At 35.2% G+C, this 72,089-nt stretch overlaps 3 protein-coding genes and 2 pseudogenes across 5 annotated transcripts; 3 read left to right on the top strand and 2 right to left on the bottom strand.

Moving 5' to 3' along the window:
* The first annotated feature begins 1,263 nt into the window (after positions 1-1,263).
* On the top strand, positions 1,264-7,035 carry LOC143632446 (uncharacterized; annotated as a pseudogene). Its single transcript, XR_013153517.1, has 11 exons — positions 1,264-1,302; positions 2,030-2,206; positions 2,314-2,366; positions 3,474-3,539; positions 3,641-3,748; positions 3,861-3,927; positions 4,567-4,651; positions 4,756-4,913; positions 5,474-5,578; positions 5,909-6,124; positions 6,847-7,035. The product of XR_013153517.1 is annotated as an uncharacterized LOC143632446 (transcript).
* An 893-nt stretch (positions 7,036-7,928) lies between these two features.
* Positions 7,929-11,185, bottom strand: LOC143632488 (uncharacterized). Its single transcript, XM_077100998.1, has 5 exons — positions 11,075-11,185; positions 10,563-10,715; positions 9,531-9,770; positions 9,377-9,436; positions 7,929-8,211 (listed from the first exon to the last, which is right to left on the bottom strand). The coding sequence occupies exons 1-5, from the start codon at positions 11,183-11,185 to the stop codon at positions 8,107-8,109; spliced, it is 669 nt and encodes a 222-aa protein (XP_076957113.1). The 3' UTR covers positions 7,929-8,106.
* A 16,597-nt stretch (positions 11,186-27,782) lies between these two features.
* LOC143632486 (cullin-4-like) lies at positions 27,783-34,304 on the top strand (annotated as a pseudogene). Its single transcript, XR_013153523.1, has 18 exons — positions 27,783-27,954; positions 28,182-28,297; positions 28,385-28,731; positions 28,817-28,997; positions 29,571-29,693; positions 30,227-30,514; positions 30,590-30,715; positions 31,779-31,880; positions 31,954-32,007; positions 32,109-32,215; positions 32,284-32,344; positions 32,431-32,530; positions 32,921-32,952; positions 33,407-33,544; positions 33,623-33,703; positions 33,791-33,871; positions 33,953-34,033; positions 34,145-34,304. The product of XR_013153523.1 is annotated as a cullin-4-like (transcript).
* Positions 34,305-41,785: 7,481 nt separating this feature from the next.
* Positions 41,786-43,788, top strand: LOC143632485 (protein TIFY 5A-like). Its single transcript, XM_077100997.1, has 3 exons — positions 41,786-41,859; positions 42,901-43,015; positions 43,588-43,788. The coding sequence occupies exons 1-3, from the start codon at positions 41,786-41,788 to the stop codon at positions 43,786-43,788; spliced, it is 390 nt and encodes a 129-aa protein (XP_076957112.1).
* Positions 43,789-53,358: 9,570 nt separating this feature from the next.
* LOC143632484 (cell division cycle protein 27 homolog B-like) lies at positions 53,359-62,821 on the bottom strand. Its single transcript, XM_077100996.1, has 16 exons — positions 62,717-62,821; positions 62,376-62,448; positions 61,273-61,382; positions 61,031-61,077; positions 60,571-60,668; positions 60,132-60,436; positions 58,134-58,295; positions 57,858-58,059; positions 57,570-57,784; positions 56,736-56,801; positions 56,536-56,655; positions 55,764-55,840; positions 55,542-55,661; positions 55,216-55,435; positions 54,284-54,565; positions 53,359-53,706 (listed from the first exon to the last, which is right to left on the bottom strand). The coding sequence occupies exons 1-16, from the start codon at positions 62,819-62,821 to the stop codon at positions 53,656-53,658; spliced, it is 2,253 nt and encodes a 750-aa protein (XP_076957111.1). The 3' UTR covers positions 53,359-53,655.
* Positions 62,822-72,089: the final 9,268 nt, after the last annotated feature.

Below are 72,089 nucleotides of genomic sequence, written 5' to 3'. Positions count from 1 at the left end.
TTTTTCTTTTTTTTATATGGCTTGTTAAGGCTTGACGAGTCTAAACGACCTTCCCATACAAGGCTCTAGTTCAAGCTCGATAACTAAACTAGCTTTATTTGATAATTCCTGTTATTATTATTATTACTATTTTATTTTATTTATTTTTTAAATGCGGCATGAGGTATGTGCCGGGGCCTCCATTTCGTGTATCACTTAACGAAGATCTTGCTCGTTATATTTTACCTCATAGTCCTACAAACCAGGTAAAGGTATTTTAGTTATGGTCAAAATGGGTTTGGGTAAAACTGGTCAAATCTTTTTTTGTTTTAAATTATCTATCTTGATACTTTCAGAGAATGATTTTTGAGCCATCAAATGAAATGCATATGAAGCAAGAGCCCGGGTTTTAACCAAGACATTTACAAGTATGACTGCAAAGTACAGAATTAAACTAGATGTAAATCCAATATGTGTGTATTGTGCAAGATGAAATTGTTGAGCAGTTAATACAAAGTACCGAACAAATTATTTAAAGAAAAATGTTATTGTGGTTTTATAAATATTATTTCAGTGTTGTTTGACTATTATTTAAATTTCGATGTTGAATGACTTTTTTATTTAAATTTCAGCTTATTTAAAAATTTATGTTTTATTTTAGCAGTCTGCAGACGTTAAAAACAAACAGTCTTCTTCTTGCAGACTGCAGAGGTTTGGTCCACCTCGTCTGCTATAGATGCCTGCAGATGTGGTCCGCAGACTGCAGACATTTTACCTCTGAAAAACAAACAACACCTAAGTACATGACTCTTCAAGATAATATTTAATTATTTTATGGTAATATGTAAATAAACATAAACGAACATAAATAATAAACGGACATAAATGAACATAAATGAACGTTCACGAACATAAATAAATGAAACATGCGTTCATGTTCATTCATTTATTAAATAAACAAACATTAACAAACAATGCACCAACCAAACGTTTGGTTCATTTACGTGCCTAAATCGAATAAATTTTTTTCGTGAACTCCATTTTAGGAAAAAACATGATATTAGAAATGGGCATCTTTGGCACATGGCCAAATTACACGCTATTATTCACTCTACACTACAGCTTGCCAACTATCTTCTTCTGCTTGATTCTACTTCATACTTCTTTCTTCCTCTTGTTCTCCGATTGGTGTAACGAGTGAGTGAATAAAACAGACACGCATCCAGATCTCTAATCTTCAACTTCTTCTAATCTCTTCTTTCTGCTGTGCTGAGATTCATTACAATGTCAGATGAACCTTCACTCACTCGCTGGTCCTTTCAGGTAGCCTTACCTATTTCCTTTTCTCATTATTATACTTGATGTTAGTGAAATTAAGTCAAATCGGATGCAATCGGTAGCATGTGCATGTTAATTTTAGCTTCGATTTTGTAGAATCGGAAACTGTTGTACGGTTAGGGTTTAGAATTGAGAAGTTGTTCAGATTCGTATTCCGTTTTGTGATTATTACTTGATGCTAGTGAAATTTAAGTCGAATCGGATGCAATTGGTACTATGAACATGCTAATTTTAGCTTCGATTTTGTGGAATCGGAAACTATTGTACGGTTAGGGTTTATAACTGAGATGTTATTTGAATTCGTATTTCGTTTTGTGAAATTTAGTCAAATCGGATGCAATCGGTAGTATGAACATGCTAATTTAGCTGCGAATTTGTAGAATCAGAAACTATTCTACGGTTAGGGTTTAGAACTGAGAAGTGAATTAAATTTCGTATTTCTTTGTGAATTTTAGTCAAATCAGATGCAATCGGTAGAGTATGAAGTTGTGAACATGTGAATGTTAGTTGCTTGGTGTGAATTTACGGAATCGGAATCGTTTTTGTGTAGAAATGAGAATTTTGTGCGGTTAGGGTTTAGAACTGAACTTATTTGATTTGAATTATGTGTTTTGCAGCTTAGCTTAATTGATTTGATTTTTTTAGAAACAGTTTGAAGCTGATTAATGATAATGTGATTATGTTACTGTAATTGTGTTTCTTCTACATCTAGGATTTTAAGATGTTTTATGATATTAAGTTTGGGAGGAAAAGGGAAGTCACTCCAAAAGATGCTAGTGCAAATGGTCAACAGACTGCCGCTCAGCCTTCAAGCAATGGGAACTCGTCAAATGGAAATGGACACCCGAACAATACATCTGAGTTATCAATATATGAACAGTATAGACAGGTACTATTGATCTTTATCACTCTAATATAGCAAACTAAAAACAAGTCTTACTTTGATTACAGCATATGCATTGTTTCATGTTTGTATTAATATTTTGTTTTATTCAGGCAAGAGAGAATTCAACATCCAATGGAGTTGCATTGTCAGATGCTGAGAAACCGTATGCTTTCTTTTCTAATTCTTGCTAGTTGGTTTTTCTTGGTAACTTGTTAAATTTGTTTGAGTTTTGGTTATTCTAGGGTTGGATCCATTTGTAAGTTTTTAAGGTAAAATGGTCAATGGTCATGCAAATATGCAATGCACCAATTTAATAATGTATAGCTTCATTCAACTCATGTTCTATGTTAGTTAAATATGCAAACTTGCTACTAAAACTTTTATATTTTTAGGACATAAAAATGTGAATTAGAAGCTTAAAGGGTATAATTGTACCCGCATATATGGATTATGGTTTGTAGAATGTAGATGTGGAGTATTGTGGCTTGCAGGGCTGGTCCAAGGGTGATCCAAGTGAAGCAAGGGATTTGGGCCCCCATTTTTTTAGAGCCATACTTTAAAAAAATGTTTTTTGTGTCTAATTTGGGCTTGAAGAGGATGAGAATTCAGGAGCTGAGAAGAAATTTAGGTCTAGGAACTTGGAAATTTTGGAATTGAGATGAACATAGAGAATTGAAGTCCGAGATGCATTACTCATTCGTTATAGAATATTAGATCTATGAACTTGGGAGTTCAGGAACTGAGAAGATCACAGAGAAATCAAGCATCCCACTCTTCTACAGTGCTAGCTGACATTGAACTATGAAACGTCGGGAGGGTTTTGTTCTGATCTGGTTTAGTGTCTGTCTTCTCACTCTTCACTTGATGAAATCCTCTTTGATTAGTAAGGATTTTTGATAAGTGAAGCTATGAAGTGTCTGAAGACTGGGTTTGAGCAAAGGTTTCACTACGCTTTATTGTTTGGTTGACTAGCACTCTAGCATAGGGACACTAGATTTTGCTTTGTCATTCTCGGTTCCTGAATACCCAAGTCCTAGACTTAGTTTCCTGTGACTAATGAGTGATTAATGATGAAATGTTTCGAAACATTTTTTAAACCATGTGACATGGAGGGAGTGCAAATTTTCATTTGTATAAAAATATTAACAAATTTGACCCATTATATGATGAAATAACATATACCAAAGCAAAAAGTACACTGTGACGCACCAATTAAAGTACAAACCTTATGTTGATTAAGTTTAACTTTTTTATTTAATTATTTTTTCAGGAAAATATCTCTGCTTCCACCTTTTGAATCAGCAGAAATGCGAACATTGGCTGAGAGTTTAAGTAGGTATTGGCTCAGATTTTCAAGCTCTTTTTTTTAATATCTTCGTTACTTAGCATACTCGCTCTAAATATACATTAATTACCTTATAAATACTGCATATGTAGGGATATTATTCGTGGTAGTCCTGATGTGAAGTGGGAGAGCATAAAGGGGTTAGAAAATGCAAAACGCCTGCTTAAAGAAGCAGTTGTTCTGCCAATAAAATATCCCAAGTAAGTATAATACTTATGCTAATCATTAAAGTATTAAACACATCACAGTTCTTCGCAAGCAAGAGGGTAAAAATGTAAAATACTTGTCGAATTGCTCTTGGTCCATATATAGGTACTTCACCGGGCTTTTATCCCCATGGAAAGGCATTCTCTTGTTTGGCCCTCCAGGAACCGGAAAGGTTTCAAGCTTCTTATTTTTTACCTTTTTCTCATTATTTGTTTAAGCGTTTTGACTCTTTTATAACTTATCCTGCTTCGGAAAATTTAATACGATGTTTTTTTCTACTTTCTTTTTCTTTGAGCTGAAAATAAGGGGTTTGGATTGGTTTTGGGTTCAAATTGAACCAAAAAAACGAAAATTTGTTTTTGTGTTTCTGAAAATGGTTTGGTTTCTGTTCTTTTGGTTTCTGGTTTTTGAAATGGGTTCAGTGTGGTATTAGTTGTTTTGGTTTTACCACAAAATTTTGGGCTGAAAATAGAAGTGTAATGAATTTAGGCCTGAAACTTTGGCTTAAACTTTTTTGTTAATCAATGATTAATTGATTATTACGCATCTAGAACTTAAATTTTTGGCCTAAACCATTTTTTAACTTCTTATAAATGACTTGAAATAGGTTTTTTCGGTTTGGTTTGGTTGGGTTCCAGTCAGTTCAGTTTTTGTTTTTGGTTCATAACCAAACCGAAACAAACAAAAAACTCGTTTTTTAACCAAAAACCTAACTGTCCGTGTTTTTGGGTTCGGTTATATAGGCTCGATTATGATTCAGTTATATCGGTTTCAGACACGCCCCTACTGAAAATATTGTTTGATTCTGCAGACCATGCTTGCAAAAGCTGTTGCAACCGAGTGCAATACTACATTTTTCAACATTTCAGCGTCATCCATTGTCAGCAAATGGCGTGGTATGTCACTGTTTACTGTTACTGCAAGTTCTAAATTCAGAAACATCAAATTATGGGTAGCGGATATCCTTATATATATGTGTCTGTGTGTATATTAATAATAGGTGACTCTGAGAAGTTGGTGAAAGTGTTGTTTGAGCTTGCAAGACATCATGCACCGTCAACTATATTTCTGGATGAAATTGATGCGATTATTAGTCAACGTGGTGAATCAAGAAGTGAACATGAATCAAGTAGACGTCTCAAAACAGAGTTACTAATTATTTGATTTCACCAACTTACTGTCTTTGAATATTCATTTAGTACATATTAATTTAGGGGTGTAAATGAGCTGAGCCTGAGCTTGAGTAGGCTAAAGCTTGACTCATGTAACTTATGAGAGCTTGAGTTTAGCTCGTGAGTAGAGTTTCAAGCTCGGGCTCCGCTCATTAATTATTTATAAAGTAATTTATTTACATATATAATTATTTTTATTTTTTTAAAATTTTAATTATAATATTTATATATAATAAATTATTTTATTATTTTTATCATAATTATATATCTAATAATTATTATATAAATATATATTTAGTACATCAAATGAAAGTTACATCAACAATAGGCTCGTTTAGGCTCACGAGTCAGCTCGAGCTTTATAAGTGAAGCTTGGGTTCGGCCCGGGCTCGTTTATTGAACACACTTATTTTTAGGCTCGAGCTTGCTTAAGCTTGGATCGATTCGAGTTTTTAGCGAGTCACTCTCGAGTAGTCCACAAACGACTTGGCTTGTATACACCCTTCATATTATGAACTAACACACAATCATTCGCACTTGTGATTGCAGATGGATGGTCTGACAAAAACAGACGAGCTCGTGTTTGTATTGGCGGCTACAAACCTCCCTTGGGAACTTGATGCTGCCATGCTCAGGCGTCTTGAGAAGAGAGTATCCTACTCTTAAAACAGTTAAACTACATCGTTTTTATATTTTGTTAATCTTTTGAATATGTAAAAGTGGCCCACAGGTCAAGGTTGGTTCGGGTAAAAAATGGATACTTCTTTAATGTGTCAGGTCAAAATGGTTGTTTCTTAACTGGTTCGGGTAAAAATGGATGATTCTTTAATGAGTCAAGTCAAAATGGATAATTCTGTACGGGTCGGGCCAAAATGGATAATTCTGTAACGAGTCGGGTCAAAATGGATAATTCTTTAACAGGTCCGGTTGACTGAAGTCTGGATCGTATGTTATTTAGTGATTCTTTAACTACTATTCAAGATTCTTGTACCTCTACCGGAGCCCGAAGCAAGGAAGCAATGTTTGAGGAATTATTGCCTTCAGCACCGGACGAAGAGACACTACCTTATGATTTGCTGGTGGAGAAGACGGAAGGTTATTTGGGTTCTGATATACGATTGTTATGCAAAGAGGCTGCCATGCAACCTCTGAGACGCGTTATGGCAATTCTTGAACAAGATATCTTGCCTGATGATGGTATGTTGCGTTTTATCACATTTTGCACCTTCTTTTCCCCATTTTGGTAAACTTATATAAAATTTTACTGTCCTATACTCTAAAGGTGGCAAAATGACCGGGTTGGGTAACGTATAACTTTATAGTAAGTGGTGAAATGGGTTGGGTCAAAAGGTATAACTATTTAGCAAGTGAGGAAACAGATTAGGCCAAAACGTGTAACTTTTTTGCTATTGGTGAAACGGGCCGGGCCAAAACGTGTAGCATTTTAGTAATGGTGAAATGAGCTGGGTCAAATGTGTAACTTCATTGTAAATAGTTAAACGGGTCAGGTCAAAACGTTTGGGCCAGGTCAAAACATGCAACTTTACAGTAAGTGGTGAAATGGGCCTGGTCATAACGTGTAATATTACGGTAAGTGGTGAAAGTTGCCGAGTCAAAACATGTACCTTTACACCAAGTGGTGAAATGGTCCAGGTCAAAGATGTAACTTTATATTAAGTGGTGAAATGGGCTATGTTAAACATGCTGCTTTTTAGCAAGTGGTGAAATACGTTGGGTCAAAACGTGAAACTTTTTTAGCAAGTGCTGAAATGGGCCGGGCCAGAACGTGTAACTTTATAACAAGTGGTAAAACGGGGTCTGTCAAACGTGACCCTTTTTAGTAAATGGTGAAATGGGTTGGGTCAGGCTACCCTGCAAATACCATTATTTCTGTATTCATCTGGATAACTTATTTGCAGAGCTGCCGAAGGTTGGACCAATCAAGCACGAAGACATTCAAATGGCGATAAAGAACACAAGGCCTTCTGCACATCTGCACGCACCTCGTTATGAAAAGTTTAACTCTGATTATGGCAGTCAGATACTTCAGTGATGGAACAAGATTTGTTAAATTCGTTGCAACTGTTGCTAGTTACTCCATTGTATTCTTTTTTCCTATCGTACTGTGCTATGCATTTCATTGGAACACTAGTGACTTGTTCTCATTTGATTTTGCTCTTAAAAAATAAATAAATACGTTATTTGGCATCTTGTATGCGCGAAGGTTGCAATTTATGGGCCGCGTGTCCAAGACAAAATTGCATGATCTTTTCCTGCATGGTATTATTAATACGATTGGTGTATTCTGCATTGACCATGTTCTTTAAGGTGCTGTTTGGTTGGTAGTTTGCTTTGTATTCTGCATTGACCATGTTCTTTAAGGTGCCGTTTGGTTTGCCGAGGCACAAAAGCCTTTATGAACGTGATGTGCTGTTTATTTATATAACTTAACATTACCGACCTGAAATTTAACTTTAACTACTATTAAACTATTATTGTTATTAATATGATTTAATATATATATATATATAAACTACTTGTATTTAAAATAAAACCTAAAAGGCTTTGTTGTACAACATTTTCACAAAAGCTTCCAAGTACACAAAGCGGTTCCACTTCCTCATGCGGTTAGTCTCAAACGTGCTTATTGTAATTGTACACCATGCTCACCTAGTAAGAAACAATGCACAGTGCCCGATCATATAAAGGAATGACACCACATATGAGATTACACTAATATTGGAAATAGTTATATTTTAGGTCTTCTAACTAACAGTTGTGCCCTGATTGTATTACACTAAGCCCATCAAGTCAACTACTCAATTAAACATGTAAATCCATCCGCGATCAAGCTATTTACACCCCGCTACACCCATTAATCATGACAGTCATTACAACCCATTTAACTAGCTAACATTTCAGTTATTCAGTATATCATGTCTAGATAATATGTAGGTTTCAACCTTACCCTATTTTAGCCCATTATCCAGCCCGGCCCCTCTTGAAACCTTTGAAACCGTAAACATTCATATAAAATGAACCATCGTCCATAAAAAAACCAAGGCAAAAATATGGTCCAAAAGAGACAGCATTCCTCAACATTAACATCAAGGGCTACATTATACATCATAATTCATAACCAAACCCATTTTCAGTTCAAACGAAAAAGAACCACAAGCCTATTTGTAACTCTTCATAGGATCCGCTACCTTGCCAGTCCTAGCATCGGTCCATGCTTTTGCAATCGTCTTCTTCATTTCATCATCACCTTCCTCGTACATATTCTGCACAGCCACCATTCACTTATTTTCGTCCACCATATATACGCAACAGAAAACCCGGGGTACCAAATTGGGAAGGTCATGTTGGGTTCATCCATTTTGATACCTTTTTATTAAAGGAATCATTTCAGTCTGAACCCTTTATGACCTAATCCAACTTGACACTTCTTTAAAATGGTCTGTTTTATCCTGAACTCATTTGACCCGTTCCGGCACGTTTTGCCAGGCTTGCTTATATATGATTACAAAACTTAAATGCAATCAGCTAAAGTTTTTAAATTTTACTCAAGAGATTTTATACAAATACAATAAAGACACAAATCCAATTTGACCGGGTTTATTAAAAGCTAAGTCTTTCAAACGATTAGGTAAGGTTGTAAACGAGCCAAGCCGCTCGTGAATTACCCAAGCTCGGGCTTGCTAAAAGCTTAAGCCTAAAACAAGCTTGAGTTGGCTAACAAGACTAATCGAGCTATTGTCTATATAATCTTTATTTAACAATTAAATATACAACAATTATTATATATGATAAAATTAACTAATAATCATAAAATAACTAATAATGATATAAATAACTAATAATATATTATGTTATATATAAAAATCATTATAAATGCATATAAAATTGATATATAATAAACGAGCGGAGCTCGAGCATAGAAGTAAAACTCAAAACAAGCCAACCTCTAGCCCAGTCGAGCTCACACTCGGCTCGTTTCATTTACTCCCCCCTACCAACAAAACTTAGTTAAATACAATTACAAAACTTACATGAAATCATTTACAATATATTTTTAAAAAATATGTTAATCAGGCATCATGTGGTGGCGTTGATAGCCGAAAGACAAGGGTGCATGCACCAATCGGTTGGTGTGCCGATTTTTGAGTGTTATGTGCCTTATGTCCAAGGCTTGATGCAAAACTACTATCGAGCCGAGGGTCTCACTAGAATCAGCCTCTCTATTCCTACGAGGTAGAGGTAAGGCTGTCTACATCTTACCCTCCTCAAACCCTACCATAGCTTTGCTATTGGTGGGATTTACAGAGTACGATGATGATATTTTTTAGGTCTTACACAACAATAATACAACTCCATTTTGACCCCATTTATAAACCAGCTTTTTGACCCATTAAAGATTAAACCACAACAAAAATAAGCCACGCATACCTTCATTAAATCCATAATTCCAGCCATTGGGTCACGCTCCTTGTCAAGACTCGGCTTAATCTAATAATTAGAACCAAAGAGCGGGCACGCTATATCAATAACTATTGAAGATAATAATTCATTATTTGAGCAGAACAAGTAGATAGTTAGTTACCTTATCCTCCTTAAAGTGCAGATCCAACCAGTTACCCTTTGAAGCCTTAACCAATGTGATGATGACTTTTGTGGGTTTAACTAACACTTTACACTTCTTGGGTACGATCTCCTTGTTTAGCTTCGGGATGGCACATCTGTAGTCTTTCCCTTGGACATCATGAAATTTCACATCAACGGACATGGGGTTGAAGTCGGTTTGAATCTTTTCTTGGTCAACTCCCTCAAGAAAAACATATATCTGAAACAGTCATGAAATCAAACATATTAATTAAGGTTTAAAGTTATACACAGGTGGTGGTGGCAATACGGGCCAATTGGGTAATGGGCAATGAGTTTCGATCGAAAAAGATTTAGGTCAGGTAGGTAAACTTATGGGTGTAAACAAGCCAAGCCGCTCGTAAGCTACTCGAGATTGGCTCATTTAAAGCTCGAATCAAGCCGAGCTTAACGAACTCGAGCCTAAACATATAAACAAGCCTGAGCTCATGCTGGCTTGTGAGCCTAAACGAGTTTACAAACTTTTGAACAAATTACACTTTTCATTTTTTACGTATATAGCAAATTTCACTTTTCGTCCTTAAACGAAATAACAGGAATCATCCTTTCCACCACGAACGTTAGTTTTTTTCTGTTAATCAGTCATGTGTCTTGCACATGAGGGCATTTTTGTCCTTTCAACTTTCTAGAGAGTAGGGACCATAATATTGTTCACTAATGCATTTCCAATAAATAATCAAATGCGTTAAATATGATTTCAAAAGGTTTAAGTGTTTTAACATTACAACAATATACTATCTTTTCTAATAAAATGATTTCCAGACTTTAGGTAACTTTCAACCCGTTTAATAAATTTTAAATTTATTTACAAGAAGAGGTACCTAAAAAGGTAAGTAACGCCACACTGCCTGAATGAAGCATTCATTCATATTCATAAAAGAGCATGAAAACGATGAGGAGTAAAAATGGTCTTTCATTTGAAAGATAACAAAAATAAAGAATATATAGTTAGTTATATAGTCACAAGACTCACCTTGACTTTGTCAGCATCTTGATCCCAACTAAAAGATCCAAGCGTAGTGTATTTCAATGCTGGTTCAGCAGCCACCTTAACATTTGCTTGAATTGGAACTGGAACTGGAACCGGAGTTGGAGTTGGTGCAACTGAAGCAGCAGCATTTACTTGCTGCATAAGTCAAAACAATCATCAAATATAAAAGACTTGACAATCTCAAAATTCTTCAGAATAAAAACAGTGTTGTGTTATGTTTAAGCATAGTTGCCAAAAGGGTGAGCCTAGGCGCTTAATAAGAGAGGCTCCATGCTATTATTTTATTTTCGGATGTTTAAATTAAATTCTCCCTCAAGTTCCTCACATTACGTGCTTCTAAAACTCTTAACATCATCAATCGTAAACCCTAACCGTACTTACATTAATTAATTAATTGACGAAATTTACAATTTCACACAAACAGTCATAATTATAGGTCACGTCATAATCATGAATCATACATACAAATAAGAGAATAATAGAAACGTGTGAACCTTCTGGAGGTTATGAATCTCGGAAGAAATGAGAGAAAGGACACGTGGCCTGGTGGCGATGGTTTGAAGGTGTCGGAGTTCTTCCAAATCAAGAGACAAGTCACTCGCCATTGTTACAGCTAATTAGCAACAAAATCAATTAAAATGATTAGTGCGAGTGAGAGAAACAACAACGATGATGAAGACGCAGGAGGTTTAGAAATAAGCTTGTTCCTTCCAGAATGATCCTCACAATAATACCATTTGGGCTTCAGGCCCATCTCTTTTTATTTATCAATTTACTCGGCTCTGGGCATCAAACCGGGTCTAAATATTCTCTCAAAAATCCATACCGCGTTGCTTCGGGTCGTGTATTTTAACATCGGGTATTTAAATACCTTATTTTTCGGATGTTAAAAAAAAACTTATTTTCTGGTTTTTTTTTTGAATATCATATTTCCATATATTGAAAAAACCTGTTGGGTGTTTTTCAGGTATAGATTGAGTTTTTTAAAGGGTTGCACTTTTTAGGGTATTTTTTCCGGGTATTTTCAGGTATTTGAAAAACTCGGTTCCGGGTATGGAATCGGTTCCAGTTTCGGGTATTACCGGATACAAATCGGGTACGAGTTTTGATACTGAAATGCATACCATATCTGTATCCTACAGATATTGTCAGGTATTAAAAACCTGGGGTATAAAAAAACCCGGTTCTGGGTTTTTTAGGTCTCTCTATTTTCAGCAGATCCTCCATATTATTGTGAATGAGTTCTCTATATTGTATAAAGTTGTTGTGAGTGGGTGAGATAGAGAAACTTTTATTCATGAGTAAATTTAAAGAAACACTAATCATACTCTATAATTTTTAAATGTTTTTTCTAAATGTTTGTGAATTGATGAGATAGAAAATGTAATGACAAAAATATAAAAAAATATTATTTAATTGAAAAATAGAGAGAAATATGTGTTTTTTTTTATGTAATTATAAATATTTTATGCTTGAAAAGTGACGAATGTTACAGTACGGTACCGGTATCGGTATTTCGTGCAAACTTCGGAAAATACCGGTACTGTATCGGTACCGAAAACTCAAAACCTGGTACCGATTCGGTAGCGACGGAACCAAACGGTACCCGTACCAAAAACGCTCATCCCTGATTTGGATAAAGTGATAGAGTGATTTTAATATGAAGCCATCATCTCAAACGAGTATTTAGCGGTTTATGTTTTACCATAATGAAAGGATCATGAACCACACCTGCAGTGACGGGACCGCAGGGGTCTGGAGGGTCCTTTGACCCTCCGACGAGATAATTTCTTATAATATAGGTCTATAACTTTGCCACCCTATTTTAATTTGACCCATTCAAATTATTGTCGGCAGAGACAAAGCATTTGAGACGAGAAAATATAAGTGAGACCAATAGGCAAAATTTTCCGATCGTTGCCGGAAGTTGCGTGCTCATGACAACAGTTACAAAATAAACAATAGTTACAAAATAAAGATTAAGAAGATGACCTAGTGGCCATTGTTAGGCGTTCGACCTTTTTAAACTTAGTTGAGCCCGAGTTTTAACCGAAATATCCATTTGGCTAAAAGTAAAAATAAGATAATCTACATATCCAAGAGCACACGTTATTTAATATTTAATATATTTTTATAGTCAAACTTTATGAAGGACTCTTAATCATTTATTTTATTCTTAATTTATTTCACTAGTATTGTGACCCCTGCAATGCGGCGGGGTAAATCATGTAAAAGAACATATTGATAGAAAACAAAACAATACAGTTTTAGCGACATAACGCCCCAAGCGTCAGATTAATCAACAATCAAACATATTTTGACACAAACGTTATATGCTACGCCCTTACGTAAGTTTTTTTTTAGCACTACTTTTCAGTTATCATTTTACAAAAGGTTGTACTATGTTGCAACAGAGTCGTTCAATCGTACCAAAAGCAGCCTTGAAAACGTTAAATAGTGTATACGTTAATACGCGTTAAGCTCAGTAACTCGTACATTAAGTGTAAAAAGATCTCCATTCGATTGCTAGTTATTATGTTTTTTCTTATTATAAAAACAAAACTTTTATCTAGTTGTTTAATAAACTAAAGAAAAAATATTTATTTTTAACATAAAACGAAAACCTCGACCTCTATGCTTTGTCTCTCTTTTTAGCAACGGTGAGGGTACTCTTTGATTCACAAATTTAAAAGAATAATAATATCAAAATGGCTGCTGAACCAATATCAAAGAAAGACATGTTAGTGTCTTACAGTTATTTAACTGAATACATGAAGTCATTAAGTCAAATCAAAAGATAATCAACACGTTTAACCACCTTTCTATTAAAATAATATTAAAGTTGCGAATAGTATATTTATGTGAGAACTATCACTTGAAAATTAATACATATATAATTTAATGTAAAAATATTAAAATTTTTGTATTATTTTATTTTAAGTTAAATTGTTTATTTTATCCAGTTCAATATTTTTTAACTTTTTGAGTTTTTATATCCAAATAACATTTTTTAAGAATACCATTATAATTTTTTTCTAAATTACAATTATAATTTTTTAAATACCATTATAAATTGTTTTAAATATTGTTATAAATCTTTAAATATTATAATTCTCTATTTAATATTAAAATAAGTTGATAATTATACTTATGATGTAGTGCGCTGATTATTTTAAAAATAGCCGATTAAATTATAAATATATTTATAAAACAAATTTTAAAAATTGAACCTTCCACTTAATATTTCCACATTCCATCACTGAACGGGTATACCTGAAACCCACAGGTTTACCCAATATACGATGAACAATTATCTGGCAGGTTTAGGACGGGTTTAGGATTGACTTTACTAATTGATCCATTTCCATTCATAGTGATTTCATCAAAATCCAACAAGTATTAGGTATACATGTCATGTCTGAATAATTTAAAATTCAAAACAAACAAAAATCGAATTTTAATTGTGAATTTCATTATTGAATTTTACAATCTCTAGTTAAAGTTTTTTTTAACAACGTTTGGCTCCGTGGTAAGTCTTTGGCTTACGAATCACCATTACCCAAGTTCGAATCTTTTGATAGGACTTCAACCGTCCCAAATTTTTTGACACTTCAGGGTATCAAACTCTAGACCTTATCAGGAGGAAACCTCTAAGGGTGTATTCGATTTAGAATTCAACTTGATGGCTCTCCAATGGTTCTCTTTCTCATTGATTTAATAAAATAATATGATGTTTCTCGAAAGAATGATCCATGGAGTATGTCGTGTATCATCAAGAATCAACTTAACTAAGCTGAATTGTTGATTAACAAATTCGCTCAAGCTCCTTTCTCATCTGCACCGGCTAGGCGCTCACCCTGTAAGTCTGCCCAATAACTTCTAACCCACTTTGTTGAATTCTACGTCATAATGCTTAGTTTTGTCACTTTTCGTTGTTTATTTTGTTGAATCAACTTTATGGTGCTCTATTATGTTTTTTTGTTTGAAATTTGACTTAAAATGGAACTAGATTGAATTGTATATTTTTATTAAGTCCAACTAAATTATCCCAAACTTAAACCTAATTTGAATTGGTTATCTCGAATCAATTCCGATCTTAAAATCATACTTTTTAAAATTTAAATAACCCGGTTTTATTAAGTGAAGGAATTCAAATTTCAATTCGTTGTAAAAGAAGTGTCTGTGTGTGCTTAGTTTAAGTAAAAATCATTTTTGTAAATGTATAACCTTGGTAAACATGTGGTAAAAATCCTTACTAAAATTCTATACCAAACACACGTCAGTTAACTAGGCCTAATGGCGATCAATTAAGTCCAAAGACGATCAACTAGGCCCAATGACGGTTTACTAGGCCAATGATGGCCTAATAGGCCTAAAGAAGGCTAATTAGCCCTATTTATGGTCAATTAGGCCGAATGAGGGTCAAATAAGTACAATAACAGCCAATTACACCCAATGATGCTTTGCTAAGCCCAATAACGGTCAATTAGGCCTCATGATGGTCAGTTATGCCTAGGGGTGTTCTTCGGGTTTCGGGTTTTCGAGTTTCATTTAAGTCTTAACTCGAAACCCAACCCAAATATCTCACGGATTTTTCTTGTTCGGGTTGGTTTAATCGGGTTTCGAGTATCCTAGAAAATGAAACAAAAAACAAAAAAAAAAATAAAAAAAACTTCAATCATAAAATTAAAATAACATATTCTTTTTTGCTCGAAACGCAAATAATTAAATAATAAATCAACATAACTTGATAAAGTCATAAAACAATTCAAAAGAAGAGTAAAACCAAGTAACTAACTCGAATCATAACTTCAATCAGACGTGATGTGGTTGTACAATTACGGTTGCTATTAGTAATAAACAGAAAACACAAATTAACAATAAACAATCGATCTATAATAGTTGGAATGAGAACAGTCGATTAGGCTCAGATTCTAATAACTTCAGTGACTAAGACTAACCTATTATACCTAAAAACATATTTAATTTCAAACAAAAATTTATTTGGGTTTTTCGGGTTGACCCAAAACTTATAAATCAAACCCGAAAACCAAACCGAATTACCTCGGTTCGGGTTTTTCGGGTCCAGTTAATTCGGGTTGGGTTTCGGATAAAAATGACAGCCTAGTTATGCCTAATGACAATTAGTTAGGTCCAATGGTGGTGAGTAAGGTCCAGTGAGGCACAATGATGCTTAATTAGGCTTGATGACGGCCCCTTAGGTCAAATAATAGGTTGTAACGCCAAGTCAAGTCATGCTCTTAAATTTGCTTGACAAAAACGTTCCAGCTATTCAAAGATGTCCAGGGCCGGACCTATAGGTTTATAAGGCTAGGCAAGGGCTTAGGGTCACCAAAAAAAATAAGGCCCCCAATTTTTTACACGAAAGTTATATATATGTATTGGATTTAGACCGAAAGAAATAATATTCATCTTAAATGTGTAAAAACCCAAAAACAAATGAATCTGAATCGATAAAGATAACGCCCACGACCCACCTATAGACAAGAAATCATACATTGCTAAATTGTTATTTATCATTGTTAGGACATATGGTATTTAGCTAATTTCAGTTTCCATTTATCATTTCTCTTAAGTATTACACAATACGTACAAATTAGGTAATTTATTTGCCGTTATTACTATTATGTTTGCTATTCACTTGAATGATAATGATAATACATAATGCATTACGCTTGTTATCAGGCTTTTACATTAAACTAATTTATCATTGCTAATTCTTGTATTGTTGTCAATCCCAAGCTCGGGTAAAGTAGAAGGGTTTATAACATAAAGTTTTTTTTTATTTTTTAAAGGGCTCATAACTTTTTAGTTCGCTTAGGGCCTCCAAAATCGTTGGACTGGACATGAAGATGTCCAGCTGTGTTTTGGGTGGCCTTATGCGGGTGTTTGTTACTTCATCTTGTTGTATGCATACCGTACACACAAGCACTTTTAGATTCGGAGATTTTCATGGCAATTAGTATGTGCTAATAAGCGGTAAGCACGAGTATTTAACAATCACATTCATTTTGAATTATTTTATCCTTAATGCTTGTACTGAACATGTTGCGACACATGAGTTATTATTAGGCGAGCACATTGGTTCAGATAATAATTTTTTTATAATTAGAGTTGCGGCTTCGTATTCCACTACATTTCCCAGACCCGACATATTATCTTCCCTCCTTACCTACACAAGTTACGGTGTTACACAATATAGTGTTTTACTTCTTTTACAAAGTAGAAAAAATGACGTATCTAACTTTTAGAGGAACTTAATAAACATGACCCACTAGAAAAATTCTTATTTAACATCACAATATACACACCACACCCTACACATAATATCATAAGAATTTAATACAAAACAACTATATTGTACTCGAGTCTACTTGTGAATATCAAAATTAGTACTTGAACAAAAATTGCTTAAGGGAAAATAAAATTAAAAAAAAACCAAAAAACAGGTAAATATTTCATCTACTTTCTGTCGTGTCTTCTAACATCATTTGGCACATGCTCAAAGCTGGTTATGGAACGGGATTAAAATACCCCAAACTCAAGCCTCCTTGTAGGTTTATGCACCAGGAGAGGTGCACTAGACAGTCTAAAGTTAGCTTGATGCATCATCAAAGTTTTACCAAATAAACTCTTGATTCCGTTTGAAATGTTCCCTCTTGGTATTTCCAGAATCTTGCCGAGCTTACGAGCATCACGATCTACTACAAGCGTTATATGGGAAAAGGTGTTTACAAGAAGTGTTTCTATTATGAACAAGCAGTAATTAATTGCTCTCCTAAAATAATTTTATCACCAACCTGTATGAACACCTGCGCTAAGATTGTTTTTTTTGCTTTCAGTGGATCGATTATGTTAACAACATTACCGCTGAAAGGTAGTAAGGATAAGTTAACATGACCTTTAATACTAACGCCAAATCTATTCCAGTCAAATTTGCGGTAGTACTCTAAGGACCTGTAAAGAACCTAAAATTCGGCAAAAAATAATTTTAAAAGTTGTGACCTTATATAAAGCTAGAACTTAAAAACTGAATTTCATGCTTTGAATAGCATGGAGGTTGGCAAAACATAAAAAAATGATCTCTCAACTTTAAGAAATCTTCTAATCCAAGTCACATTCTAAATTTATGATTTACCATATAAGTCGAGTGAAGATGCTAAGATTTATAAAAACACACAATATCTAAATTTAATGACTCACAAGTCACATGGGTATTGATGTATATTGTGTACATTTAGGTGGAGATTTAAATTAGTGTATCTATATGTTTGTCGTTCTATAAAAAACTTTATTGAATACTCAAGTTAACATTGATTTCAATTTGTAATTTCATTTTCCAAATTTCATTAGCTGCAAACAAATGGATCCTATTATGTAGGATAGACAAAGAGGTTCATGAAATAACCATGAAAAATCCTGATAATATGTAGAAAAACTCATTAGCGTCAAACTGATTGAGATGAGTTGAAAAAACAAGCAGCCCTAACAGCATACTAAGAGGAAGTAGAAATTAAATTACAGAATTGTAAATAGCATTACCATATCCATACTGCTATGAACAATCATCATGTTATGAGCAGCGTTCTTCGCTACCATGCATCATGATACCGACTACAAGTAAGCCTGCTATATTAGTGAAAAAATCGTAAGCGTTCGATTAAATCAAAACGGATTTGTATCACAATAATAACTCCAAACAAATTACAAAATAAAAGTAACGAAACAAAAACTGAAGAATGCTTACATTGAGATGATGTTTCTTTCCTTCAACATTGTCAACATATCGTTACTATTTAGGGTTGTAGACGGCGGCGGCGGCTGTGGTGCTAATAAATTATTGAAAGGAGAATTAGGTTTATGATTAAGTGTGAAATGATGTGTCATATTTTATAGTTTCTATTATGGGCCACTAAAAAAAATTGTCTTCTTTTAGGCCTACACGGCCTGCCCTCACTAAAACTTAAAATAATAAAATGTACAAAAAGTTAAAAGGTGTTGTTTCGGGATTTGAACGAAAATCTAGAGATCCACATTGTAGAGTACTTCTAATAAAAACCATTAATAATCAAATAATAAAGTTTTATAACAATATCCCATTACATTTATATTTTTTAAATGAGATCCACATTTATAGATCCACATTTGTATGCAATTATGCGTGTGAATACATGCGGCGTGTTATACAAGTATCTATAAACAAACAAATAAACCTTCAAAAGCAAAGATGCGCCGTATGTATATACAAAGAAATACCAAGGATTAATTAAGGAATAATAACATGATTGTTAGTAAGAAAATACTCTAGGAAACCATTATCTTCTCTAGATTTAATTAATAAAATCTCGTCAACATTTTTTATATCAAAATACATAAATGGATTTTAATGTATTCGATTCTACTTTCGTAGAATTGTGCTTTTAATTTCTTAAAAATGGCGAAGAGATGTTCAGTTGTTCTGTCACACATTCTTGAAGCAATATTACAAGGTACGACGAATATTGTTTGAAACAACAATTGTAAGGCCCTAAACTCGGGCACCCTACTTTAGTTGGAATTATTCATGAACAATGTCTAACATCGGATATTATGTCACACCCCGACTAGCACAATGCGGAAGCGTAAAACGGGAATGTAACAGACACCTCTGGTATCAACACATTGTTTATAAAGAAACATTACAAACTAATTTACAATATATTACATTTCTTTGTTCTATCATTGTTTTACAGTCTAGGTAGTACAAACAAAACTAATTCGTTAACTAAACGTTCTTACTACTAACACCCTTGCTTCTATTCACATAGCATCGACCACACACTTCAGGCAAGTAACAGATCACCAAATTACTCCGATTTAGGTATACCTGAAAAGCAGTTTAAAACGGGTCAACTACTAGAGTTGGTGAGTTTCACGAGTTTCAAGAAAACAGTAATGAATATTCACAAGTTAACACTTGTAATCATGAAATAAGTATGTGTGTATATAAATGATGTATGTGATGTAATTATGCTAAGCTACAGTGAAGTCTGGACTGTTCGTGCTGCGTGCCTCCATTTCCCACGCTCAATCAACCACTGTGGCCCCTTTCCGCCCATAACATGCCCCGGTAGCTATGCCTAACACTACATAGCTGGTTCGTAAAAATAAAATATGGACATGTGCAAACGGGATAATGTCTCAGCAACCGTGCTGGCCCCGCATGGGTTTGTCAAACCAATAGTACTATTCACAAGCCACCGGCTCGAAGTTAATCACTGTGATCATGGGGACTTTCGTGTGTTAGCACTTAGATAATTCACATCATCACATGTTTCGGATAAGTATATAGATATAAGCAAACATGCTTTTCACCCCAAAAGTTCGTAAAACAGTTTAAAAGTGGGGTCATGAAACTCACGGTTTAGTAGATATTCAGTACTGTATCAGCTCGTGGTTTGTTCGGTCCGCGATTAGTAGTTCCTATAATCAATATTATAATAATATTAATATTTTAATATTATTATAATCTCAATACTAAACTGGGCTGTATAACTAATCCGGGTGTAGCTGGAACGCCCAGAAAGTGGCAATAGGCTTAGGTTGTGATGTTGTTCAATGTCTAATACACAAAACCGAACTTGGCTCAGATTCCCGTTTTCCCAGCTGGGCCAAGTTGTTCGTTTAAGCGTTCAGAAAACAGTTATGGGAAAATAAGCTTGGGTATATGTATTGGTTAATAAAGTGATTAAGTTATAAAGAAGGATCACCTACTGGGGTCCCGGATTAGCCACGGGGCCCGTTTCCGTTTATTCAGTTTGATTTAAGAAGGAACGCGCACAATACATCCGGATTGTCCAGGTTTTTCATAGAAAAGTTCGTTTTTACTTAATTAGTTCAAAAATATAATTTTTGATCACTCTTGGTGTTTTGATATTCCCGCAGGTTCGTTAGTCGCGAACTTGCCGGTTGTTATAAAAACTGAATTTGTTTAATATTCAGATTAGCATAATTAATTAACCGTTAATCATTAAATTATGAAAATTTAACCACTTATCAATTAAAATATGTAGATTTTTATAAAAATATTTATGGAATTTATTTACTGATTTATTAATTTATAAAAATTCATTTTATCAGCTATATTTCGCCTGAAAATCGTCCGTTTACCCCCAAACAATTTCCAAAAATTCCAAAAAAATTTATGAATACTCAAATTATTTCTCAAAACAGCTTGTATCAATTTCAGAATGTAAAAAGCTCGTGCAATATTCTTTTCGGCCCAAATTCGGCTATAAAAATTCACACGAACGCAAATAAACAAAACACCTTTAAACTTCTCCAAATGATTCCAAAATTCATATGTGATCAAAATACATCAAATCTGAGTTCCCAGAAAAATTTCATAATTTTTGAAGTATTTTAGCTATTTTTCCCAAATAAACGTCCTAATTCGGTAATAAATTCGCCAAATATTCTCGGATGGTTTAAAAATTACCAAATTTGAACAGGGACTCATTGACATGGTCCATAATGTCCCTGAAAAATTTCAAGTCCTAAAAATATGCACATCACAACCTTAACCTAAATAGCCCGTAAGCGAGTGTTTCGGCATTACCTTAGCGGGTTTGGCTCGTTTCCGACTTTTTAATCAAGTTTTCAGGTTCTTGTGCTTCTAAGAAAGCTAGGTGCAAGTCCTATATCACAAACCAAGCAATTTTTCATCAACATAACAGCCCTTAACTTAGGGTTTCGGCTAGTGCACAAAAACGAACTTTTGAACCGTAAAAACGCCGTTTCAACACTTTAATCCGTGTTTATGGCCAAAAAAACTATCAAAACAGGTTCCTTACCATGTGTATGATCAAAACATGTTTATGGACCATTTTTAGGATTTTTACACGGTTAGGAATAATTTTTAGTAACCAAGACATGTTTTTATGGTATTAAACAAGTTTAAACAAGTACAAAAGCTACTTATTTAAGCCCTTTACCTTAGGGTTTGAAGGTTTTCTGGCTGGAACAGAGCTTATGTCCAGAGTTTTCAAGAAATAATGTTGAAAATATCTTGAATCTAGTTTAAATGTGAAAGAATAAAAAGGGGGGGGGGTGGCTGCTGGCCGATCGGAAGCCCATGGGCCCATTTTGGCCCAAGTTTTTGATTTCTCAAGCCCAAATACGAAAAGCCCGGTCCAAATTTAGTTCGGGTTCGGTTTTTGGCTCGAAAAACTTATCGGGTGCGTTAAACAGCGCGAAAACGAGTGTTTTTCGGCTAGTTTTGTGTAAAATTATAAAAACATACTATATGTTTGTAAAAATCAAAAATATTTTCACGGATCGCTCAAAACATTTCAAGTAAGTGTTTGGTAAGTCTTTTTCGGCTTAACGGATGATACAATGCTTGGTTTGTAACTATCTTTCGCATTTAAATCTATAGCAGGTAGTTAAACGAGCATGTTTTCGTTTAACTTGTTTGCTATCAAACTAAGACCATATTTCTAATATTTTAGCTTGTATAGATCGTATATCACTTATAGATGCCCCCCCGAGATGTGACATCTGCCCCGATCCGACCCGACCCAGGTACCCGTTTCTCTTACCCGATCTCTTTCTTTTATGATTTGATATTTATTTATACTTATATTTTACTTTTAATAATAATAATATACTTTTCCTTCCCGCCTCTTCCTCTCTTTCTTTCTGCCGTTCCGTCCCTCTCCTTCTCTCTTTCCGCCTTCTTTTCCCTCTTGACGCCGTCCCGCCCTTAAGCCTTGTTTCCCTCTTTTTCTTCTAACTCTTTGCTTGTCCTTTGTTCCTTCCCGCCTAAGGTTGTCTGCGCAGCTCCACGCGCCAGACCCCTTACAAGGAATCCTGCGTGACCATCTGTTCCAGCGATACGCGAGATGAACTCTTCTCGCAGCGCGCGAAGAACGGTAGTTCTTCCCGCGACGCGCTAAGGATTTGTAGTTCTTCTCGCAGCGCGCTAAGAATCGTAGTTCATCCCTCGACGCGCGAAGAATTATAGTTCTTCCCGCGGCGCGCTAGGAATTTTAGTTCCTCCCGCGGCGCGCTAAGAAATGTGATTCTTCCCGCGGCGCGCTTAGAAATGAAGTTCTTTCCGCGACGCGTTAAGGTTAGTTCTGTCTGCCTTCGCGCTCGCGCTCTCTTGACCTTCTGTGTCTGCCTTCGCGCCTTAGCCTTCTCGCGCTAAACCCTTTGAGTTTTCTTCTGTTGAATCTAGCCGTTTGCTTTTGTGTTGTCTTATCTTTTGAGCTGTTGACCTAATCTGCTTTATGTCTGAAAAGCCACTTTTGGCGCAGCATGCGCACCAACCCCATTGGTTGACAGAAAAAGTGACTGACATTATCTTTTGAGATCTGCTTTTGCCATGCTTGACCAGTACCTTTTTCTGAACTGCCCATGCCTTTTTACTGTTCCCTGACAGCTTTATCTTGCCCCCTGCAGCTGCCATATCTTTCCATATCTTTTGCTTTTGTTTTCTTATGCTTTTTGATATCTTTTGCTTTTGGAATCTTTTGCTTTTTGAGATCCTTTCCCCTTTTCTAGGGATTATGTCTCCTAGGGTTTTCCTATAAATAATAATAATATTTTCATAACACTACACACACAAAACACTTAATCTCTCCTGTTCTCTTGCCCCTTGCTCTCTCTGCCGTCTTCCTCTCTGCCTCCGTCTTCCTCCCTGTTCTGCCCTGTTTTCCGGTAATATATATATATAATAACTTACTTATTAATTATGCTAACTTGTAATCAAGACTTAAAACCAATCATTAAAACAATAATCTTTAATTATAGGTTAACTTGTGCTTGTTTAAAGTTGGTTCTTGCTTTATCTTACACCGCATCGTTTATCAAGTGAGTAATCTCGTACCTAATCCCTTTTTGCTTTTAATGTTTTGGGATGTTCATGTGTTCATACAAACTTAGAGTCTTAAACTTGTTTATGAACTTTAGTCGCGCAGTATCCCATGTGTTGAGGACGTAGACTTGGCTGTTTATTTGTATGTGTGGATCATTAACCGTCTTGTCGGTCTATTCCGCAGTTTTCATGGTACCATTAGATGAACACGGGAGAACTATCGTTTATGATTTTCTCTTTTGTTTACACATGCACAGTTTGTCTTGTTTGTGAGCTCAATTGTGAGCACTGGCAGTCTTATGAATCTTAGAGTTGGTCCCGATCAGATTACACCCTTGTTGAAAACCAGACATATACATGTTGCGCGCAGATTTATTGTTATCTATGTATTGTATTAAACTTGATTTCTCACCAACACGCAAGTGTTTGACGTTTTATTTTAACACATGTTCAGGTTTGCAGTAGCTGTTTTGGAGCTTGTGGACACGTAGGAAGTTTTCTTTATTTTTGACCTAGATTAAAATGTATCAAGACAAGTTTTTGCTGTTCGAATATTATGATTTATAATATATTGATTTATGATGATTTATGTTATCTTATTTTTGCTTTGCGCGTGCGCGAATGAATGTATTTATTAAATATTGACACCCAATAGTGTCACGAGTAATGAAACAATATGTGGCGCCCCGATGTATAATCCGCCTTTGGTCGGGGTGTTACACGAGATATCTGGGTCATAACCCAACCCGTTCGGTTAATCGTTCATTTGTTATGCAAAAGGCGTTTATTTGCTTAATCGGTAAATACATACTGAGGTGTACCTTGTTTTGGCTCAAATGTCACATATTAACCATTACAAATTGTAGCGGAAACTAAAACTTTACATTTAACTTCTACTCTAATCTAATTTTCAATATGGATAGCCTCGTACGGATTTCAAGTTTACTAAGTCATCTACAATACTTGCATGCATACTAAAAGTCAGATGCACGTTTAGTGAGTTCTAGTTTACATAATCATTAGCTTATTCTTCAACATACAGTATAAGTCATAATTCATTACAACTTACAAACATTTTTGCATAACTTAACACTACACATTCATTCTTTACTAGTTCCTATGTCATCTATGCTTGCTCATAACTGAGTCGTCATATGGTGGTGGCGGTAAGGCAATTAGGTGGTGGTGATGGTCGGGTGTATTTCATGTATTATATTATATTAATTAGTTAAATTTAGTTTAAATATCGTGTGAACTTTGGTACTTCAAACATGTTTATGTGTTTAAGGTCTTTGGACATTCTGTATGCTTATTGATGATGTTTAAAAGCTTGGAATGATGCTTTAGAAGAGCGAAATTGATGGCACACATCCCAATGCAGAAAACAAGAAAATACCAAAGTTTCCCTGCCAAGAGGCCCATTCACGCTACGTGAAGGGATGAAGATGTGATTATTCCTTTGCGCTACGCGAAAGACCAGGCTTGAAGAGCTTTGCGCTACGCAAAGAAGTTGTTGGGGAATATGCTTTAAATATGGCGCATACCATGCACTAGCAGGCTTAGTTTCTACTAGCAAAACTTATCACAACAGAAACATAAAGGAGTCAACTTTTTAGTCTCAACCCAAAATGAAGAAGGTGACTGGGGAGAGAGCTACAAGTCATGTCCAGGCGAAGTATACACACCGTGGGATGGAAATCGGACTAACCTAATTCAAACATCATAGGCTATGCTTGCATGCTTGGTCTCATGTTAGCTGGACAACTTAGATTTACACTAAATAACCAAAGTTGTAATTCCACGTAACATTTTATCTCCCTGCATCAACCAAAGGGCTCAATGGTATCATATATGGTCGTCTCTGAGAATCGTAAAAATTTATGAGCTAAGGGCAAATAAAAAGATGGACCCCTAAGTAAAATATGAACTTGATAACTCGTATATAAAAAATAAATACTCGTTAATTCCAACTTGGGTTTCACCTAAAATCCATTTAAAAAACGGACTATTGGGGCTTAATTGGAAAAGTGAATTGGGTTATGAGTATGTGAATGTTGGTTATTCCTTGAAATATACATATTTACTTTAATATATACATACATATATAAAAATTTTAACGGGCCTTCCTGGGAGATCGGACCGGGACCGTCGCCCACCCTACCCCACCTTAGGGTCGGCCTTGGTGAGTGTTCAAGTCCCATTATAGACAAACCAGTAACGCCTGCTTGCTCACAAGGAGCTCAAATATTTGTTTGGTTGTATGAGGCGGGACATTTTACATCCATCGTTGATGGTTCAACCCTAAATCTTTATCATGTCTTATTCTATTATTAATTTCTTGTACCCACAAAATAATTTAATCTAAAAATAAAATTTGACGTTCATAAATCGAAGTACACTAGAAAACATGAAAGTGATTGTAGAGTTCCAATGTCATCCACACCAACAAACCAAAAAGCTTTGATGGTTATTTGAGGTGGGACATTTCTTAAAAAACTTTAGAGTGGCGAACCCAAAAAAAATTCATGGGGAAATGGGGGGCTTAACACTAATTTTAAGAGGGGCGATCAGGATTTTCACATACGAATAACACTAATAAAAAGTTTAAGCTTGGCGGCAAAGGCTAGGTCCGACCCTGAACACATAGTCTCTCATATCCACACCTATATATGGGATCTGCCTTATTCCAAACGGTAAAAACATCCATAAATTATTTTTTTTCCTTATACTAGGTTGAAAGAGTGTCGACACCCTTACATAAAGCAGCAAAATTATTAAACAATGCACAAATGGATAATGGAGATTTTTCTCAACATGTAATAAGAATGCTATTTTTTTATGATCTTCCTACCCCAAGAGGGAAAGGCCCTTCCCTTTTGGGCCGGTTGTGTAACTATAAGTTTTCTAGTTTGACCAATCATTCCGATCTCCTTAGACGATCTAAGATGAATTTTGCAGGAGTTTACGGGAGTTTCCTTGAGGAATTTGGTGTTGTATTATGCAGCATACAGAAACATCTTCCCGCTTTGGGCACTTGAGGAACATCGCAAACGAGTTTAGAACAAATGAGTTAAAAGACTCAAGTTAAGGTTGAGATAATCCAAATAAAGGTTGACATAATCCAAATATTGAATATAAGTGAAAATGATAAGGCATAAAACCTCTATCAACTCTCATATCTATATGTCATTATGTAAAGACATTTCTTTCTCTCTTTGACTCTCTCATTATGCACTGCGTACAAGTGATTACGTGGTTCGGTTAATAAATTTGGTTGCATAATGAAGGTGCACTTGTTTAGTATAGTTTGGACTTGGTTGTTGAAGCAACATTAAGTTCTACAAGTTCATAAGATTATCTTCAACCAGAAAGCAATTAATCAATAACAACCCCCCCCCTCTCTCTCTCTATCTCTCTCCCTACCTTCCTTAGAAAGTTATATACATCATTTTGGGTTTACTCCCATCATTTTGGTTTTGAGCTAATGAAAACTGGAATGACTGTATGTGGAAGAATGTTGAACTAGCCCATATAAGGTGGCTTCAATCATTTAATTAAATTGGCTTTAATAGATAATTGGTCCCATTACTAATATGAACTAAGTGATGGACGCACTAACATTATTAAGTAGGGTTTCCCCTTAAATGCCATAAGCCATTACACCAAGAACACCACACATTTAAGAACATTTTTCTCTAAAGATTCACTCGGGAGATCCTTGAGGGCTCGTAACAGGATCAAATTTGGAATCAATCATGGCATCATCATTCTTTAATGCGTCCATTCCATCAATTAAGTCTCATTAATCATTATATGTTGTTGATCATTAAATCAAGCATACTAGAGTTTATGTTCTACCCTACCCTTGTCCGTAATGATATAATGATAGAAATCAGTTGTATGGTAATTGATAATCAGTTATGCGTGAACATTTAGTACCGAGTACCAGTACAATACTGATAAATTCGGTCCGATATTCAATACCACTTTTCCATTAATTTGGCACTGGTATTTTCAGTACTGATACCATAAAATACCGAACTTTGGTACCGAGTATTGGCCATCACCCACTTTTCTAAAAGTTTGTATCTATACCGGCCGGGTACCATTAAGTTGTTATTAATATGGGATGACCCATAATTAAGATCCATACCCGCTTACTCATTCCACCTTCTCGACCGTTTTCTTCTTCTTCTTCTTCTTCGTCTTCCTCGTCATCCCGTCCACCTGCAACAAAATGAGTAGTTTTTAATTAATTAATTCCAATAATAATAATATATGTGTCTGCACCAACCGCAAATCATCATCACCACCTCACTCACATGAAGAAGCCGAAATCAGTCGACAACAACAGCAATTCGCCTCTACACTATCCTAATTCCCTCATCGGAGATCCAACAGCATCATCTGCAGGTGGGTTCACCGCCAATTTGGCTCGGAAGAAACCTACGCCGCCTCAGCCTGCTAAGAAGCTCGTCATTAAGCTACTTAAAGGTTTTTTTTTTTTTTCACCTCAATTATCATATGTATGCCTTTAATGAATCCCCAATTTGGTGTTTTTAGGGTTTAATTGATCCAATTAGGATGTTCTAGCCTGTACATTTAGAATATGCTGTATCTAAAACCCTTGATCAGTCTTTAGTTTACAGTATGTGAATATCAATTTATAATTTACATTTTATGCATCAACATGTTTTTGAATTTTCTTTTTTTTTTTTTAGCTAAACCAACATTGCCATCAAACTTTGAGGAGACCACATGGACAGTCTTGAAGTCAGCAATTAGTGCCATATTCTTGAAGCAGCCCGATCCTTGTGATTTAGAGAACCTTTATCAAGTGACTGACTTATCCTTTATTACTATGAATCAATCAACAATTTAACATTCATTAGTTGCTTCATTATTCAACTTTTTATTGTTATAGGCGGTCAATGATCTTTGCCTCCATAAGCTGGGCGGAAGTCTTTACAAACGGATCGAGAACGAGTGTGACTCCCACATATCTTCTGCTATACAATCATTAGTATGTCAAACTGAAGACGTTGTGGTGTTTTTATCACTTGTGCAAAAAACCTGGCAAGATTTTTGTGACCAAATGTTAATGATCCGTGGTATCGCGTTGTATCTTGACCGTACATATGTGAAACAAACTCCATCCGTACGGTCATTATGGGACATGGGCCTTCAACTCTTCTTGAAGCATTTGTCACAAGCTTCAGAAGTTGAACACAAAACCGTATTCGGCCTTCTGAAAATGATAGAGAGTGAGAGGTAGGTAAGCTACCATGTCTTTTAATGGTCATATGAATAATCTTGTATATTTGTGACTTATATGTTTTTATTTTACACTTGTCAGACTAGGTGAAGCGATTGATAGAACACTTCTTAACCATCTGTTGAAGATGTTTACTGCCTTAGGCATTTATTCTGAGAGTTTTGAGAAACCGTTCCTTGAATGCACATCAGAATTCTATGCTGCTGAAGGAGTTAAGTACATGCAACAATCAGATGTTCCAGATTATTTGAAACATGTGGAGGTGTGTATCACTCTTCATATTTTTCTTTTTAAAATATTATTCCATGTTGAGTTAATATCGTAGAAAACAAACATAGTTTCTCATTTTTCATGAAAAAGCTTTAGCTCCATCATTTTGGCATATAAAAGTCCTTGCACATGTTAAAAAACCACAAAAAGTCTCTCAACTCATCGTTGCTGCATTAAAGTTCCTACACTTGTTTAGAATGCATGTATTTGTGAAAAAATATTTTAAAAAAATGTTCTGTTACCTTTTTAATATTGGTCAAAACTTGGTAAAGCGACATTCAACTTTTTTGCCCAAAAATGTTCTATTATCTTATTTCAACGAATTTAAGGTGTAACTATTCATTATTTTAAATATTTTTCCACAAATACATGCATTCTAAATAAGTGTAGGGACTTTAATATAGCAAAATTGGGACTTCTTTGTGTTCTGTGGCATGCGCAGGGACTTTTGAATGATAAATTGAGGGACTATTTGGTGATATGAGAAAGTATGTTAGTTTTTTTATGGTATTAATGCTTCCATGCTATATGTTTCATTGGTATTTGATGGTGTTCATGATTGCAGGTAAGGCTGCATGAAGAAAATGACAGATGTCTACTATATCTTGATGCTGGTACAAGAAAACCGTTGGTTGTGACTGCTGAAAAACAACTCCTTGAACTCCATATATCTGCAATACTTGATAAGGCATGAATTATTTTTTCCCTTCTTAAAATTTGAATTTTCTTTTAATCTTTGAGTAGGTGTGTAAATGAGCCAAGCTACTCGTGAGCCACTCAAGATCAACTCGGTAAAAGGTCGAATCAAGCTGACCTTAATTGCTTAAATGAGCTTGCACCTGAGATCTAGCCTAAAAATAAACTTATTTAATAAAGAAGCCATAGCCTGAGCCCAGGCTTCAGGCTTCACTTACCGAGCTCGAGCAGCTTGCGAGTCTAAACGGGCCTATTATTTATATAATTTTCATTTAATATTATATATATATATATAATTATTGTATCCAAGTTAAAGTTATGATAAAAATTAACTAAATAATATATATTATCTTATATACAAAATTTATTAATGTATTAAATTAGTTATTAATTAATAAATTATAAATGAGCTTGAGCACTCGTATAACTGAGCTGAGCTCTGCTCGGTTTGGCTTGTTTACTGCTCTAATTCTTGTTATGATAAGTTTCACTCAACCCTCATACCTTTGTTATAACTTGGTGTAGGGATTCACAATATTGATGGACGGTAACCGTACTGAATATCTTAGAAGAATGTACACACTTTTCTATAGAGTAAACGCTCTTGATTCGTTAAGACATGCCCTAAGTTTATACATCAGAAAAACGGGACAGAATATTGTAACCGATGAAGAAAAAGACAAAGATATGGTGTCATCTCTCTTAGAATTCAAAACGTCTCTTGATAAAATATGGGAAGATAGCTTCTCGAAGAATGATGTTTTTAGCTACACAATTAAAGAGGCATTTGCTTATCTAATTAATCTCCGCCAGGTATAATTCTTGTTGAAATAAAGTTGATAATTAGATTTGTTTTGGAGTAACGGAACATTAATCCATTATTTACAGAATCACCCTGCTGAACTGATTGCAAAGTTTTTGGATGAGAAACTTCGTGCTGGAAATAAGGGTACATCTGAAGAAGAATTGGAGGGAACTCTTGACAAAGTTTTGGTTCTCTTTAGATTCATACAGGTACCTAAATAATGGTGGTAATTTAATAAAATAAACTCTTGCATCATTGCATTATGTTAGCTTTTCCCTTTATACATTAATAATTAGGGGTGTGCATCAGTTGGTTTTGGGCTAACATTGACTTTTTTTTATACCCATTAGTAATTACAGGTGTGCATGGGTTGGTTTTGGGCTAACATCGAACCAAAGACTGAAATTTTGGTTTTTGAGTTTTTGAATTTTTGAAAACCATTCGGTTTTTTCAGTTTGGGTTTGGTTTCTTTTTACTATTTGGGCTTGAAATTTATTGCCCGAAACAATACCAATCAAAAAATTCCCAATCATGGTCCTTGCAGAATTGGCCCAAAATAAGAAATTTGAGCCTAAAAGTTTGGGCCTAAATCTTTTTGTTGATTAATAATTAATTGATTACTATACACTTGGGATAAATTATTTGGGTAACACTATTATTAAATTCTTATGAATTACTTATAATTTAAAATAAAAAATGAAAATTCATAAACTTGGTTCAGTTTGGTTTTTTCTGTTTTAATTACATGCAAAAAAGCGAAAGTTCTTTTTTATGAAAAAATCAACCAAACCGTTGATTTTTGTTTGCGTTCAGCTATTTTGGTTCCTTTTTTTTGGGTTAGGAATCGGATTTTTTAGTTTCATGCACACCCCTATTTCGTTAGGTGTTCCAATCCTATGAATTTCTTTTGTTTTACCTTAAGTTTTCTAAAATTGAGGCAATGGAAACATATATAAATCTTCTTTACTAACAAGTGCTATTTTTCTTATTAACTTGAAGTAGGAGGTAATGGTGAAGATTAAAATTCACTTAATGATAACCAAGTTTCATAGTTGTTATGTTCAAGTCAAATTGGAAAAAGATAGTCATCAAATAGTAACCCAAGATTTCGATAGGTTTCATTTGCCTCACTCATTATATAAAAATTACATAGGAATGAAAGAGAAGAGCAATTAAACCAAGTGACTTCAGTGTGAAATTTGGTTCTTATTCTGTATAGTTACCTATTTTATTTTCACGTTTCACCTATTTATGTTTAATGTTGTGATGTAGGGTAAAGATGTGTTCGAGGCGTTCTATAAAAAAGATCTTGCAAAAAGGCTTCTTTTGGGAAAGAGTGCTTCTATTGATGCTGAAAAGTCAATGATCTCCAAGGTCCAAAAACTTTTTTATTTGCCGGTTAAGCAACTTTATCTTCTGAATATTAACTAATTAGTCATTGTTATAGTTGAAAACCGAATGCGGTAGCCAGTTCACCAACAAGCTTGAAGGCATGTTTAAGGTATACGTGATGCTATTATTCACATATTGGTTCATTTTGAGCATTTGGTTAATAATGCTGAAATTTATTTTATTTTATTTTTTGGAATTTTGTTATTGTAGGACATAGAGTTATCAAAGGAGATAAATGAATCATTCAAACAGTCATCTCAAGCTAGGACAAAACTGCCCTCAGGAATTGAGCTGAGTGTTCATGTTTTAACAACCGGGTATGATTTGGAGTAACTAAAAATCTGATTTTTTGTTGCTAATTATATTAACATGGTAGTTGATACAGTTACTGGCCTACATATCCACCAATGGATGTTCGTCTGCCCCATGAACTGAATGTTTATCAGGTATGACATGAAGGAAATATGATTCTATTATGCCTTTTCAACTGTTTCTGATTTTACAATAATCTGGACGTTGTACAATGGTGCAGGATATTTTTAAAGAGTTCTACTTGAGCAAATATAGTGGTAGGCGATTAATGTGGCAATATTCTTTAGGTCACTGTGTCTTGAAAAAGAATTGACGCCCTGCTTGCGGTGCACCCATATTATGTATGTATGTGTGAACCCTCGGGTGGGCAAAAGTGAAATTGCACTAATGTTGACGTTATTTTACTAATCTCGTGAAAATAACGTTAAAAGTGGCTGAAGGTTAATCAGGCATCATGTGGTGGCGTTGATAGCCGAAAGACAAGGTTACACGCACCAATCGGCCGGTGTCCTGGTGGTTGAGTGTTATGTGCCTTATGTCCAAGGCTTGATGCAAAACTACTATCGAGCCGGGGGTCTCACCGAAAGCAGCCTCTCTATTCCTATGGGGTTGAGGTAAAGCTGTCTACATCTTACCCTCCTCAGACCCTACCATAGCTTTGCTATTGGTGGGATTTACTGAGTACGATAATGATGAATGATGATGATGATGAAAAAAAGAATTGGCGGTTTCTTTATTTCAGGTTTGTCTCCATCTCTGATCTTGTATAGCTAGGTGGGTTAACAGGTCAAGCGTGTTGGATAATGGGAACGAGCCAGGCCTGCGCTTGACTAGGCTCCTTTAACTTACAAGAGCTCGAGCTTGGCTCATGAATAGTTTTCACAAGCTTGAGCTTGGCTTGTTTATTTAGTAATTAATGTATATAATTAAAATTATTTTTTGTATATATTTTAATTGTTTAGTTGTTTTATACAAATAATAGGCTTGCGAGCCAGCTCGAGCTTGATAAATGAAGCTTGGGCTCAAGTTTGTTTATTAAACAAGCTTGTTATTAGTCTCAGGCTCATTTAAGCTTGTCTTGATTCGAGCTTTTAGCAAGCCGATCTTGAGCAGCTCACGCATGGCTTGGCTTATTTACAACTTAAAACATGTTTTACTCAAGTTTTTTATTAGTAAATAATTACTATATTTTTCAGACGGTTGTTTTGATGCTGTTCAACGATGCACAAACGCTTAGTTTTCAAGATATTAAAGATGCTACTAGCATTGAGGACAAGGAACTAAGGAGAACTCTGCAGTCACTTTCTTGTGGAAAAGTCCGGGTCCTTCAAAAGGTGTTTATAGTTTCTAATTTTAATTTTCAATTAAAATCAGCTAAATTTAGTTTTGTTACAGTTCTTCTGTTTACTCAGATACCGAAGGGTAGGGAAGTGGATGATAATGATTCATTCATGTTCAGTGACGGGTTTACTGCTCCGCTTTATCGTATAAAGGTGAGGCAACCGAATAAGAAATTATATAAACAATTGATTGATTTTTGTTTACACAATTAAATTTGACACTATAAAATGTGTTTACAGGTTAATGCTATCCAGTTAAAGGAAACTGTTGAAGAAAATGCAAGCACTACCGGGAGAGTATTCCAAGATCGTCAATATCAGGTATATTTCTCTGTTAGAATACACAGACACATATGGTTTATGAGATCATAATGCATTACAAATTACTGGGATATATTGCAGATTGATGCTGCTATTGTTCGGATAATGAAAACTAGGAAAATTCTAAGTCACACACTTCTGATAACCGAACTCTTCCAGCAGGTAATCATTTTCTAAAAACTTGAAATCATTTCTTTTCTACAGATCTGAGCCTAATGTAGGTTAAATTGCAATTAAATATGTCTGTGTGTGTTTGTGTTTTTTTTGGGACAGCTTAAGTTTCCTATAAAACCAGTTGGCTTGAAGAAGAGGATTGAAAGCCTAATTGACAGGGAGTATTTGGAGAGAGATAAGAACAATCCTCAAATATACAATTACTTAGCTTGAACATCAAGTTAATATATGTAAAGTGATAGCTTTTGTTTTCATTGTTGAAAAGTAATATCTTCAAACACTCTTAATTAACCCTGACACGAGCGTGTGCTTTCAAACATATTTCAAAGGTCTTAACTTGACGGGTGTGATTTGACCGAACCATGGGAGCCAAGTAGTCCTAATGAGGGGCAATACAATACAATACAGTAAGTTTTGTTATCAAGGTTCAACATTGACCACTTAGCCAATAACATCATCAATTAGCACCATTAGTCAGTTACGTGACTCGAAAAGCATTTCATCACTTATCACCAATTAGGTTCTTTAGAACCATGTCGCGATTCAAACACCATACATATGAACTCTTTGACATTTCCACTAGTATTTGATTAGGCAAGCATGTGTAACTAAAAGTCCCAATGAGTTTGACCTTACACCAAGAAAGGCCAACTTCTCAAAATTCTGATTACCATTACATGAGTTTGACCTTATCATCAACAATGATAATGATTGATTCCAACAATATATATTCATCTAAAGAGATGTTCACCAAATAACACCAAGATTTTTCCATTATTACCTACCTAATATCCCCAACTTATTCATGGTTCCCATCCAGATTATTACTCAATACTCATAAAGCTTATTATCCTCTTGTAGATGGTTAGATTAACCATCTTTACTTGAATTTTCCAATATGCAGCAATTTGTAATCTTTTTCTTCTTGGTTTCACTTCTCCACCTTGTTCTCTCAATACACTAGATTTTGTGGTATGCATGTCTTCTTGCCTCATTAACGTCAGTTATCCAATTTTAACAGAGTTTCGCCGATTTAAAATGTTACTAACAATCTCAAAATAAGAAGTCTTATTTGAATCCAATCAAAATAAAAAATGAGTACTGCCTTATTGCACAACTCATAAGTTTTCATACACTATACCCAAAATTGGAATGTTAACAGTCCTGAATAAAGATTTATGGATTTAACTACTTGATAGTATTTTAAAATGGTTATGACATAGCGAAATCTTTAGACCGCAGCCCATCTTGACATCTTTGGTTTTAATGATTGCTGCAATTGCGTTTTCAGAAGTTGACGGATAAACGAACTGTTTGCTCATGTAGCTTCAGATCAATAGAGAATAACCTAGAACTAAATAACATGATAATGATACCATGGATCAACAATCTCTCAATCTCTATCCAAATTAGACTGTCCGTTGTCGAAGGGTTCGCGGGTTGATCGCGAACACCACAACACTCTCCAGCTAAGGGGGGCGCACGCCGTGAGCCGGCTAGCGCCAGCCAAGGGAGGTTGGAGGGGGATGTTGGCTCAATCATCACCAAACATTTTGACCTAAATTTCATCAATCATCACCAAACATTTTGACCTAAATTTCATCATTTTGACTTTCGAAAGTCAAAATTGAATTACAGATTTAAAGAATCAAGTCGAATCACACACCGATCGATCGTTCGATTTCATCAACAAATCTCAACACAACAGCAACAATTATAAGGAAAAAAAAACTTATCGCAACACGTACTAGATCTGACGGAAACAAAGCGAATTGAATCAACAATCAGACGACTTTGACGGATGTAGAAGAAGCGGAATCAACAACGTTGTGATCTGCAGGATTAGGGTTTGGATTGAGCGGTAGGCGAGGATCATCGTCGTCTGGATCGTAATCGGGGTTTACGTTACGATCGATTGCTTGCAGGCGATCTCGATGGTGATCCAGCCTAAAGCTAGACCTGCAATTGCGATCAGTGATGCTGTTAATGCCCCCATTGATGTTGCTCTCAATCAACTGTCAGTGATTTTAGAGAGTAGTGTTGTTGATCATGCAAAAGGACTGAATGTAGATTAATTTATTATTATTGGTTTATTTTATCTAATTAACTCTAGCTCGATTGGTATGAGAGGAGAATTGAAGATTTGGGCGACAGATTGCAAGGTTTCAAGTTTTAATCCGAGCACAATCGGGTTTTATCGTAATGGGTCTTCGGATAAAGGTTTTTCACTTAACAGGAGAGGCTGAGCTTAGGCTACCTAACGTTATCCACGATCGCAAACGCATAGGGTTTTCTTTTGCTACTGGGTTACCCGGATAGTCGGGTTTTATTTATTAAAAAAATATTGGTTTATCTTAGGGAGAAAACGAAGGGTGTTGTTTGTAAAGATGGTTTAATACTTTGTTGAAACTCTTTGTATATGAACTCTTATCTTCAATTTTCTTAATTACTAGTATTTTTAACCCCTCACGTTGCAGGGTGGCGGCCGATTCGTATGTTTGAAGATCGAGCGAGTTCAATGAAGGGTCGATCGAAAGTTGGCGGGTAAGTAAACAATAGGGTTAGGTCAATGAGTTAACCTTCACGGCTACATGTATATTTATGGTTTATCATAGATAGCTCTGATACCATAAAAGTGTATATTAATAATATGTTTCATTTTTTTCTTTTTTTTTGAAAGGGCAATATTATAATGATAAAAGAAATGGCAACTCACAAGGAGCAATGAGCCTAAGAGTACAAATAACTGAAAAAACAAGCGACCAAAAAAAAAAAAAAACAAATACAAGATTTGAACTACATAGGAAAATTCTCAAAATTAAAATGGCACTGCTTCTGTCACTACAAGTACAAACTTGTGTTCCTATGTTGAACCATAAGAACGAGGTTGTTTTGTTATCGTTGACTAACTTATCCACTGTAAAATATTTTTTGTTGAAGGTCCTATCATTCATTGTATTCTAAAAAATCCATGAACTGCCTTACATTATGCTTTATTTATCTCGTGCCTATTAGGTTTGTACCACATCCTCATAGCCATTCTATATTTCACTATAGGTGTGTAGCAGTTTTCATTTCAGAATTACACAACACACAATCAACATCACCAACATATATTCCTGTGTCATCAAAGCCAATTCTATCCAAGAATCCAATAACATCTTACAAGTGTAACAATTTACCTTAACAGGAAAACTTTTCAACCAATAACAATCGTCTACCACTTGATGATTTCTATTGTCTATTTCCCACCCCAAATTTTTACCACCATGCGGGTTAACCAACCCATCAAAACCCTTCCACCACCAACTGTCCGGTTTATCCCCAAATGACTACATTATTTATCAAGTTAATTTAGATTTTAATTGCTTTTTAAAACGGTAACTATTGTATTGTATTTTTCACTTGTGGCCTAGTGATAGGAGGCTTGGTTCTCCAGTAGAGACTTAAGTTTGAATCCCACTTTTATCATTTTAAGTGGATATTGGCAATGAAGTATTTGAGCTAGGCCTTGTGCAAAAGCTGTCAGTTCGAACCCTGAGCCCACCCGGGTTTTCGTCCCACCGTATGTTACATCAGAAAGTTCTGCTCTTGTGATGGCATAACGACTGTCAAGTGGCAGTCGGCGGTATTGTTTCCCGGGAGAACGCCCAAGCCAAACTCTAAAGCCAACGTGGGTCAAGTTAAGACAACATAGTTTGGCTAGAGTGAGGCATCGGGTCTCTCCAAATTTAAAGAGTGTACTAGCCTAAATACAAAAAAGTCATCGTTCTAAAAAAAAGTATAATATTAAACAAAAGGGTCCATTGATTAATGGATAATTAACTCAAATATAATATAAACAATGGGCCTGACATATAGTCTAATGTATTTAGCCTGCTTTAAGCATTAACCTGCTTTATAATATTGGTTAGCCTACAAACCGTAGATGACCAATTTAATACGTGTACATCTTGACTAACACTATAGAACTTATTTAACTCGCTTAGGTAAAAGGGTTGAAAATGTTACGGGTTTGAGTAAAACCACATAAATTAGGGTGAGCAGGAAACGAATTAACCAAACCAAAACCGAATTAACCGAAAAAACCGAACCGAAGCATTAACAGACGATTAATTTTTTGTTTTTTTGAAAAAACCGAATTTTCGGTTCCGGTTCGGTTTTCCATTTTTAAAAAACCGAACCGCTATGTGTTTTTACTTAAATATTATTACAATCATATGCGTTTTTTTAGGTGTTATGACTAGAAACAATACACCAAAAGGATCTACCGTTAATGGTGATAAAGATTATAAAGATAATGAAGATTGGGAGTAAACTTTGAAGATGAATAAGATGAAGAATGAAGATTGGAATAAACTTTTAATGTTTTTTTATTAAGAAGTTTGTTAAATTTTAAACTCTAGTACTCTTGTAAGTTTGTGTTCTGTTGGTTCCACGTAACAAATGCTTATTTTTGTGTTTTGAATATAATATGCATTTTCATTTTTTTAGAATTTTTTTACAATGTCTACACACACAAAAAAAACGATTATAACCGAACCAAAACAGAAAAAAACCGATAAATTGAAAAACCGTAAACCAAAAAATCGAAAACCGAGCGATTTATGTATTTGAAAACCCAACTTGTCAGTTTTCAAACCGAACCGAATCGAACCGTGACCAGCCCTAACATAAACAATTAAACACAAAGTTTGATTTTTCCCAAGTTATTCACATAAAATTACAAGGTGCACGTGTTTTTGTGGGAATAATACCCAAAGATATTTGTTTAAGCATCTTGACTCTTCTTTTCTTTTTACTCATTCCAAGTTTGTTCACAAACCCATGTGGCCATGTGAAACAAACTTTTAACCCATTTCTTCATTTCATTTCCATTTCAAGTAGATTATCAATACACAATTAGGTTTGGATCACGTTTTGACACGTCGTAGTCTTAAGATATTCTATCAAGACAACACATACCCATAAATTATTAATTATATACTTCACATGTGGATGCATATAACTATTTAGAATAAATTACACTATATATAGTAGGTTACATTGCGCTTTTCGTCCACATCTTCTAGAAATTACTTTTTTTACATGCTATTTCTCAATCATCCCTCTTTTTTGTTGTTCATGTGAGTGTTTGCACGAAATTGTCATGACATCACAACATAATAATCATACCCAATAAAATCTCATTAATAACTAAGTTGTAAGGTCTAAGGAGGGTGAGATTTTGTAGACGCATCATATCTCTACTTTTAAGTGTAGAGAAATTGATTTCAGGTAGACTCTCATCTACAAAAACCATAAATGCACCTATAAATAAAGATTATAAGCATAACCTGACACAAAAGTGTAATGAAAAAAAAAACTATATATCATAGAGAAACAACAACAAACGGACGCCAGACGAAAAACATAAAAAAAAAAAGTATCCGAGCCACTATTTAACACACTTGTGACATGCCCGGTGCCCCATTTCGATCCAGTATATTGTTAGCTTATTTGGAGCAAGTGAATCGTATCTTCTTCAATCCGTATACATTAAACGCGTTTTCTCTTTAATTCTCTATTATAAAATATAAAAGAAAATATGTAATAGCAGTTTATCTTTACATCTTTTCCTTTATGATGGAATAAAAACATGTTTTTAGCATATCTTACCTTGTCAGAAGAGTGTTGGATTGTTGCTTTCCGCATGACAAAATGGTCAGATAATATGCAAAAACACATTTAATCTAAGACGTTAAAAGCTAAATATGATATATTTAAAGTAGTAGTTTTAACCCAAGTCATGTTAGACTATAATTAGCATTTCTAATTATGATATATTTTAAAACACTTGTGATCTAGCACATAAAATGTTTATTGCATTAAGAAAGTTCTTCAAGATATGATTATGTCTGCATGCTGGTGTATTTGGAAAGCGGGAAACAAAAAAATTTTCTCCAACAAAACTCGATAGTGATCCCAAAGGTGACGGAGGATGTTAAATCTTTGATCTTTCTTTGAATAAAAAAAATAGGTCTGCATTCAAGTCTTTAAGTTGGAACGATTGATGTACGTTTTCTTTTTAATTGTTTGTTATGACTCTTCTAGTGGCTTACTAGTTTTTGCCTTTTAATGAGAGTTGCGATTTGAAAAAAATAAAATTAAGAAACTATTTCAAAACTTAATTACAACGCTGAAACCAAAAATGATTTATATAGACTAACCCAAGACGCGTTAGGCTATAATTAGGATTGCTAAACAATACGATTTAAATTTTAAATAAAACTTATCCTAATGACTTAAACCCTTGACATGCTTAAGAAGTAATAGCTTTCCACATAAGTTATGCCTGGCTCATCAAGTTATCTTGTCTTGCACACCAAGACACTAATTCGAAATTGCCAAGAGACTCAAGTCACATAATAGTTTCCATTATTGTGAAAGATCTTCTACATCGATTTTTTCTATATGTGAAGATGAAGTTTCAAGGTTAGGTAATTTTTTTTATTTTCTTTTGTAGTATCTTCTCATATTCCCTAAAAAGAAAAAAGAAAAAAAAAACTCCAATCAGCCTAAACGATTTAACCAAGTATTAAATTTGAACTATCAAATAATCTACACATTCAGCAATAATCAACATTCAGGTTAAACTGGACAGGGAAAAAATGCACAAAGAAAGGGGTCTGTAATGAACCTTTGAGCATATTTAGATGTCTTTAAGTGAATTGTTAGTGGTGAAGAATGGGTTTATTTGCTAATTTGAATATGTTTAATAGCATGTGTATTTGTTTTTTAGTGTGTTAAAATTTGTAAAAATGTTAAGTTGTCTTTTTGTCACTGGTCATAGGTTGTTTTCATGAGTGCCAAGTTATCAAAGTTAGCATGTAACAATACTATGTATAGTGTATAAAAGAATTTTACGGGTCTCATATGGCAACCTTCAAAGTCATGTGTAGGTCCGCCATTGCTTTTAATTTCCCTTAAGGATAACTACTTTTTCATTATAAATAAACATTAAACACTATATCTAACACATTAAAAGGTAATTTTATAATGTTAGAGAGATTATAACAAAATTGAGCGCCGCTTTCCCAACATTTAGTTTGCTCACGTGCCATTATATAAATAGTTCATATGACTTTTATTATTGTAAATAAATTTATTTATACTTAGTAATTCTTCATTCTACTAGTTCCATTTTGTATAAAATGATTTATTTCTTCTAAAATATGCATTCTAATGACATTATTATTTATAGTTAGAAACATAATTATATATTAACAAAATTGAAAGAAAAATATATACTATTGACAGCCATGGACGTAAATCATCTTGACTAAACGCTTAATTTCTTAGTGTCATGTTTATTGCTTTTGAGACCTATACAAACTGATTTTTATTTGTATATATTTCATCAATATCCATATTGAATTTGGTATGGTAATTAATCAATGAGTTAAGGTTAGAAAATAATTTAATTAATAAGATATTAATTGTAGTTTGTTGACTTTAATAAGAGATAGAAATTGGTCGACTAGAAGGATAGCAACATGGATCTGGGAAGCTGCAAATTAAAAGGTGGTGGCGGTGTTACCAAAATCATTTTAAACGTGTTTTCTCCTTTTCCTCCTCTCCACGTATACCACATAGCCGCTTTCTTTTTCTTTTTTGTTTGGCATGTCATATTTATATATGCATATCATCTTCTTGTTTAATTTCTCATCTGCACGAATATATATTTTCACACAACATAATATGAGCAACCGCTGCAACTTGGAACTCCGCCTTGTGCCGTCATCCCCGACTCACCTCCGCCAAGATAATCCTAGGTAAGATCGATGTTATACCTTTTTTAATATTGAACGGTTTGGTTTACAGTTTGACTATAAATGAACAGGATTATATGAGTTGGCCTAAACTAGATTTCTAGCTAGCTATGTGTTTTATGTTAATTTCTAGTTTGATCTTCAAAAACTATACCACAGAAATATTTGTGAAGAGAAGACTACTGATCGAGCATTATTACATCAGCAAATGTTGGGATCAACCTGATTAATTGCTAAGTTTGAAATTTATTTACAAACTTGATTCCGGAACCGTGAAACTAAACTTAAGCCAAGCCGTTAGTACAGGTTTAGTTTGGTTAGGTTTTATCATTCACTGGTTTGGTTTCGGGTTTCGATGATAAAAATTGTTACTAACTTTTTGCTCACGCTTTGACTTAAAAGTTGGACTGTTGACACCATGAAGTGATTCGACTGACGTTAAAGGCTTAAACTAACTTTAAATCCTTCAATTACTTTTGGGTTTCCATGACGTTTGTAAGAATATACAGTGGCGGACCCAAATGTTGTTTATATAGATGGCGATCATGATTTTAGCGTCTAAATATAACACTATTTTTTATATATGAAGAGTGATCAAGCCATTCTTCCTAAATAGGATATAACGTCACTTGACTGTCAAATATCCTCTCACCCTAAATTCGTCCATGCCTAATTAACAATCCATTTTTTTTTATCTCATAGCTATTATTCATATTCGTGAGTGAGACTTTTAACGCCCTTCTCAACAACAAATGGTGGCAGTGGCAACCGATGGTTTCAAATCCGGACCGGACGTTGACCCGGACACCTTACCAAAACTAATAAAATCCAGTAACGCAAAAAGTTTAAAATAACTTTGAAATCCGTCTCTTTCATTCTTTTCGATTTACCGTACGTGTTGTATCTTAATTAAAATTTATGGTGTTATAGTGTCACTAAACTAATTATATGGACATTTTAAATTTGCATTATTACATAACAATTAATTTAATGAATTGCCCTATATATTGTTTCTAATTAAAATTTGTTTTGAACATTAATTAGTTACGACATAAATATCGTGTCTGGTGAAGACTTGATGGAGAAGCAAAAATACCAGCAGCAACTAACGATCTTTTATGACGGAAAAGTTAGCGTTTGTGACGTTACAGAGCTTCAGGTAATTAATTTTCATGAATATGCCTTTGCTTCTCAATTTTGGTTTCCTCTAGCTTGTACACTGTCGACGTCAATTAGTTAAATGCCTGCCTAACTTATACTTTATGACTATTATTAATTATTATACACATGATCTTAAATCAGTAGCATATACTAATTAAAAAAAACAATATGGTTGCAAAATTATCGTAAAATATTCTTTTTAGCATTTAAAAGGCTGGCAACAAACGGCTGAGAAAGAAATTAATACTCTGGTCATAGAATCGGCCGTGAACTTTCTAAAAGGGTCGTAAGAATTATCGCAACCTTTTATTTAGTTCAAAATGATTCGGCTCAAAAACATTTACAAAAAGGCTATCAATCGATTATCGATATTTAGTGATGTTAAGCATTTGATACTCTTTTCGTTCGGTTTGATCTAACTAACTCCTCACTGTTTAAAGCGGAGTCCCTTTAAAATGGTAAGGGTTCAAATCTTATAGTAGACAAAAATGACGTATTGTTAAAAGAAAAAAAGAAAAAGTCCACACTGATACGACGGTTTCAAATATTTGAAAATATATTTGATTGCAGGCAAGGACAATCATAAAGCTAGCGAGTGAAGAGATGGATGAAAAATGTAGAAGAAGACCACCACCAGGGTCAACTACTTGTGAGCCATCTTCATCGCCGTTAATGCCCGGTGGGCTTTCCATGAAAAGATCTCTGCAAAGGTTCCTTCAAAAGAGACAACACAGGATTCAAGAGACTTCTCCCTATCATCCTTATCCTTAGCTTTTACTTCAATGGTTTGTCATGTGAATTAATGAATTATCTATAGCTCGAGCTGAAAAAATAGTTGAAGCCTGCATGCAATATATATATGGTATTAAATTTGTTTGTTTGATTTTTATTGTGGAGCTTAAGAAGAATTAGGAATTAAGATGCAACTAGCGTAGTTTAGAATGAGATGCATGCATAGGTGTTTGTTAAATTAAAAGTGGTTTTAGACGTACGTACTGTTATGATCACGCGATTCTGTCAAGCGTAATGTGTAGACAAGTTGTACTCGTTGTTGCAACTTAGACACATGCGTTGTTATAATTGCTTTAGACGCGTTGTTTTAACTCACTTAAATATGTGTTCAACTTGGTTGTTGAAACTGATTGTGGTTGGTGTTGCTGCATTTGTATTTGAGCTTAATTGTTGAAATTGTAGCTAATTTTGATATTGTTGAAATTGTTCAACTTGTGACTGTTGAAATCGTGAGAATGCGGGTGGCTGTTGAAATTGTGAGCATCAATCTGGTTCTTCGAAATTGTGAGAATCCAAAAGGTGATCGGGTTGGGGTTTGTTCATTGTTACCCTCCTTTAAGAGTTGAGTGAAAGGATAGCGGGCTCTTGGATCCGTTGAGTTTTATTCAAAACTGGTATTTTCAATCCCGCGTTGCGGTAGGGTGTGAAACGGTAACAAAAGAAACTAACAACGAATGTTACCATGAAATCGGTCGTTGATTAGCGTTAAGAGAGTTACAAATCGAAGACCAGCCAAAGCAAATATGCCTACAAAACTTTGATTAAAACTTACCCGAATCGTCACTTGAGCATTCAAACAACTTATAAGCAGACCAAATGTGACCGAAGATAAAATCCAAGAAATATAATGTGTTCGGTTAATTGAGTAGTATAGCTGAGTTAATTAAAAAAATCAGAAAGTAAAAAATAATAATAAACAAAGGATTGTTAGAAAAATGAAAAAAAATCAAAAGTTGTACCATATGCATACTAAATTGTATAAAAATTTGCTAAATGCTATATATAGAATTTACACCCTCAAAGAGAAAATATCAAAGAAGCACAATGTACAAGACCCTAATGCATAACATAGTTGCTAATTGTAATATGCATAACTAGAATTAAGGCCCCAATGTTGCGATGGGGGCGTAAAACCTTGAAATATGTAACGTTGAAATGTTTTATCAAGCACGTGTGTTGATGATGGGGGCATTGGACCCAAGCTTTGTGCCAGGATTGTTAAACCGAACGAAAAGTAGACATAAAAACGTTCAACCATGAATGCCCTGGTGGTGTCTTACCATATAAAAATTAGATCGAAACATAAAACATCAAGAAGAATAACTAAGTCGATTTAGGACCGACACGTTGAACGTGGAAAAACAGATAAAAATCGTTGAACCACACATGGGGTTACAACACAAAATTCTAACCGAAATGTTAAACGGAAAATTTGTAAAAGAAAAGGTATTGGGGACCAAAGTTAAAACTGGAAAAACGTTGAGGTTAAAAATGAATAATGTTTTGTCACAAAGTTGTAAAAGATAAAAAGTATTTTTATCAAACATGTGTGTTGATGAGGGCATTGGACCCGCGCTTTGTGGGGAGATTGTTAAACCGAACGAAAGATAGACTTAAAAGTGTTCAACCACGAACACCCGTGGTGGTGACTTAACACGTAAAAATTAGATCGAAAGGTAAATCATAGAAAAGAATAACTAAATCGACTTAGGACCGAAACGTTGAACACGAAAAAATAGATGAAAAACGTTGAACCACACATGGAGGTTGTAGTGTGTTAACTCACAAAATTCAAACCAAATGTTAAACGAAAAAATTGTAAAAGAAAACAGGACCAAAGTTGAAGTGAAAGAGTGTTGGGATTAAAAATGAAAAATGTTTGTGACAAAGTTGTAAAAGATGAAAAGTATGTTTTATCAAACAAGTGCGTTGGGCATTGGACACACGCTTTGTGGCGGGATTGTTAAACCGAACATAAAGTAGACTTAAAAAAGCTCAACCACAAACGTGTAACATCTCGGATTTTTCGTACTTGTATTCGTTTAAGTTTAAATCGATTCGGGAATGTAATTTGGATCTTCCGAACTATTTAAAACTTGTATTTATTGTTATTTAACTTAGTTTAACTTATTTTATAATTTCATAACTTTCAATTATGCCAAGTAGTTCTTAGAAACCTTTAAAATTGCTTAAAACGGCTAAAAATCGTTTTCGGGAACTACAGGGACTAGTTTTGCCAATTCTTTCCTATTTTCGATTAAATTAACGAAACTTAAACTCCAAGAAATGTTACAGCTGGTCCAATTTCTTTTTCTTGGTGTACAAGCCAAATTTTATTAGTTATTGTACTAGATTTTCTCATTAAATAACTTATTTTGTTTCCTAATTTATTTTTAGCATTCAAATTGCTTATTTTTGGCATAAATCGAGTAAATTAAGGTTCAAGAAAAGGATTATAACTAAAATACAAGTCCATATTTTTAAATTACTGATAAATCACGAAATCTTTGATTTATTACATCGATGTTCTCATTAAATCGTATTTTGTTACTTAAACGAGCAAATCTTTCAAATATGGTTTGTTTTTGCTATTCTTATATAAACAAGACTTATAATCTCTGCCATAAACTTCTCTAACCCTAAATAAACCTTTCTCACCCGTCACCTATCATATACCCTTGGTTTCTATTTGGTTTTGCATTATTGTTGAAGATACATGCTTAATTGGTTGACTTTGCTTATGTACCGCCCTTTGACATCCGTTTCTCATCGATCCTTTCACTTTCTGGGTAAATTGTAAACATAGAAATCATTCATATATATTCCCTGGTCAATAACCATCAAATTTCCATGGATCGCTCATGGGAGGCCAATTCACAAACTTTATGTTGTTTATTTAGTTGAGCCATTCAAATTGCCATGGAAAGCTCATGGGAGGTCAACTCGTTTGATATGCTTGGTTATTTTATTTTTAGAAAATTTCATAAAACATTATTTACTTAATGCTTCAAACTCATACATATTATTTTAATTCTTGACTCGTCCTCGAGTCTTCACTAGTAGTAATACATATACATACGCATCCCCATTATCTCATATCAACTTTTTCACACAACTTACCCATCATTTCAGTAAAATTTCATCCTTGGTCCTCGTGGAATGTTTTCCCTAGGAAATCATCGTCGTAATCAACGTCGTTCACCTGTTTCCCGTGATTGCCATTCGACTACTAAAATCGTCAAGGAGTTTGCTGCTGTATTCCGTTAACCAAACGACCGCCAATCGCAAACATAATCATTATGTGTTATAACAGTTAAATGCTATTTGCTAATTGCTACTTGTTTAAGTGTGTTTGTATTCTATCAAGTCTTGGATTCTCATTAGTATGATCATACGACCGTCTTAGTAACCGGCGCCCGATTCGCTTGGCGAAGGTAAACCGACAATCTCAGTCATGGTAATCAATGCCGATTCGCTTGGCAACGATTCATTGGCACACTATCAAGTCTTTGGTTGTGATTTGGTTATATACATGTTTTGTTATGATTTGATTGATTACTATCACATGGTTGGTTTGCGCATTTATCACTTATTATTTATCAATTATCTATCATATATCATATATATTATTTGTTGTGTCAAAATTGGTGATCATCTCACTCAACATGTGTTGTTGACAAACTCCATTTTCTACGCATATGCAGGTTGTTTGTATTGAAGATTGAAGTTGGACATGTGGAAAAGACCTTAGGATATAATCAAGATAATCATAATTTGAGTTTAGATTTATACATTTAAATTGTTTGTTGTATTTGGATTTTGTGTAGATTATTTGAATAGAATAATTAATTAGATATTGTCATTTATATTCAATGATAGTATCTTTGAGCAGTGAGCAATCGGATCAGGCCCCAACATTTCTGCCTTAGGTTGGGGTGTGACAGATTGGTATCAGAGCCGAAGGTTATAAGATAGGTCGTTAGAAATTGTCCTAGACATATGTTAGGAACCCAATACGTGTTTATCTGAACTGCCTTATGTGCTATATAAATTGTTTACAGCTTGCTTAGATTAATTATTTAAATTGTATTTATCTTGTTTATTTGTTGCACACACACAAATTCCGAGGTTATGCCTCAACTTTCAAAATATTTTTAAATCCTCTTAATTTTAGTAGATTACCTTTTTATTGTGGGAAATTCCTTAAGAATTCCCGTGTTTTGCTCTTTTACCTTGAAGCGTAGGGGCATGACGAATCTCGTACAACCATAACTTCAAGTGGTACCCGTAACCGACTAATCGGTTGCGTGGTAAACATAACCGGCTAAATGGTTATACTTCCAAATTGTGTTTTTAAATTATTTTAACATGCTTAGTTGGGTGAAAAATCCATGGAAATCCATGGGCACTCCAACTATCCATTTCTTAAAGCGTTTTCAATTTGATTTTTGGTTGGAACGTATCGTTCGGGGTGGTTCCCGAGATACTCCAACTACTTATATTTGATTCGTTGATTCGATATTTAGTTGGGTCGGTTAAATGCTATGTAACGCTCATGGTCTGAACAACTCCATTGATTCGATAATTCGTTAATTAGTTGGGTCAGTTAAATGTCATGTACACGCTCTTGGGCTGAACAACTTAATTGTTTATTACACGTTATTTGAATTGGGACATCAAATTTCCATGAAACGCTCATGGGAGGCGAATTCACAAACTTTATGTTGTTTATTTTGTTGAGCCATTTAAATTGCCATGGAAAGCTCATGGGAGGTCAACTCGTTTGATATGCTTGGTTATTTTATTTTTAGAAAATTTCATAAAACATTATTTACTTAATACTTCAAACTCATACATATTATTTTAATTATTGACTCGTCCTCGAGTCTTCACTAGTAGTAATACATATACATACGCATCCTCATTATCTCATATCAACTTTTTCACACAACTTACCTATCATTTCATTAAAATTTCATCCTTGGTCCTCGTGGAATGTTTTCCCTAGGAAATCATCGTCATAATCAACGTCGTTCACCTGTTCCCCGTGATTGCCATTCGGACTACTAAAATCGTCAAGAAGTTTGCTGCTGTATTCCGTTAATCAAACGACCGCCAATATCGACAAAACTAAAATACACCGAACAAGAAATCTTATACTAACTCATATCCGTTAAAATATTATTTAAATCATCTATTCTTATTTATTTTCATATTCTCAAACTATAAATTACTAAGTGTATTTAAATCTTTACCCTCAACTTTAAACTATAAATATTTTATTATTTCTTGTTTTTCCTCATATTACTTTTCACAACTTACTTTCCATTTTATAAGTATGTATTATTAAAATTCAAATATTGTAAATTTTATTGATATTAAACTAAATTTTTTTTCATCATCCAAATTTAATTCTCATTATTAAATTAAAATTTTCATTAATTAAAATTTTACCATTAAACTTGACTTTTTGATAAATTTTCATTAAAACCCATCACTCACTTTATTTATTGATTAAGTTCGTTAATTAGTTGAAACTAAACGTTGGTTCGTAAGTACTTCAACCTCCTACTTTGATTTTTGATACACCTTGAGAATCTTGAACGTTTTAAATGATAAATTCGTAGTTGTTAGAATAGTCATGGTGGTTCATACATTTCTAGCCTCGCAATTATCTTATTTTATTATACGCTTCACTTTAATTTAAAATTTATTATTTACTCAAATTTCCATTATTGATAATTCAATTTACTTATTTCCTAATATTTATAACGATTTTGTAAAAAAATAATAATAAAAAAAATCCATGAATTCCCAATTTAATCTAATTTAATTACCTACTTTATATTTTATCTAATTTTAAAGATTTAATTGGAATAGGACTATCTTGGTGATTCGGGAATATCCGCTTCCCAGCTTAATCTATTAATAATTTGATTCAGATATGTATATTTCCGCATTATCACTGATATTTAAATCATTAATTACTAACTATTATAATATTTTGAAATATCTTAATTGAATTAATCTAATTTCAAAATCACCAACTTGAAAAGCTATAACTTTATATTAACTTATCTTTAATCTCATAAGTACTCAAATTAATCAAACTCGACTCATCAAAATTTTCGTTAACTATGTTCAAACATATACTCTCAATCTTTAAAAAAAACTTCATTCCTAAAGAATACGATCTTTAAGGATTCCGCATGCTATTAACTATATTTGTTATAAATTAAACCTTTGCGTAATTCATTTCCTAAATAAAATTATTTTCATCAAGGTAGACTTATTAGAATCTTCTACCTATACCTCAATTTTTTAGTCTCGATTATCACGATTCATAAATAACCTTTATTTCATGAAATTTGTTTCCCTCATAAGAAAAAGATATTTTGGAACTTACCTTATTTTATTAATCAAACTCGAACATTTATTAATATCTCTTGAATTTAATTTTTTTTTTTCAAAACGTTTGCTTATTTCCAAATGATAGTTTTGAATGTTTTATAAACCACATGATGGAACGGATTATGCGGACCATCCGACGATCTAAGTAATTATGGGTCGACATATAATTACCAAAGCCCTCGCATGGAAATCATAATACGTAAAATTGTGTGTCATGATTTAGAACCTAAGATAGCTTGGGTAACGGTACAAAGGATGAGATGATAAGGACATGGTGGATACGTCGCTGGTACATCCTATATATAAGTGCCCTTATCGGATTGTTATTTAAAGCGTTGCTTCGATTATTAGAAGTTCTAGGTTATTAGTTGATATTTGTTTGTGTGTGTGTGTATAAAATAAAAAAACTCTTATGGACGATCGGTAAGAGTATTTGTTTGTGTGTGTGTGTATAAATATGAGATATGAGAGATCGGAAAGAGTATGAGATATGAGAGATAGTTAGGTGAGAAATTGTTTGAAGTATATAGAAATATTTACAAAAGGGAAAAGAAAACTATATGTTATGCAAAAAATTACCAATTTTTTTAACAACCAACTAAATTATATATTATAGAGGAAAGTTAGCGTGCCAACTATGCGAATCAAGTAGTGTGATTTATATATACAAGTATTGTAATTATGCAATTACATCGTAGTGTAATTGCACTATGCTGTAGTTACACTACACTACATTTACACTATGTTGTATACATAATTACACTACTTGATTCGCATAGTTAGCACGCTAATTTAATTCGTATTTGATCCAAACCCATATATTATATATGCAATTGTTCAAGAAGACCATATGTACAAACTATACCAAAATGCATAAACATGGTTACAACATAAAACCCCTTTAGTTTTCCCAAAATAAATTTGCCCAAATAAGACGGTTCTTCACCCATAGAAAATCAAGCGACTTTATTTGCCCCTCTACAGTTGACAATTGAATTGGCCTCCCAATAACCACCAACTTGTTTCTGGCTTTCCAAAGACTCACATCGTAACAAGATAAGCCACATGAAAGACATTTTTTACTTCTTTACAAAGCCCAAATACTTTAAAGGTCTAATAAGTCTCGTACACTAAAAGCATTTATCGATTGTAACCCACACCACATCAAGTGCACCTGCCAAACGTCTTGCACGTGCTGAAACGATACAAACCTGTATGCTCCACGGGTTCTTCGTGTTCCCTACAAATCAACACACGGTTTACATTTCTCCTATCCAAAGCCATTAGAGTTGACAGTCTCACAAACCCCGCACGTCACGCAAGTACATTTTTCAAAAGTGCGATGAAATATTGTTATTTTTTTAGCATCTCAATTCTAACCCTTAATATAGCTTAATAGGTGGTCCAGACCCCATGACCTAATTGTGGGTTCAAATCTTTAAAAGTGTAAGATGAAAGATTTTTGATGAAAATAAATTTGCTATTTAAAAAAGAAAAAAAAATAGACGGTCTAGAAACAGACACACAAATCCATATTTGATGCTTAAGTTTGAGATTTGTTTTGTATTCTTTACTCTCTCTCTCTCTCTCTCTCTCTCATTCAATGTTTGAGTTTGAGGTTTGTGGGTGTGTAAAAGTGTGTTGTCGACTGTCGACATAAATAAACAAAAGGTTGGTTCCTCGTGGAAATTAACAAGTACGAAGCAGGAAGTGGTATATGGAATACGGCGGTATTTAGTGGACGAATATGCAAAACGTGTTTCACGTTTTAGTTTTTCAAAATCATAATAAAACGGTTTCATTTATCTACTCTTTGTTTTATTTGTATTCTCCTTCACGCCAATTTCAGATTCTCTAAAAAGTAGGAGAAAGTATAATTTTATAATCCTCGTTCGGTGCCGCTAATTTATGACTTTAGGTTTTAGTTTTATTCATTGAAATAATCTAGATATCTTTTAACAGTCGTATCCAAATTATACTATTTTGGTAGCAATCTTCAAATCCTTATAGGATAACTTTTTTCCAACCACCGACAGGGGTGAGTATGCTCGATTCGGGATCGCTAGAACCAAGGAACCAGAACCGAACCGGTACCTTAGAACTGCTAACGTGTGTTACCTTACGGTTTTCGGTTCTCATTATTTGCCTTAAACGGTTCCCGGTTTGGTTCTGGGTAAAACCGAATGTTCCAGACGTGAAACCGAAGAACCGGAATATAAAAAAAAAATTTACCAATCCCAATTTTTATAGAATAACTTATTAGCCGGCGTCCATTCAATCATTCTTTAATTCAAATCTTCTTTCTTACGTCAAATACCTATGAGCCAAGATCAATTGTGAATCAAGCTTACAGAGTAATATGATACATCTTTCTTTAATCTATCGCCACTAATGATTTATTTAGCTTCAATGATTAGACTTTAATAAAAAATATAATGAATGTTCAAGTTGTAATCTACATTAGTTTTACCATGAAAAAAGACATGCAATTATATAAACATGTTTTCCAATTTGCAAAGTCTGCACAGCCTATTTGATAAATAAACGACCGAACAGAACTATCGCAAAACCGATTAGCGAGGACCAACTTTACCGGTTTTGAAACCGAACCGGTTTGCTATAATAGGTTCCGGTTCTATTTTTCAACCGTTTTCGGTTCCGGTTCCAGTTCCGGTTCGGTTCTCACGGTTCTAAACCGTTGCACAACCCTAACCACCACCAACATTTAATCGGACAACTTAAGAGAAAACAAGCAAGAAAGAATATGTTTTCTTTTGTTATGAACACGTGTCGCTAATTAGTATCAAAAATGTTATCTAAAATAGACGAAATACATTATTAGATAGGGAATCATCATACAATTTTGTTAAATCAACACAGTTCTTTGTGAGAGAGTATACTAGATAATGTTAGAACTCTTTAATGGTTAACAGTTATTTAGTTAAACTTCTACGTGCATGTTTGCTTTTATATATCGATATACGTTCAACAAAAGACGGGCTCGTCATTCATGTTTACTCACTACATTGAGAATTATCTATAAGCCCGGACTAGATGATGACGGGTGAATGAATCTAAAACAAAACTGCTTGATAGCATTCGTTTATTCATGAAAAATCACATAATTATATCTGTCTCGTATATAAAACGATCGGCTCTTATCGAGGACTAAAAATCTGCTACCAATGAATTTGATGCATCTCAAGAACAAAGTGAAGCACAAAATAACGAAAAAGTCGATCCTATGAATGAATACAATGTAAAGGGGATAACTATTTTGTTAAACTAGACGGTATCATCAATCTTCAACACTATGTATCCCCAATCCAACGCATGTATTGATTCACAACATTATCTAAAGATGTGCATTCCATAAATGGTATTATACGGAAACGGGTTTTGAGGTGACTTACATACGCACTCTATAAGTTGTCTCTATAAGCTGTCTTCTAATTCATCAGGCATATGTAACTTCTCAATAGCAGCCTACATAAAATAAAAGACACAGTAACGTTCAATTCGCTACAAAGGTTAAGATAAAAGGTGTTTTGAGTCAACCCGGACATTTGCCGCAGCTATTGAATAGGAGTGTAAACAAGTCTAGCTACTTGAGAAGAACCCGAATAAGCTTGCTAGCCTAAACAAGCCTACTATTTACATAATTTATATAAAATATAATTATATATAAAATTATGTTAAAAAATACTAAATATATATATTATGTTATACATTAAAATTATAACTATAATATGTATAAAAGTTATTATAACTATAAACGTTAATTAAATTTATTAGATATAAAAACATGATAAAAATAACTAAATAATATATATTATGCTATATACATAATTATAACTTTATAAATATTATAAATATGTATAAATAAGTTAACAAACTAATTAATAAATAAAAAACGAGCAGACCTGAGGCTTTAGAAATATAGCTCGAATGATTCAAGCTCGAGTTCCTGTAAGTTAAAACGAGCGGAGCACGAGCTTACACGAGCTCTGGCTCGGCTCATTTACACCCCTACTATTAAATAAGCAAGAAAAGAGAATTTGACCTTGATTGTAGCCACATCAGTTGCAGAAGGCTTCAAATCCAAAGCTAGGCCGAAATGAAGCATGGCCATGTCGTACATAAGGCAACGTTTATATATCTTTCCCATTAATGCGTACACACTGCTTTCATGAGGCGCGTATTCTTTAAGTTCTTGTAGAACATTTAAAGCATCGTCAAACTCCTGCATCGTTACAAGGATAATTGCTTTTTGATACATGGGTAGAGGATTCTTCTTATCTGCTATTATAGCCTTGTCCATCATTGCTAACGCTTCTTCATTTCTCTGACAATTTTGTTTAAAAAAAATGATAAGTATTTTAAACTTTTATATAATTGCGAGAACCTGTTGGAGAACTCGCGGGCCCCCACCAAGGCATGTTAACTAATGGGTTCATGTAAAACATAGTTTGCGTTTGGGGGGTGGCTTTCAAGCAAGGCTGTTATAAAAGCTCGCGCCTCGCTCGAAATCGGATCGTGCTAATCGAGCCAAGGTCGGCTCGACTCGTGGAGCCGGTTCTTTGACACGTTTAACTTAAAGCCCAAATTTACATGTGAGCGCGCACACACACATATATATACACTTTAATAATATAAAAATTAAAACTATTGAAAATTCGCTTAATAATAAAAATTCCCATCTGGCTCCTTTAAAAGTTAAACCCAAATTTTAATTAATGTATATAAATTATGAATTCTGTAGTTTATAAACTTTGCATATGTATGTGTGTGTGTGTAATATATCAGCAAGTGAAAATAAATAAAACTAAAGAATTAAAATACTTTAAAAATAAACAAGCTGGCTCGGCTCTATAAACGAGTTGAGCCCGAGCCTACTTTCAAGGGATTGAAGGCAAAACCCAGTGGAAGCACGCTCACCCCCTTGACAGTTGTAGTTTTTAATAACAGTAACATATAAAGTATATAGAATCAAACCTTTAACGCATGCAAGGAAGTCCCAAGATAGGATATTATAACAGAAGAACAAGGGTTAATATTCAAAGCCCTTTGAAAATGATGCTTCGAGAATTCGTATTTCTCCTGGCGAAGATATATCATTGCAAGACCATGCCATGCATTATAATGCCTTGCATCTATCTGAAGGGCATTTTGGTAACTTCTGATTCCGTTCTCAAAATCCTCCAAAGCCACATATCTGTAAATAAAGATAAAATCCATATGCAGATCATCAAAGGTTTATATTATAATTATTATATTGTAATTTATATTCAAAGTATAATGAGTTATAATCAAATTCATACTCATGACCACGAAGAGTGTGAGCATAGACGAATCTTGAGTTTAACTGCACTGCTCGTTGAAAGTTTTTTAGAGCGGTTTCATGGTCTTTCTGCATGCTATAACAATTTCCCATTGCACACCTGACATATTTGAAGTGAAAATATAAATTGTAGAAAAGAAAACAAATATTCATAGAGCATAACTTATAGTTTTATAGATTAAACAGATTAAAAAAAACTTACCATGACTGAGGGGCTAAGCGGTCCGTTGATATTAGCTCCTGTGCCAAATAACTCAATTTCATATCCTCCTTCAAGTGCTACAATATATAAGATCAAATATTTGTAGTTAGTGGCGTGAATTTTTTACATGAAACTTGCGGGTTTTGGTTTAGCCTAAACAGGTCAGGTATTTGGTTGTAAACATTAAATTTTAGACTTAACCTATGAAAAAGGATCGTTTGTAAATGAGCTTAACCGAACCCAAGCCAGGGGTGGCTCAGATCATATCGGCTCGGGGTTTGCTCGATGGACTCATTTAAAATAAACCTAAGTTTTAAATATAATAACATATAAAAGTATTGAAGAAAAAAAATAGTACGTACAATATTTTGAATCTGCCTCACGATCTTTAAAAATATATAAATTTACAAAAAAACAAAAACAAAAATATCAAGTATAATTTTGTAGATTGTCTAGTTTGATTTTGTATTAGGTGTATGTTAAGAAATTATTTTTTTGTCTTTTATATATCAATATGTGTAAAATAAATTATAGGAAAAAAAATTAATGAACCGGCTCGTTTAAGTTCGAACTCGAGCCTGGGCCCAGCCTGGCTCGACTCAGATCAGCTCATCGGCATGATTGGGTTCGGGTTGATTTCAACCCGACAACCCACAAACACGACCCATTTAACATCCCTGATTGTAGTCTCGATTATTAATTGATGCATAGTTCACTTAATATAGTGGCACCAATAGTATTGTAAAGATTAGACAAGTACAAGAAAACTTACATACAGAACAGTAGAATAGATATCCATTCCTTCTAAGCTATAAGGGGAAGCCAACCGAGCATTGCAAAACGCACGTTCAGCTTCTAGATAATCCACCAGCTCAAAATGAGCTTTTCCAACCTGCACTCAAAATTACCATCTTTAATCTTTAACAATTCAACAAGTTGAAAATATGATATTATCGTTAACAGTTAACTTACCTGAGAGAGCACCCAGCCAGTGTTGTAATGCTTATGAGGAAGTTGCATAAATACATCCAATGCATTCTGTTTTAAAAAAATTAAACAGAAGTAGAAATCAGCAAATTATATTGTATACATAACCACAAAAGTGGGACTGTACATAAAGCCCACGACTCATGACTCGCTCGGAATCGGTTTCTTGTTTCACACTTTCACGAGCGAGCCCGAGCCAAGGTAAGCTCGGCTTGTTGGCTGAATCTTAAGCTTGTTTAGCTGGTTCATTGGCTTGCTCGTTGGCACATTTAAATTAAAACCCATACTTCAATGCAAATCTGTAATTTTGTGTGGTTAAAAAGTATTATTTTTTTCTTTTTATATATGTAAAAGTATAAAATTGAATCTTTTTTTTAAATAAACAAGCTGGCTTGAGCTTTTTACAAGCACTCGAGCTCAACATGTCAACTCGATAAGACAAATGAGCCAAGCCTGGCTATGGTAAGCTCGCCTCATTGGCTCACTCGTTAGGCTCATTTGCTGGCTCATTGGCTAGTTTAAATTAAAGCCAAAATTTTAATTCACGCACACACACACATAAATTAAACTTCATAATTTATTAATTATTCGTTATATGTATGTTAATTTTTTTTTCTTTTTATAAATGTAAAATTATAAAACTAACTTTTTTAAATAAAATAAAAGAGCTGGCTCAAGCCCACAACTTCAGCTCATTAAGATAAACAAGCTGAGCCAAGCCCAACCTGGCTCGGTTCAGCTTGTTTACAGCCCTACACCAAAGTAGTAAAGTTAAATAATCTTTCACAAGGGCACATTCAAGTTTTCATGTTAAAATACCTGACACCTGTACAGACAAGAAAGTCTGTAACCTTCACCAATGATTTTCAAAAGGGACAAAACGTCTAAAGCACCACCAGCAACTTTTGATACACTCATGGAAGCCCGAGCCATTGACCCGTCATGTTCACAAGATCTAGCATCATGTGGTGGGGATGAGCCAGAACTCGTTGTAGTGGTGTTTGAACGAGTGTCATCAAGGTCAGACCGAAGCCCTAAAAAATCAAGATTGTGGTTTAGATAACCGAAGAAAGGAATAATAGTGTTATTTTTTAAAGTGATTTTGACCTTCATTAAAAGTTTCAGTTGACCAAGATTGTCCTTTTCTAACTGTAACAGAACGAAATGCTGCAGATCCTAATTTATAAATACTCGGGTATTTAGAAGAATGATTTGTTCCATTCCCATTATTATTTGCCACTGGCCCACTTTCTCCAGCAAGTCTTGTGCTTCTTCTAGGACCAGAATCTGAGAACAGCCTTCCTGATATCTGGGACAGAACACAAAAACATAACATAAATATCCAAAAAGATGACCAAAACTAGATTATAACAAATTAACAACCTTTCTTAGTTTCCCCTCATCTACAAATTTTCTTCTAGGAGCTTGAAGGGTGGATTTAACGGTTGATCTTGGTGACACATCAGCACAAACAGAACTAGAGGGTGGACCATTTGGGAGCATGTTTCTACCTATTGGTGGTGGGGAGTGAGACACGCCTGACAACTTTAAAAAATGACACATAACATTAAATAAAGATGTGTAAAATCACCAAACTTGTGATCCAGAAATATATAAAAAGAATTTATATTGCTCATGTTAACAGAAATTGTGAAATAACTCAGCATAACAAAAAGGCTGTATTTCACCTAATAGCAACCAAATTACTTTTATTGTTTTGCTACAAAAACCACTCAAGTTTCAATATTGTTGAATTCTTGTTTCTTATAGATGTTACAATTAAGTGACCTAAATGGAACAAAAATGAAACTTGGTTACTGTTTACTAATTATTATTTTCAAGTTTAACCTGAAGTAGGAGGTAATTTTGAAGAAGAAGGTCAATGAACAATAACCAAGTTTCATAGTTGTTCCATTTAGATCATTCAGTTTAAACAATTATGAAAAATGTCACAACAATAGAACAGTATTAAAACTTGAATGTTCTCTACACATAGAACAAAGTATTAAGTGACTTTATTGGAACAAGTTTGAAACTCGGTTACCATTTAGGCCCATAAACGAACATGAACAATGCTTTTTGTTCATTTAGTCAAACAAATGAACATGAACACATCCCTCATTTGTTCGTTTTTTCATGTTCGTGAACGTTCGTTTAGGTTTGTTCATTTAAGTCTGTTTCATAGTAATTAAAGGCGCTGCACTTTGGCGCCTAGGCGCTATTTTAGGGCGAAGCGTTCATCCATCGTCTGAGTTGACTAAAGGCGCAAATATAGGAGAAAAATCAGCAACTGAATATTTTTTTTGATTTTTTTTATTTACCTTCACTTTATTTGATTAATCTGTTGAACAACTTACCTAAAATAATGGGATTAAAAAAATTAACTCTTAATCTCTCTCTTTATAATGAACGACATATTTGATTATTCTTATCATTATCGCACATCAAGAACACGATTACAGAGAAAAAAAAGTTGGTAATATTTATTATTATTTTTTTAATTTTTGTTTTCGATTATCAGGTTAGTAATATTATGTTTATTTTAATTTAGTTTGTTGTTTTGTTAATTTAGTTTACTGTGCTAATGTTTTTTTTTTGTTTTTTTAATTGAGGAGCAGTACAATGGCTTTCGTTTTTATATTTATTACTTTATGATTTTTTGCTTTTGAGTATGAACAATTTGGTTATATTGGATTTTCATATGATTTTGAAAACTATGGTTGATGATTATGCTATTGAAATGTTTGGTATTTGAATAAAGTGTTGTTTGCCATTACAAATTTTGTTTGTGATTATTTTTATTTAAGTGCACTTTTTTTCTCTCGACGCTTTTTTTGCGCCTAGCGCCTAGCACCTAGAGGAGGCCTGCACGCCTTAGGTGCGCCTATCGCTTTTAATAACTATGGTCTGTTTATACTTTATATATTCACTAAACTTTTTAGGCCCGTTATAATTTCATCTAGGTTACGAAATTAAAATATCACCATTAGAGTTTAGTCAAGTTTATTTTTAAAATTTTTAGGCCTACCAGATTGATGTTCAGTTTACTTTTAATTGGTGTGCACTCAGTTTTGTATGCTAATCTATGTTAGGTAAATCCAATCATTTACGTTCATGAACCGTGCATTTATACTATTAAGGAACGAACATATTCATTTTCTATGCAAACGAACAGAACAAGAAAACATCGTTCGTTTAATTGTTCGTGTTCGATCATTTGTTCAGTTAAAGTTAAATGAATGAACACGGACATGCTCTGTTCATGTTCTTACTGTTCATTTACAAGCTTAATTTAATCACAAAAGTTAACCATTATGAAGGAAAACAGAAAAACTAGTAAATAATAACTTGGTAAAATGAAGACGAGATCAACAGTTATACCTGCATAGCCATTGGTGAAGGGGTATTATAAAATGGAGTGCCAGCATGGGCACCATTATTATTGGGTTGGCTGGCAGCAACACGGCCAGAAAAGGCTGCACCATTATTATTATTTAAGGAATTACCCTTAATGTTGTTGCTATGCAATTGTCTCAAATGTCTTGGGCTAATACTTTCAGCCACTTGTTGACTAGAAACTGCGCTATTATCATCACTCTGGGGGCCCACATGACGACCAAAGTATTGTTTTTGTATGCATTCAGCAGCTGATTCCCCAAACACTGATGCTGCTTCTCCAGCAGCTCCTGAAAACACAAAAGATGAAGCTAAATACTAATGGAAATAGAAATTTCTATTGCTCCATATGCAGCTCCTTAAAACACATATGCACATCAAGTAACAAAAGCGCTTTTAAGGCAAACGCTAAAGAAAAAATTACCTAGTTTACACAACTCCTCATATGCAGACCACAACAGAGGATCTTTTGACAGAGCCTGGTTAAACTGACGAGCAGCATTTTTCAATCTATCTGTGAATCTGAAAGAAATTATGAGCCCACTCATTCAAAAATCTTAACTTCAGACACAAATGCAAACACATATTTGACCCATTCGACCTGTTTTCTTAATAGTTAATAGCTAAGTTTGCCTATTTTAATCACTTAACCCATTAATAACAACATGCAATCTGAATTGACCACTTTCATAAAAATGGATTAAAGTTGCAACGTTTATGTACACTTTCTTAAAAGGTGGACTGTGTTCAAGCTCAGTGAGAAAAAGAACAAGAACTACGATAGACAACCTTCTTGGAGTTCTTATATCCTTAAATAATGATGCTTCTTAAGAGTAAAAACGTAAAATAAAAGGGGCAACTTCAAGAAATTTATGGGCACTTACCTGTATATGAGCCCAAGAAGATAATGACCAGCTGCACCATTTGGTACCTGAAAGAAAAAAAAAAGAAGATACAATGAGGACATGCTCTTTTAATCTGTGAGTAATAGTGTCATCAATTCATCGTCTAACACCATTTTTATATAACTATAACTGGAAAACAAAAGAAACATATGTGTGTAGACACATTATGCTTCAAAGTTCAAACACAGATTAATAAGTAAATCTTGAATGTATGTAATTACCTCGGCATTAGGTTCATTAGAAGGGCATAATGCTGCTTCTGCTTCATTGAGAAGATCCATCTGAAAGCATGATAATGCAAACAAGTATCTGGACTGAGGCATTTGTGTTCCTTCAGATTAAGTGATTGAAGAAAGCAGGTTAATAATTTAATTGAAGAATATCTATGGAAAATAGTTGGGTCCATAAGATATAACATTTTGTTTGAAGTTTAAACTTTCAGGTACTAGCAAAATAAATTTTTAATATTCAGACTGTCTTACTATTTAAGTTCTTTTTCATGGTACTACCAATGGGTAGTATTTTTTTTTTTTATTTGTGTACGACTAGAACTAAGTCCTGTTTTATCACTTTGAAAAAACAGTGAATCTGGTGCAATCAGACAACATGAAGGAATATAAGTATATAACTGATTATACTCTATATATCTTGTATATTTTACAGCATACAACTATGCACTTCACTAACACAAATAAAACTAATCCTACATAACCAGATAGCTTTAACAATTCACTTTATTGTCTTCGGTTTCTACGTAATGTCGTGATGTTTGATGAAGCAGGCAGAAGAGAGTTAGCCGGAGGTAAAAGAATACTTTTTTTATAATTTCCGGGTTTCTAAAATAGAGGAACGTAGCAATTATTTTCATAATTTCCATTTTGCACTAGAAAGGTCGCTTTGAATCTACAGAAGTCGTTTTTATACATACAAGTTTTTACTGAATTGTTTTCTAAAACCACAATAAATTCTTCATTGTAGAATAATAGTTTTATCCAATCAAATCACAAAATATCAAAGGTCAACACTCCAACGGGTCTAAATCATATCGATGCAGGCCAATAGTTAAGGATTTTAAAATTCATAGGCTCAGTTTAAAAAATCATGAAAGCCCTCAGAAGAGTCATCTACAAGAATATGGATTGAAGCATTTGTGGTCATCTGGATTAGATGACAGTAGAAAAGGGAAGAACAATTAGCTTCTCTTCATCCCATATACGTTAATAATATAATAGGCAGAGTCTAATTCAGATGATATAGCAATGACATGAAGTGATGAAACTACTCTAAACATGAAAAAGAAACCAGGTTGAACACCTGAACATACCTTTCAAAATATGATAAGCCGAGTAAGCTTTTTTGCTTTGTAAGTAACATGCTGCTAACAATTGCAAGTTTGTCTGCATTGACAAAATAAGCAAAAAAGTTAATAAGTGGATAGAAAATGAGATGCTATGATTGGCGCGTTGCAAAAATGAAGCTATGAAAGAACCGAGTATTGACTATTTAAATATGGCAACTTAATAAATACGAATCTACCGCTTATTATCTTCTATCAACTAAATTTTCCGCCAGGACTTCTCTTTGATTGAAGCACGAGACTCGAATCTCGACAATATTGGAACATTATAAAGACATTACAACATGATATATTAGAGGAAAACACACCTCCGAAGGGAACTCGGAGCAGAGGCGTTCGCACATGAAAATAGCATTGTGGTATAACAGATGTTGCAAACTATTCTGAACACAGCCAATTAACACCTCCTCCATAGTTACAACAATAGACACCGGATTTCTGCAAGAATCAAGCATCACAACCGTTGAAACGTAACAAATAAACATAATCACAGCATATAACAGACAAATTAGGACTTTAATACAAGTCTCCTTACAGTTGAACAAGCACGGCTATCGAAACCCTAGAAATGATTCCTAAAAGCAGTTACAATGTACGCTAATTCATCCACACAATTAAAATGCTCTACAAAACTACAAAACCTAAACATCAATTGAAACCTATAATCGCAAACGAACTCTAATTCATATTCCGCATCTAAACTCACAAATGAAGAGCAAGTGTATAAAATTCAAAATTCGTACACTATTATTAATCTAAAACGAAAGCACAAGGAATACCTGTATGTGCGAGAAGAAATTGACCTCCAAAACTCCGATTTCGCCACCGATGTCAGATCGAACCAGTTACTTAGCTTTCATCACCAGCAGCAGCAACAATTGAATTGGCGATGCGAACACGGAACACTCTGTGTGTGTGTGTGAGAGAGAGAGATAGAGAGAGAGAGAGAGAGAGAGAGAGAGATTCAAATTTGTTAATGTATAGCCGACGAGAAGAATTGAGAGGGGGTTTTGGGGGGATTTTGAATTTCGGGTAAATATTTAACCAAACGGTATATTTATATATATTCTTGAAACTTACCAACTGTAATTTCTTTTTCCTTTACTTTTAAGTTACTCCTTGAATTTTTTTTTCTCTGCTTTTTTTATATGCCTACATATAAAAAGAGGTTGTGTGGTGTTTGCTTATATGCAAACATTTGAATGACTCGAGAGGTTGTTGTAATTGTGTGGTGCTTGCTTATTGATGAATCGGTTCAACGCCAACCCAATTGTGATTGAATGATCGTGGAGGGTTTTCGATTGTTTGATACTTGAAAGATTTTGGATTGAAGATGTTGCAGGGTTTTATATGTGATGCCTGAAGATTTTGGATTAAAGATGTTGCACGGTTTATGTTGTAGGGTGATTGTGTGATACGTGAAGATTTCTGATTGAAGATTTCCTTTTAGGATAGCATTAAGAACGTACTAATTATTATTATTTACAGAAAAGTGCTTGTGCTTGACTGAGTATGAAGGTGAAGAGAACGAAGTTAAGCTAAAGAATCGTGAATTGTGACAGAAGAAGTGAATATAAATAGATAATCAACAGTAAGACTTTAAACTGAAGAAATGAATTTGAAGAAGTCAAACGCTCCTGAAAAAACTTTGAATTTTTGTAAATGCACATATTGTTGTTATGCATTCGAAGGGTAATATAATGTCACAGCATAAAGATTTGGTGTTTAGTATGCACTTGCGTACCTTTGCCTTAGTTCATCAATATGTCTTCAATGTAGGTGGTCGGTAGGCAAGATCCCATCAATATGTCAATTGTGTAGGTGACGAAGGTGGCATGGAGAATTGGATATGAATTAGTGAGATTAGTATGTAGTTGAAGATGTTGTAGCGTTTAAGAGGAAGTAGGTTCCTTTAAAAATCAATGTAGTAATTAAAGTGATTTCCATGCATGCAGATTCAATCTAAGGTTTTTATTGCCTCTCTTAATGTTCACAAGATAATATGTAATTGATAAACTATGCACTTGTAGCTAGTCATCGACAGACTGCTATATATCTTATCAAAAATTTGAATGTCTATGTGGCATATGTTAATGGTCTCCTTTGTGATTAATTCATTCTTTCAATATTTTGGCTAGATTCATAAGTAGCTCCAATGTCAATTTTCAAGACAAGAAACCTATCAGCCTCAAACTCATTTTTCTTATAATGTAATAAATTTTGAACTTGATGCATTTGTTATAGAAGCCGTAAAAGGGGCGTAAAATAGCCAGCATGACATGACATGACGATGACGCTACACCATTTGCATGAATGAGCGGAAAATTGAGTATCACGATTGAGATGGCGGGCGCCAGAGAAACTTTTAACCTTTGACGGTTGTTAGGCGTTGTGCCACATTAAAAGATGTGCAAGTAAAAGAGACAGGTGTATAAAAAAATTACCCACAACTAGAATCTGGAAGGAAGACACAGAGGGATGCTCGATTTTAAGGTTATTTGAATGAGGACGATTGCATCAAGCCACCAAATAATGAATTGGGCTGCCATTTCTAGTCAATACTTGTTTTTGAGCTTAAAAATATAATCTTTTTTCACAGTTCATTATTGGCTACCACTTTCGGTCCAATTATGTATTTTGTATTTTGTATTTTTATGTCTGTTATTGCCTACTTGTTTTGCATTGCCATTTTGTTATAATCATAGTTTTTTTTTAAATATTTATTATTAGAAAGAAAAGTAATAACAATTGGGTGATTGTTGTAGGTCCCAAGTCGGGTGGATCAAACAACGTCTTTGGATCAACCAAACTTAGTGCTAGCGGAAATCACACTAAGCAACCAAGAGGTCTCGGATCTTGAGTTTATTTTCGGTTAAGGAAAGGAGAGGTTAGAGATAGAGAAAGTGATAGAGTTCTTGCAAAAGATTTTCTTTTGTATATCAAACTTCAACAACTTCGCTTCTCATGGCATGCTCCCTATTTATAGGGAAGCATGCATGAGAAGTATGATATGTCAATTGCCCAATGGGCTTCTTTACAATGGACCGTGACCCAACAATATACAAAATGACCCGTAGGCCCAAACATATAACTTAAACAATACAAAAGACTAAATATACAAAATGGGACTAACAATCTCCCTCTAGTCTTTAGTATTGAAACCCGTCGGTGTCGTAAATCAGGCATTCGTCCTCGGTCAGTGGAAGTTCAACAAGTCTACGCACGAACTTGTTGAAGGCTTCCACTATCCGGTCGGTATTCTAACGGCCTATATCCTCGACGGTTCCCAGCGGCTTCTTGTAGAGCTTCTTCACATCTTCAATGTGGAGTCCCATAAGTTCATGCTCGTCAAACACCCTGATCTCGTGCATACCACGGCAGTGAATAACGGCCTCGCCGATTTTGTTATCAAATTCCCAAGCAATGAAATCTCGGAGAGTGTTGGGAAGATAAGGCTCGCCATGATAGATCTCGTGACATTCTTTGGGTGCCTTGTATCTCCACATCTTGCGAGGCTCTCCGGTAGCCGGGTCTATCTCTCTTGGGTTCCGGTATCTGCGACCCTTATTTGGTTCGAAGTCCTTGTAGTTGACTTTCGATTGACGCTGCAGGTAAGTCGGGACCCAACTTTCCAGCGTACTCCCAGTAGCACCAGGACCTAAAGCTTTCTGAAAGTAATTTAGATCAAGCTCAGGTAGAGTCTTCAGCTCGTGATGAGTAAGATAAATAAGATCCCCGCTGTAGCGTCTGATGGCCCAAACCTTATTTCTTTGATCATATCTCCAATATACGATCAGTGAGTCATCGTGATATGGATAGTTAAGCACGCGGGCAGACGCACAGTCCGTGACGATATGTGTCTTACGCTTCTTCTTTGGTGGTGGTGCAGGGACAGGAGCTGTTGCAGGAGCCTCCGAAGCTTGAGCAGGAGGAGTATCTGGATTTGGCGAGTAATTGATGTCTTCTTCTTGTTCATTCACCGCCATTTCCTTTTCAGTTCCCTCTATGAACTCCTCAAAGCTTATACCTGCATTAATAAAGTCAGCGATTACACCTGTATTGTCTGTCGAAGAGATGAGATCTTTGTATAAGCTGTCAAGTATCGAATCATCCTCTCTGACTTTACTGGCTGAGCCGGTGTTAGCAGGGTCTTGAGTATCATGTTGGGATTGTGGAGGTGATTGAGTGTTAGCTCCACCTCCACCTCCTGCCGTCCCGGCTCCTCCATCTCCTCCACCACCGTTGCCACCATCGTCATCATCATCATCAAAACTGTCATGTACGTCATCGATGTCGTCATCTTCTTCACCATCATCATCCTCTTCGTCTCCATCATATCCACCACCAGCGCCGCTAGATTGGCCGCCCTGTTGTACTAACCGACCAACAGTCGCCTCTCCCTCTGACACAGCAACCGATACTCCTCGCATGGCCACAGAAGGACCTGCGGCTGGTTGCGATCCACCAACTTGAGAAGTCTCACCAGACCTTCTCCAAGTTCTAAAAACAGCATCAAGCCTATCCTCCAGACCATGAAATTCGTCTTCCTGAATGCCCATCAGGTCTGAGGCCGCTTGGTATTTGCTCACCATCTCTTCATTTGTTTTGAGCTGTAGCTCATTCAGACTCTCTTGATCTTTTAATCTTTCCTTGATGGCTTCCATGTCTGATCTGAGCAATTCAAGAGAGGTGGAGGAAGCGAGTTGATTTTCCAAATCAGCAACTCGTGAGTTTGTAGCTTCCTTCTCAACATCCCACCTTCTTGTGGCATCTTCAATTTTCTTGTTAATGCTTGTTCTGAGAGCACTAGCACTTGGTAAATTTCTTTCAAGTGTGCCCAATCGATCTCCAAGTCTAGCGTGATCGGCTCTTAGATTAGCATTCTCGGACGCCTCATGATTCATCAAAGTTTGAAGATTTTGGATGCGGGTGTGGAAGGTATTGGTCAATAACCGTTGATTTTCAGCAACTTCATCACTTGCTGCTTTTTGCTCATCCAACACCCGTATCCTTTCCTTTAGGGCCGCCTTCTCCTTTTCGTCCTCTAGAGCCCTTTGCTTCATCTCCTTGATAAGCTTGAGGAGGGCAATCTCTCGTTCTGCCCTTTTGGCGTTTGATTCCTCCAGTGCGATGATCCTATCTAGGATAAGATCAGCGTATACTTGAGGTGTCGCAGACATCCCTCGTGAGATCGGTTTGGGAGAGATAATGGTGGATGGTGGGGTTAAGGTTGTTATGGGTGGTGAGGTGGTTGGCAGGGGTAGGGTGATGGCTTGGGTAGGTGAAGTAAGGACGGTTTTGCTCCATATGCTTGTAGTTTGAATTGGGGAGCTAAAAACTGAGGAAGTGAATATGGATGATGTTGGCTGTGAAGGTGGTGTTGAGGCTTGGGTAGGTTCAGGGTGAGGTTGTTGTTGAGGTGGTGAGTGTGACATCTGACCCGATCCGACCCGACCCAGGTACCCGTTTCTCCTATCCGATCTCTTTCTTTTATGATTTAATATTTATTTATACTTATATTTTATTTTTAATAATAATAATAATGTTTTCCTTCCCGCCGTCCTGTCCCTCCTCTCTTTCCGCCTTCTTTTCCCTCTTGTCGCCGTCCCGCCCTTAAGCCTTGTTTCCCTGTCCTTTGTTCCTTCCCGCCTAAGGTTGTCTGCGCAGCTCCACGCGCCAGACTCCTTACAAGGAAGCCTGCGTGAAGACCACCTGTTACTGCGATAAGCGACACGAACTGTCCCCGCAGCGCGCTAAGGACTTTAGTTCTTCCCGCAGCGCGCTATGGATACCGTTCTTCCCGCGACGCGCTAAGGAATATAGTTCTTCTCGCGACGCGCCTAGAATTAAAGTTCTTCCCGCGGCGCGCGTAGAAATGTAATTCTTCCCGCGACGTGTTAAGGTTGGTTCTGTCTGCCTTCGCGCTCGCGCACTTTTGCCTTCGCACTCGAAGCCTTCTCGCGCTTAACCCTTGTCTTTTCTCCTGTTTAATCTAGCCGTTAGCTTTTGTGTTGTCTTATCTTCTGTGCTGTTGACCTAATCTGCTTTATGTCTGAAAAGTTACTTTCGGCGCAGCATGCGTACCAACCCCATTGGTTGACAGAAAAAGTGACAGACAATATCTTTGGAGATCTGCTTTTTCCATGCTTTGACCAGTACCTTTATCTGAACCGCCCATGCTTTTTACTGTTCCTATCAGCTTTTCCTTTGTCCCCTGCAGCTACCATATCTTTTGATATCTTTTGCTTTTGGATTCTTATGCTTTTTGATATCTTTTGCTTGATCCTGTTGAAGATCTTTTCCCCTTTTCTAGGGATTGTGTTCCCTAGGGTTTCTCTATAAATAATAATATTATTTTCCCTAACACATCACACACCAACACTTAAATTAAACTCTCATGTTCTCTCTTGCTCCTTGCCGTTGTTCTTCCTCTGCCGTCTTCCTCTCTGCCTCCGTCTTCCTCCCTGTTCTGCCCTGCTTTTCCGGTAATATATAGTATATATAATAATTTACTTATTAATCATGCTAACTTATAATCAAGACTTAAAACGATAATCTTATTTATAGGTTAACTTGTGCTTGTTTAAAGTTGGTTCTTGCTTTATCCTACACCGCATCGTTTATCAAGTGAGTAATCTCGTACCTAATCCCTTTTTGCTTTTAATGTTTTGGGATGTTCATGTGTTCATACAAACTTAGAGTCTTAACCTGTTTAAGAACTTTAGTCGCGCAGTATCCCATGTGTTGAGGATGTAGACTTGGCTGTTTATTTGTATGTGTGGATCATTAACCGTCTTGTCGGTCTATTCCGCAGTTCTCATGGTACCATTAGATGAACACGGGAGAACTATCGTTTATGATTTTCTCTTTTGTTTACACATGCACAGTTTGTCTTGTTTGTGAGCTCAATTGTGAGCACTGGCAGTCTATGAATCTTAGAGTTGGTCCCGATCGGATTACACCCTTGTTGAAAACCAGACATACACATGTTGCGCGCAGATTTATCTATGTATTAACTATTAAACTTGATTTCTCACCAACACGCAAGTGTTTGACGTTTATTTTAACACATGTTCAGGTTTGCAGTAGCTGTTTTGGAGTTCGAGGACACGTAGGAAGTTCTTTATTTTGGACCTAGATTAAAATGTATCAAGACAAGTTATTGCTGTTCGAATATTTTGATTTATAATATATTGATTTATGTTGGTTTATTTATATCTTGTGTATACGTTGCGCATGCGTGAATGAATATATTTATTAAATATTGACACCCAATAGTGTCACGAGTAATGAAACAATATGTGGCGCCCCGATGTATAATCCGCCTTTGGTCGGGGTGTTACAGATTGGTATCAGAGCTCCGTGACTTTAGGATAGGTGGTTAGACGTAACGGCCTAGAATACCTAAGAGTCCCCTCTCGCGCATGAGAGAAATCTCATGTTTGCGCGCTTATTGTTAATTACTCGTTATTTATAAATATGCTTGCGCAGACGCAGTATATGATTTTATGTTTTATTCCGCGATGTTTCGATTTTTATTGATTTTACTTACATATTCGTTTGTTGGGTTTGAAAATCCGAAAAGTCATGGTGATACATGAATAGTTGATTTTCAATTTCCATATACGATTATGTTCTGAGGTTGGAGACTTGAAAAGTCATGGTGATACATGAATTGTCAACCTCCAATACTCATTTTCTTGTATATTTTATATTGAAGATTGAAAAGTCATGGTGATACATGAATCGTCAATCTCCAATACTCGTTTACTCGTATATTTTAAATTGGGAATTCGGAGAGTCATGGTGATACATGAATTGTCGATTCTTGATTCGAATTTGTTACCCTTATTAAGTCTGCATTTAGGGTCATTTGTTTTACTTTAACTATTGATGGTATCTAACCTCGCGAAACTAAGCTTTATAAGATTTTACTTTACGCTAAGACATTAACTAAAATTAAAACTTTTATAGAATGCCTCCACTATCTCGCCGACATCAGAGGAGAGAAGCCTCGCGCAGACGATCGCAGCAACGTTCCCAGGAAATGGCCACCGCAATAGCCCAAGCCTTGAGACAAAACAGTACCAACACCTCCGGTTACAACATTAAGTCCTTCAATGCGGGTAACCCTCCAAAGTTCACAGGTCTTGAAGGAGCCACCGTGATGCTCCAGTGGCTTGAGAAAATAGAAAACACTTTCCTCCATACCCAATGCCCTCCTGACAGACGAACCCTATATGCTTCCAGTGTCCTGGAATCTAGAGCGCATACATGGTGGAATGGAGTAGCTCATGCGCGTGGCGCAGAAGCTGCTACCAGCATGCTCTGGGAGGAATTTAAGGATCTCTTGACGCGAGAATTCTGCCCTCCCAACGAAGTTAAGCGCCTGGAAGAGGAATTTTGGAACCTTAAGCAATACAGTGGCGAAGCGCGCGAGTACGCGACGCGCTTCCATGAACTAAGCCTGCTTGTCCCTCACCTTGTTACCCCTTCACGCCGAGCAATCGAGAAATTCCTTGGGGGTCTCCCCATGGAAATTCAAGATTCTGTATGGGCCAGAAACCCAGTAACCCTCCCTGACGCCATTGAGTTGGCCGCTGTACTCAGCGACAACCATGTCAGAGCAGGAACCCTGTTCCTACGGGGAGCTGAGAAGACCAAACTCACCAAAACTGCCCCTGAACCAACAGAAACCAAACCAGAATCCTCAAACCATAACCAGAAACGTAGGCGCAGACAAGCTTACGCGCTTACCAACCCGCCCATTGTCCAGCAACCCATCTACCAACCTCCAGTTTATGCGCCTAACCCACTGTCAGCCTACCCAACTCCCCCTATAGTCCACAACTATGCCTTAACCAATCCAGCACTCCCTGCTCCGCCAACTAAGAAACCTTACACAGGAAACCACCCCTTTTGCCCAACCTGTAGACTCCACCACCCACCTCAAGTCCCATGTCGACTTTGTACCCGATGTGGCCGCGCTGGTCACCTTGCAGAAAACTGTAGAGTCCTTCCCGCCAATCCAATTGCGCCAACACCACCAGTCTACCCGCAGAACCCACAACCAACTTACCAAAACCCACGACCCAGATCGTGCTTTAACTGAGGTGATCCCAGTCATTTCCGGAACGCGTGCCCGAGACTACAAGTTCAGATTACGCAAGCGAATCCGGTGAACCAGATTTCGAACCAAGTAACACGCGGACGAGCTTTTAACATAACCGCGCACCAAGCGCAAGCGAATAATGACGTAGTTAATGGTACATTTTTACTTAACGGATATTATGCTTCTATACTTTTTGATACTGGCGCCGATCGAAGTTTTATCTCTCGCGCCTTTGAGCAGAAGCTTGCGCGACCGCGTGATAACTTAAAAGAAGATTTTTCAGTTGAATTGGCTAATGGTGAAACTATTTTAATTAACTCTGTGATCAAGGATTGTACGCTTAACCTTAACGAAAACGATTTTCTGATCGACCTCATCCCCATGCCTCTTGGAAGTTTTGATGTTATTATTGGTATGGACTGGCTTACGCATAATCGCGCCGAAGTTATTTGCGCCAAGAAGATGATTCGCATACCTCGAGAATATGGTGATCTTCATATTTACGGCGAAAAACCCTCCCGCGGTCTTAAACTTATGTCTTGCGCCGAAGCCCAAAGGCTTATGCGGAA

Source organism: Bidens hawaiensis, unplaced genomic scaffold, assembly GCF_021521415.1.
Source record: "Bidens hawaiensis isolate Kalapana, Puna unplaced genomic scaffold, B.hawaiensis_p1.1 tig00006390_1, whole genome shotgun sequence".
Taxonomy (NCBI): domain Eukaryota; kingdom Viridiplantae; phylum Streptophyta; class Magnoliopsida; order Asterales; family Asteraceae; genus Bidens; species Bidens hawaiensis.
This window is presented reverse-complemented; position numbering and strand designations above follow the sequence as displayed.

What these genes read in the sequence shown, in the direction of transcription:
- LOC143632488 (XM_077100998.1), bottom strand. Translation starts at nt 11,185, where the DNA reads ATGGCGAGTGACTTGTCTCTTGATTTGGAAGAACTCCGACACCTTCAA. An exon ending in AGATTCATAACCTCCAGAAG is followed by an intron (nt 10,716 to 11,074) that starts GTTCACACGTTT and finishes TGACTTATGCAG; the next exon opens with CAAGTAAATGCTGCTGCTTC. An exon ending in GAATTATGGATTTAATGAAG is followed by an intron (nt 8,212 to 9,376) that starts GTATGCGTGGCT and finishes GTGGCTGTGCAG; the next exon opens with AATATGTACGAGGAAGGTGA.
- LOC143632484 (XM_077100996.1), bottom strand. Translation starts at nt 62,821, where the DNA reads ATGGAGGAGGTGTTAATTGGCTGTGTTCAGAATAGTTTGCAACATCTG. An exon ending in CTTCACCAATGGCTATGCAG is followed by an intron (nt 58,296 to 60,131) that starts GTATAACTGTTG and finishes CATTTTTTAAAG; the next exon opens with TTGTCAGGCGTGTCTCACTC. An exon ending in AACTGAAACTTTTAATGAAG is followed by an intron (nt 57,785 to 57,857) that starts GTCAAAATCACT and finishes TTGATTTTTTAG; the next exon opens with GGCTTCGGTCTGACCTTGAT.
- LOC143632485 (XM_077100997.1), top strand. Translation starts at nt 41,786, where the DNA reads ATGAGCAACCGCTGCAACTTGGAACTCCGCCTTGTGCCGTCATCCCCG. An exon ending in CTCCGCCAAGATAATCCTAG is followed by an intron (nt 41,860 to 42,900) that starts GTAAGATCGATG and finishes AACATTAATTAG; the next exon opens with TTACGACATAAATATCGTGT. An exon ending in GTGACGTTACAGAGCTTCAG is followed by an intron (nt 43,016 to 43,587) that starts GTAATTAATTTT and finishes ATTTGATTGCAG; the next exon opens with GCAAGGACAATCATAAAGCT.